Below are 72,089 nucleotides of genomic sequence, written 5' to 3'. Positions count from 1 at the left end.
TGTGGATCGTCAGTTACTTTGTCAGCTCTTGTTATACTCTAATATGGGATCTGAAAATGGATTGGGGCCTGTTTGACCGTAATGCAGGGGAGAACACCTTCCTGCGAGAAGAGATTGTGTACCCCCAGAAGGTATGAGCTCTGAACATCACATTTCCTTGTCTGCTGCTTTTACCACTGAGCCATTGTAACGACTGTTCCCTTTCCCAGGCTTACTACTACTGTGCGATCATTCAGGACGTCATTCTCCGTTTTGCGTGGACCATACAGATATCGCTGACTCAGCTGAACCTTCATAATAATGCTTCAGATATTATTTCCACCGTCCTGGCTCCTCTGGAAGTCTTCCGGTAAGAACTCCAATTATTATGTTGCAGTGAGGGGCTTCACTCACCCTGGCATTGTGGACCCTTTAATTCGAGTATGCTTTACTCTGCTAAAAATTGAGATGTGGCTTTCTGAAATATGTGCCTGTACACAAATTTTTTACGGGGATGGAGGCGGCACCATTAGGCTGGCCTCACACATCTGCATTTTACCTTCTGCTCATGGACCACAAATTGCAGCCCGTCTACAAGTCTCCGGAGCCAAACGCACGGCATCATTTCCTTTATGCTTGTGAAGATTTTCGTTTGGATGAGGAGACGGGGTGAGACCCTGACTTGGGAGATGTGGATGTATGAAGCCGGCCTTAAAGACAGACCTTTGCCAAGTCATTTTTTACATTTTAAAAATTGCAAAAAGGAAAATGGGCCAATACAAAAGTTTATATATATGTATATAGGTGGGCACCACGGAATATATGACATGAATATAACTGGGTGCAACACTGTGCCAAGTACATCAAATGAAAAAAAGGGAGAAAAGAGACACAGGATAACATGCACCAAAAGTTTGGCCACCCTGCATGGTTAGGACCTACTGGCACCCCGTTTTGCAAGTATAACAGCTTGTAAACGCTTTTTGTAGCCAGATAAGAGTCTTTAACCCCTTCACGACCTTTGACGCCACGTAGGCGTCATGAAAAGTCGTGCCAGAACGACCCATGACGCCTATGTGGCGTCATGACTTTAAAGCCCCCCTGCGGGTCGGGTGACCTAGGTCACTGAAAGGTCACCCGACCCGCAGATACAGGGGGCTTTGTTCTTCGCCACAGGGGGCGTGGCTTCGCCCCCACGTGGCTACGATCGCTCTGATTGGCTGTTAAAAGTGAAACAGCCAATCAGAGCGATAGTAATATTTCATCAATGAAAATTGCTGAAATATTACAATCCAGCCATGGCCGATGCTGCTGTAGCATCGGACATGGCTGGAGACACCGATTCCACCCCCCCCCCCCCCACCGGCGATCGCCCCCCCCCCCCCCCGCAACTGAATGACAGCGGTGATCTGCCGCCGCTGTCATCATCTGCCCCCTCCCATTCCCTCTTCTCCCCGCCAGCTTCCGATAACCCCCTCACCCCATCTCACCTCCCCCGGCACCTTCCACCTGTCGCTCCCGGTGTCCGGCGGGTCCGGTTCATGGGCGCCGCCATCTTGAAAATGGCGGGCGCATGCGCAGTGCGCCCGCCCGAATCTGCCAGCTGCAGATTCCATTCTTTCATTTTGATCACTCTCACAGTGATCAAAATGAAAGAAAAAGTAAATAAACCCCTCGATTATCACCCCCATAGGTAGGCACAACTAATAAAGTAAAGAAAATATTTTTATTTTTATTTTTCCGTTAGGGTTAGGGTTGAAAAGAGGGTTAGGGTTAGGGTTGGAAAGAGGGTTAGGGTTGGAAAGAGGGTTAGGGTTGGAAAGAGGGTTAGGGTTGGAAAGAGGGTTAGGGTTGGAAAGAGGGTTAGGGTTGGAAAGAGGGTTAGGGTTGGAAAGAGGGTTAGGGTTGGAAAGAGGGTTAGGGTTGGAAAGAGGGTTAGGGTTGGAATTAGGGTTAGGGTTGGAATTAGGGTTAGGGTTGGAATTAGGGTTAGGGTTGGAATTAGGGTTAGCGTTGGAATTAGGGTTAGGCTTGTGGTTAGGGATGTGTTAGGGTTAGGGCTGTGGTTAGGGGTGTGTTGGGGTTAGGGTTGGAGTTAGAATTGAGGGGTTTCCACTGTTTAGGCACATCAGGGGGTCTCCAAACGCGACATGGTGCAACCATTGATTCCAGCCAATTTTGCGTTCAAAAAGTCAAACGGTGCTCCCTCCCTTCCAAGCCCTGACATGTGCCCAAACAGTGGTTTACCCCAACATATGGGGTATCAGCGTACTCAGGAAAAATTGCACAACAACTTTTGGGGACTAACTTCCCGTGTTACCCTTGGGAAAATAAAAAATTGGGGGCTAAAAAATTATTTTTGTGGAAAAAAATGATTTTTTCATTTTCACGTCTCTGCATTATAAACTTCTGTGAAGCACTTGGGGGTTCAAAGTGCTCACAACACATCTTACATACGTTCCTTGGAAGGTCTAGTTTCCAAAATGGGGTCACTTGTGGGGGGTTTCCACTGTTTAGGCACATCAGGGGCTCTGCAAACGTAATTACGACCGCAGACTATTCCATCAAAGTCTGCATTTCAAAACGTCACTACTTCCATTCCGAGCCCTGACGTGTGCCCAAACAATGGTTCCCCCCCACATATGGGGTACCAGCGTACTCAGGACAAACTGGACAACAACTTTTGGGGTCCAATTTCTCCTGTTACCCTTGTGAAAATAAAAAATTGAGAGCTAAAAAATCATTTTTTGAGGAAAAAAAATTATTTTTTATTTTCATGGCTCTGCATTATAATCTTCTGTGAAGCACTTGGGGGTTCGGTGTGCTCACTACACATCTAGGCAACTTCCTTATGGGGTATAGTTTCCAAAATGGGGTCACTTGTGGGGGGTTTCAACAGTTTAGGTACATCAAGGGCTCTGCAAATGTAACATGACGCCCGCAGACCATGCCATCAAAGTCAGCATTTCAAAATGTCACTACTTCCCTTCCGAGCCCTGACGTGTGCCCAAACAGTGGTTCCCCCCCACATATGGGGTACCAGCGTACTCAGGACAAACTGTACAACAACTTTTGGGGTCCAATTCATCCTGTTACTGTTGTGAAAAAAAATTGCGGGCTAAAAATCTTTTTTTTTTTTTTTAGGAAAAAAAATGATTTTTTATTTTCACGGCTCTGCGTTATAAACTTCTGTGAAGCACTTGGGGGTTCAAGGTGCTCACCACACATCTAGATAAGTTCCTTGGGGGGTCTAGTTTCCAAAATGAGGTCACATGCCGGGGGTTTCTACTGTTTAGGCACACAGGGGCTCTGCAAATGTAACATGACACCCTCAGACCATGCCATCAAAGTCAGCATTTCAAAATGTCACTACCTCCCTGCTGAGCCCCGACATGTGCCCAAACAGTTGTCCCCCCCCACATATGGGGTACCAGTGTACTCAGGACTAACTGTACAACAACTTTTGGGGTCCAATTTATCCTGGTACCCCTGTGAAAATAAAAAATTGCGGACTAAAAATATTTTTTTTAAGAAAAAAAAATATTTTTTATTTTCACGGCTCTGCGTTATAAACTTCTGTGAAGCACCTGGGGGTTCAAAGTGCTCACTATGCATCTAGATAAGTTCCTTAGGGGGTCTAGTTTCCATACTGGGGTCATTTGTGGGGGAGCTCCAAAGTTTAGGCACACAGGGGCTCTCCAAACACGACATGGTGTCCGCTAACGATTGGAGCTAATTTTCATTTCAAAAAGTCAAATGGCACTCCTTCCCTTCTGAGCCCTGCCGTGCGCCCAAACAGTGGTTCCCCCCCACATATGGGGTACCAGCGTACTCAGGACAAACTGGACAACAACTTTTGTGGTCCAATTTCTCCTGTTACCCTTGTGAAAATAAAAAATAGCGTGCTAAAAAATCTTTTTTGAGGAAAAAAAATGATTTTTTTATTTTCACTGCTCTACGTTATAAACTTTTGTGAAGGACTTGGGGGTTCAAAGTGCTCCCTACACATCTAGATAAGTTCCTTAAGGGGTCTAGTTTCCAAAATGGTGTCAATTGTGGGGGAGCTCCAATGTTTAGGCACACAGGGGCTCTCCAAACGCGACATGGTGTCCGATAACGATTGGAGCGAATTTTCCATTCAAAAAGTCAAATAGCGCTCCTTCACTTATGGACCCTGCCGTGCGCCCAAAGAGTGGTTTATGACCACATATAAGGTATCTGTGCACTCAGGAGAAATTGCCCAACACATTTTAAGATCCATTTTATCCTGTTGCCCATGTGAAAATGAAAAAACTGAGACCAAAAGAAAATTTTTGTGAAAAAAAAAGTACTTTTTTACCGATCAATTTGTGAAGCACCTGGGGGGTTCAAAGTGATCACTATGCATGTAGATAAGTTCCTTGGGGGGTCTAGTTTCCAAAATGGGGTCACTTGTGGGGAAGCTCCAGTGCTTAGGCGCACAGCGACTCTCCAAACGCGACATGGCAAGCGCTAAATATTCCAGCATATTTTCCATTCAAAAAGTCAAATGTGCTCCTTCCCTTCCGAGCCCTGCCGTGCGCCCAAACAGTGGTTTATGACCACATTAGAGGTATCAGTGTACTCAGGAGAAGTTGCCCAACAAATTTTAGGATCCATTTTATCCTGTAGCCCATGTGAAAATGAAAAAAATTAATGATAAAAGAAAATTTGTGGTGCAAAAAATAAAATGTCTATTTTTTCCTTCCACGTTGCTTTAGTTCCTGTGAAGCACCTGAAGGGTTAATAATCTCCTAGAATGTAGTTTTGAGTAGCTTGAGGGGTGCAGTTTTTAGAATGGTGTCACTTTTGGGTATTTTCTGCCATATAGACCCCTCAAAGTGACTTCAAATGTGAGGTGGTCCCTAAAAAAAATGGTTTTGTAAATATTGTTGTAAAAATGAGAAATCGCTGGTCAACTTTTAACCCTTATAACTTCCTAACAAAAAAAAAAATTGTTTCCAAAATTGTGCTGATGTAAAGTAGACATGTGGGAAATGTTATTTAGTAACTGTTTTGTGTCACATCACTCTCTGGTTTAACAGAATAAAAATTCAAAATTTGAAAATTGCAAACTTTTCAAAATTTTCGCCAAATTTCTGTTTTTTTCACAAATAAACGCAAAAATTATCGACCTAAGTTTACCACTAACATGAAGCCCAATATGTCACGAAAAAACAATCTCAGAATCGCTAAGATGCGTTGAAGTGTTCCAGAGTTATTACCTCATAAAGGGACACTGGTCAGAATTGCAAAAAATGGCCAGGTCATTAAGGTCAAAATAGGCTGGGTCATGAAGGGGTTAATTTCTTGTTTGAGGGATTTCCATCCATTCTTCCTTGGAGAATTCTTCCAGTTTTGTGAGATTCCTGGGCCTTCTTGCATGCACTGCTATTTTGAGGTCTAGCCACAGATTATCAAACTTGTTCAGATCAAAGAACTGTGAGGGCGATTGTAAAACCTTCAGCTTTGGGCCTTTTGAGGTAGTCTCTATTGTGGATGTTAACATGTTTAGGATCATTAGCCACTTGTAGAAGACATCCTCTTTTCAACGTCAGCTTTTTTACAGATGTTATGTTTGCATCAAGAATTTGTTGAATTTTCATTGAATCCTTTCCTCCCTCTACCCTTGAAATGTTCCCTGTGCCATTGGCTGCAACACAGCCCCAAAGCATAATTGAATCACCCTCTTGCTTAATGGTTGGTGAGATGTTCATTTCCTGAAATTGTGTGCTTCTTTCTCTCCACACATCGTGGCCAAAGAGTTCTATTTTTTTTTTTTTTTTTTATAACATAAACTTTATTGGTTCCAGAGTAAGAAGATGCATAGACAACAGCCATTCAAATAATTGCAATCATTAATCAATAGTACAAGATTTGGTCAATATTCCAAATTACTTCCTTACAAGGAACCAGAGAATTTTTAACAATAACCCAGGCATACACAAATAACACAAATATCACAGATGATTGCTCTCTTTGGTAATGTCAGTTATGAAGTGCTCATCTTGACAATTTGTAATGTTACATAACAAATATCAGGTATTCCAAAGAGTTCTATTTTAACCACATCAGTCCACAGGACTTATTTCCAAAAGGCATCAGGCTTGTTGAGATGTTGTTTTGCATACTTCAGATGCAGAGTTTTATGGTAAGGATGCAGTAAAGGTTTTCTTCTGTTGACTCTTCCATTAAGATCATATTTGAACAGTGGATCATTGTACCACAACTCCAGAGTTTGCTAAATAATTCTGAAGGTCTTTTGCAGTCAAGCGGGGTTCTGATTTGCCTCTCTAGCAATCCTATGAGCAGCTCTCACTGATACTTTTCTAGGTCTTCTAGACCTTATCTTGCCCTCCACTTTTCCTGTTAACTGCCACTCCTTAATTACATTTGGAACTGAGGAAAGGGAAACTTGAAAATGCTTTGCCTCCTTTTTTAAAGCCTTCTCTTGCTTTGTGAGCCTCCACCATTTTCAGAGTGCTAGGCAGCCGCTTAGAAGAACCCATGGCTGCTGCTTTTTGGCACAAGGCTAGAGGAGCCTGGGTTTGTGTAAAGTTGGGAAATTTGCATCACCTGGCCTTTCCTGACAGGCCAATATATATATAAATTTGCCTAAAATGCAAAGGAAATCTCATCTTAAACTTTAACCGTTTTAGAGATCATTTAATCTTCAACGTGCTTAACTGTTCACAATAACTGTAATTTTGACCGGGGTGGCCAAATTTTTAAATGCCACTATCAATACCACACTATTGCTTTATATAGTAAAAAATACATTCTCCTAAGAAGTTCAACCACAGGCTGGGATTCAGAGGAGGAAGACCAAGATGGCGCTGATGTAGGCATTCAGCAGGTCCCCAACTGCAATGGCAACCCATTCATCCCCCCCGCAATTGCGCCGCTTTGAGCCGGAGGACGACTGTGACCGCATGCACTGGTAATTGCGCTATTTAAATGTCACGCTCCGAGATTGACAGCTGGATTTAAGCGGTTAAGCTGCAACGATCGGAGCGCAGTCCAGCCTTTGCAGTTGCAGGCAGATGAATGCTGTGCATTACAGCCGGCATCTGAGCCCTCAGCATACATGGGGACATGACCGAAAACGTACTTTTAGGTCTTATGTCGATAAGGGGTTAATTGACCAGTGAGTGCTGTGGTCACTTCTCATAGAACTGCATGTTTAGACTCTGGAATATTATATTACTGAGCACCACAGAGTCCTCACAAGTGTGGGACTTGTAGGTGGCAGCGCCAGTCTTTTCTTAATTGAAGTTGAAAAATAAAAACGCATTACTCACCTCTTCGATCTCGCCTCTTTGTTTGCTTTATCAGTGCCACTTTGGCTGTTCCCAGTGGGGTTGGTTTACTTTCTGCAGCAATCGAGTGCCTGCATGACTGCCAAGGCCATTGATTACCTGGGGTCTTATGAATGATTTATGGTGTGTGATCGCTGCAAGAAGTAAACAGAGACTTGCAGTAACAACTAGAGTGGCCCTAATAGAACAGTGCCGGGTGAAGAATTGAGAATACCTTAGTGCAAAATGCAAAAACAATTGTTCAAATCTAGCATAGCTCTTGACAGCTCGCTTTCCCTCCCTCCTCTCACTGTTAGAGCTAGCAGCAGAAATACCGTAGGGGTTGTCCACACATCTCCACATTGTAAAGAGGGGGAAAAGCATGCACAGTCTTAGGAGAGAAGAGAAAAACTATTGAAAAGGAGGAAAGCATAGAGAAATAAGTGAAGAGTAGAAGCTGTACTGATAAATGAATACTGAAGACAGAGGCACCCTGTATGCACTCAGACCTCACGTCCAGCCTATATTACTGTGAGAGATATTCCCACAAGACAGAAACCTGAAACTAGGATCAGGCTGCAAACTGCATACACAGGGGGTCTCAAAATGAATGAATGAAGAGTGCAACTAAAATTTATTGCATTTGTATTAATTAAAGAGAACTACTAACCTAGGGAAAACTCATGTTTTAAATGTCAGAGGTGTTTATAGGCTTTATAAGCATTGTAAGGAAGCGTTGGGTGTAGTGTTCACTCATGTTATACAATTTCTGATCTTGCTTATCCCCTTATCTTGTCTGACTCCTTGCGTCCTTTCTTTGCCCACTAGACGCTTTGTGTGGAACTTCTTCCGTCTGGAGAACGAGCATCTGAATAACTGTGGTGAATTCCGTGCCGTACGTGATATCTCTGTGGCCCCTATGAATGCCGATGACCAAACGCTGCTGGAGCAGATGATGGATCAAGAGGATGGTGTGAAGAACCGAGCCAAGAGCAAGACATGGAAGCGAAGCCAGAGCATATCGTTGCGCAGACCTCGTCTGTCCTCACAGTAAGTAAAACAATGGCTGCCACTGTTGTAAAATATAACGAGGGGCTGCTAAGGACATTGTTACTCTGATCGGTGGCTCAGTGATCTGTCGCTGGACGGTTTGTGGCCGCCTGAGTCCATTGTGACAGCACTTTGGTTATTGATCATGATGGCGCATGCTTTTAGGATGTGACAACCATGCATCCAATTTCTTTAAATCTATTTCTCCTTTTTTTGCTGGTTTATGCCATAATACTTTCAGAATACAGTGTTATTAAATATTGTAGATAAGCAGGCAATTATGAGTCCGTATAATAACATCCTTATCTATTGTGTCCCATAGGAGCAAGGCCCGAGATGCCAAGATCCTGATTGATGACACTGATGATGAAGCCAACACATGAAGCAGTTACTGCTTTCACGTTCCACTCTTGAACCATCTTTTTCAGGCTTTCATCCCCCTACCAGGCTTCTTTTTATCCTCGCACTGCATCACTATGGGGCTGGCCTCCTGCTCTCCCTTTTAACCCATTAAAAGATTTTGGGCCCACAACAATTCATGGACAGAGGTAATAAAGGAAGCCAAGGACAGACCTTTCCATACCCAAGTGTACCAAGCTGGAAAGGACTGTTGAGAATTGGTGGGTGGTCCGAAAACGTCCCCTCCCCCCCCAAATCTCCAATCTTATTGCTTGCCTGACTACAAAAGACTTGAAGTTTCTGTTTCTTTCCCCTCTGTGGTGCCACGTACAGCAACCTGCGCTGGGATTGTTGTTCTAGTTGCAGCCGATCATCTTTGTCGTCCATCCTCCTCCTCACTGTCCCCACCTTCACCTCCCTACACGTGTTTGTTTGCCGTCATTTATATTTTGTGTTCCCACCCCCCCAGCAGTGCTGGAAGGGGTCCCAAAGAAAAGGGGCTGGGGGAGTGACAGAACTTGAAGATATTAACTTTCTTCATTCATTTAAGCTATCATCAGTCCGTTTTAAACCAAAGTTATGTTATGTTTTTGTTGCTACTTTTGACCTTCTATTTCCATTTTTTTTTGGACATGTTGAGATCCTCCATGCAGTCCGTGTGGTGTACAGCCACCTCCGCCATCGACAGAAGCCAATCCTGCCAAAGGGGCCTGTATTCTGCTCTTTGTAAGAGCTGAGCACTCCCTTTCATAGCCTCAACAGCCTGCACTCGGGGAAGTGTGCCTAACCATTTTGCTGCTGAGTAACCAGAGCCATGTGGGTACGGGATTACAGGCCTCCTCGAGCGGAGTGGTTAAATCATTCTTCTATATTACTGCCAGACAAGCGACATGCAGGGGATGCATATTGAAATGCAAAGCATGTCTCAAGTATTCGCCGTGACTTCTGTAAGTGCAGGCTCACGCTATCAACCGTTTCTTTGCTGCCTTCTGGGTTCTACCCACATTTGCCAGCAGATTTCCCCCAACAAGGGCTGACAATAGGGAACCAGTCTTAAACTCCATCCCCTCCTTATTCAGCACTGCAGTGGATGCACAATGCAGCCATTTGGAAGGGGGCAGCGGATTGTCAAATTGCATCAAGTGCTTGGCTTTGAAGAGTTCATTCTCACCTTCTCCATGAGACAGGTTCTGAAGTTACGACCATGCTGCCCCCTCTCATAACTTTTTGCTTTCTCCAGTTAGTGCAAGGACAATCTTTTGAACTAAACCTCTGCTTGGTGACAATTTTACCTCTACAAGAGTCTGACTCTCTCAGCACTTCTCCCTCCTCCTCTTCAGCTAAGGGAACACGGTGGTGGTAGTAGTGCTAAGAGATACTGAGGGTTGTGACCGCTGCTTTGTCTTGCTGTAGCTGTATATGTGCATTGCTGTTCAGCTTGGCTTCTCTCGTCCGTGCGCATGCTTTGTTTGTTCCTTCCGCGTCACGGAGGGAATAATTAGTGTATTTTTTTTTTTTAGAAAGGAGCTCAGCCGCTGAGTATAGGGAGAGGGCGCCGTTAGTCATAGCAGCCCTTCCTGTTTGCGACTGTTCGTTATGAATAATCCATTCAACGGGATTGGGAATATATTATCCCACTGAAATCACTATGACTTACAAGAGTCATTGATGGTTGTTGCACGTCAGGTATAACGTGACTTCTGACCCAGGACAACACAACATTCAGCTGTATTGAATTGCAGCCACCTGGTTTGTTGTCTTTATGCAAGGATCTGGAGTCCCTGATTTACTGCCCGGTGTATAGATTAGATTTTAACATTGCCTTCTTCGGCTTTATTGGTTACATTCCCTAAAATATAACTACTGTTTACTTGGACGATACTGGCTCGAATTGGAGAAGAACCTGGATGGATAGCCCTTTTTAAGACGGCAACTTAAACCTCTGCCGTTTACTCGGTGGCACTTCTGTGGCTATACGGCCGGACTGGTCCACTCTGTTCTGCACACATCCGGGGAGAGAGACCGGACTACTGCTCCTATGGTCAGCTGTAACAGGGGCTCCCTCCCTGACTCCGGCCTAGCTCAAGCTTGGAAGCCGTGATGTAACCAATGTTTTCTTCTCGTGTAAGATGTGATGTAAGTTCGTGAAGCAAGGGAATCGTGTCTGGAAGAGGAACGTGGAATGCCAGGGAATAAAGGGGAATTAAAGCACACTCCGTCCCTCCCTGATCCCCTCTCCAGCTCTCTGTCCCACTGTGAAGCTCTCTTCCTGCTAGATGTCTTCAGTATCAGCACTGTGACTTGTTCTTTCTGGTGCATTCCTGCGTCGTGTCCCTGCATCCCACCATCTCCTTTTGATCTTCTTTTTCTTCCACTTGTTTCCCCCCCTTCTCACCTGTCTCCTATCCACGCCATGCCTGCCCTACCCTTCTTTCTTTTCTTCCACCCTGTTCTCTCTGAAAATGAAGAACACGGGACTATTCTTGCTTGCTCTTCTCTGTGGCTGTGCTGATAGATTTTTGTTCCCTTTGATGGATATTAAGATTACTTTTTTTTTTTTTTTAATACTGTGGAGTACTTTCTGGTCAGTAGGAACATTTTGGCACAAAGTGCTTCTGGTTTGTAGATTGTATAAAACAAATTTATGTGGCTATATGTGTTTATATTTGTTTTTTGTTTTTTCGTGTCTTTTTTGGTAAAAGAAAAAAAATGATTTGTGTGTCCTGAATTTTTTGATGAAGTAAGATTTAAGAATCAAGTTAAGGAGTAATCATTTGACTGTTTTTCTTAAATCAATAGTACCCTTGAAAATGCCCGATGTAAACTTTGTGTTCACTGGTAAAATCTGTGTTCGGTGAAGAGATTTTTCCAGTACTGAGATAGATGACAGTTGGTGCTGATAAGATTCTATGGGAAAGGGTGGAGCAAGAAACAGACACAGACATTCTGCTGCAAGTTCTCCTGAAACGGCAGTTACAGTTTAAATTGTAAGGCTGTGTGCACACGTAGCGATTTTTAAGCGTTTTTGCCGCGATTTTCGGCGCGAAAACGCTTAAAAATCGTGTACAGAATGCCTCCCATGCATTCCTGTGGTATTCCGCACATGCTGTGCTAATGCTGCGCTTTTTTCTGCGGCGGAATCGCATCGCGGAAAAAATCGCAGCATGCTTGTTCTTTTGTGCGGAATCACAAAGAATTGCCGCGATTCCGCACCCATAGGAATGCATGAGAACCGCTGACTTCCCGCATGTGGCTATGCCCACCATGCGGGAAGTTAAGCGTCTCATGTGCGGTTGGTACCCACGGTGTGGAGTAGAGGAGACTGTCCTCCAGGCCCTGGGTACCATACCCCTGTAAAAAAAAAAGAATAAAAAATAAAAAGTCGGGGTATATTTACCTTCCGGCGTCCCGCGCTGCATTCCCGGCCTAAGCGTTCCCAGTAATGCCTTGCGGCAAGGCCCTGTAATGACGTGGTCTCGCGAGATCGCTATAGCAACGCGAGACTACGTCATCACAGGTCTCGCAAGGCATTACTGGGAACGCTGAGGCCCGGGAATGCAGCGCGGGACGCCGGAAGGTAAATATACCCCGATTTTTTTTTTATTTTTTTTTTTAGCATTTTAACATCCTATCTTTTACTATTGATGCCGCATAGGCGGCCTCAATAGTAAAAACCTGGTCACACTTGTCAAACACTATGTTTGACGAGTGTGACCAACCTGTCAATCACTTTCCAAGCGATGCTTCAAATCGCTTGGAAAGTGCTTGAATAACGCACGCGAAAATCGTGGCAAAATCACGATCATAATCGCGGTGAAATCGCGCGGAAAAAAACGCGCAATTTCTGGGAAGGAGTCCGGTTTTTAGTGAGCGTTTTAAAACGCTACGTGTGCACATAGCCTAACTGACGTTTCAGGAGAACTTGCAGCAGAAGGTTTGTGTCTACCTCCAATTCCTCCTTCCTATATAGAACTTGGGAGAAAATCTTTTTACAGTACCAGCAACGTGAGATTACTGAAATCGCATGCACATGCTCCTTATTTATTTCCTTGCCGATTTGAACCATTTTTTTTTTTTTATTATCCCCAAGTTGGAGCAGTAGTGTGCGTGCTCAAAGGCCACTTCATTAAAATGGGAATCCCGATTTTGTGATCTGTGGAGATCCCAGTAATCGGACCCTCATCTGCAGAACTTGTAATCCTGATATAACCCCATTAATTTGATATATAACTTTGCTAAAAGTTAGCTCTAATTTTTTTTTTTAGAGTAGCTCTTCTCCTCCTGTTAAGTGGTAAAAATGCACCCTGCTTGTAACCACTAGGATTTTACACCATTTTGTTCTTTTTCACGTCAGCTGTTTATATCTGTATTCAGAAAGCGCCCCCTAGAGGTAGATATAGGCACTTAGAATTTATAACAAAAAAAGGCAATAAATTATAATGAACTGCCCCAAAGGAAATGATTATACACTACAGTATGCGAGAGCACTGACATGAGACTTGGTGTCTACTCCCCGGGTGCATTTACAGCAGGTTATAGCCCTAATGGAAGCGCAGAGCGGTGCGCACACTGAATGCTCATTTGTATCCACCCCTGATTACATCAATTAGACCGTCTTTGTGCAATCTACTAATGATTCAGCCAGAAACGTGTAAGGGCCCCGTCACACGTAGCGATGCACCAGCGATCCCGACAACGATATGAGACCTTGTCAGGATCGCTGGTGTGTCACTACATGATCGCTGGTGAGCTGCCAAACAGGCAGCTTCACCAGCAATCAGCACCATTAACACGGGGGTAACAAGCGTGCACGTCGCTTAGTTACCCACTGTGTACCTTAGTTACCAGCGTGCTGGTGCAGCGCGCTGGTAACTAAGGTACACATCGGGTTTCTAAGCGCTGCGCGCCGCTTAGAAACCCTCTGTTTACCTTAGTTACCAGCGCCATCTCGCTGATCGCTGGTCTCCCGCCTGTCACACGCAGCGATGCATGCTGGCCAGCGGGAGACCAGCGATCAAAAAAATGTCCTGACCATTCCAGGACAATCAGCGATACCCGGCAGGGGGGCCGGTCGCTGGTAAGTGTCACACACAGCGATCTCGCTGGTGAGATCGCTGTTGCGTCACAAAACTTGGTGGTCTAATTTCTCCTGTTACTCTTGGGAAAATAAAAAATTGGAGGCTAAAAAATTATTTTTGTGGAAAAAAAATGATTTTTTTATTTTCATGTCTCTGCATTATAAACTTCTGTGAAGCACTTGGGGGTTCAAAGTGCTCACCACACATCTAGATAAGTTCCTTGGGGGGTCTAGTTTCCAAAATGGGGTCACTTGTGGGGGGGGGGGGTTCCACAGTTTAGGCACACCAGGGGCTCTGCAAATGTAACATGACGCCCACAGACCATTCCATCAAAGTCAGCATTTCATAATGTCACGACTTCCCTTCTGAGCCCCGACGTGTGCCCAAACAGTGGTCCCCCCACATATGGGGTACCAGCGTACTCAGGACAAACTGAACAAGAACTTTTGGGGTCCAGTTTCTCCTGGTACCCTTGTGAAAATAAAAAATTGTGCACTAAAAAATAATTTTTTGAGGAAAAAAAAATATTTTTTATTTTCACGGCACTGCATTATAAACTTTTGTGAAGCACTTGGAGGTTAAAAGTGCTCACTATGCAACTAGATAAGTTCCTTAGGGGGTCTAGTTTCCGAAATGGGGTCATTTGTGGGGGTGCTCCAATGTTTAGGCACACAGGGGATCTCCAAACACGACATGGGGCCGCTAACGATTAGATGTAATTTTCATTTCAAAAAGTCAAATGGTTCTCCTTCCCTTCCGAGCGCTGCCGTGCGCCCAAACAGTGGTTCCCCCCCACATATGGGGTACCAGCGTACTCAGGACAAACTGGACAACAACTTTTGTGGTCCAATTTCTCCTTGTACCCCTTGTGAAAATAAAAAATAGCGTGCTAAAAAATAATTTTTGAAGAAAAAAAATGATTTTTTATTTTCACTGCTCTGCGTTATAAACTTCTGTGAAGCATTTGGGGGTGCAAAGTGCTCACTACACATCTAGATAAGTTTCATAAGGGGTCTATTTTTTAAAATGGGCACACAGGTGCTCCCCAAACGCAACATGGTGTCCGATAACGATTGCAGCTAATTTTCCATTCAAAAAGTCAAATAGCGCTCCTTCCCTTCTGGACCCTGCCGTGTGCCCAAACAGTGGTTTATGACCACATATGAGGTATCGGTGTACTCAGGAGAAATTGCCCAACAAATTTTAGGATCCATTTTATCCTGTAGCCCATGTGAAAATGAAAAAATTGATGCTAAAAGAAAATTTTTGTTGGAAAAATTAAAATGTCCATTTTTTCCTTCCACGTTGCTTTAGTTCCTGTGAAGCACCTGAAGGGTTAATAATCTTGAATGTAGGTTTGATCAGCTTGAAGGGTGCAGTTTTTAGAATGGTGTCACTTTTGGGTATTTTATGCCATATAGACCCCTCAAAGTGACTTCAAATGTGAGGTGGTCCCTAAAAAAAAAATGGTTTTGTAAATTTTGTTGTAAAAATGAGAAATCACTGGTCAACTTTTAACCCTTATAACGTCCTAGCAAAAAAAATTTGTTTCCAAAATTGTGCTGATGTAAAGTAGACATGTGGGAAATGTTATTTAGTAACCACTTTGTGTCACATAACTCTCTGGTTTGACAGAATAAAAATTCAAAATTTCAAAAATGGCAACATTTTCTAAATTTTTGCCAAACTTCTGATTTTTTTCACAAATAAACACAAAAATTATCGACCTACATTTACCACTAACCTGAAGCCCAATGTGTCACGAAAAAACAATCTCAGAATCGCTAGGATCCGTTGAAGCGTTCCTGAGTTATTACCTCATAAAGGGACACGTCAGAATTGCAAAAAATGGCCTGGTCATTAATGTCAAAATAGGCTGGGTCATGAAGGGGTTAAGTGGTGAAAAAAACTCGTAGCATGTCCATTTTTCATGATCTGGGGCTGGTGAGGGCTGAATTTTTTTGCGTGCCGAGCTGACGTTTTGATTGATACCATTTGGTGTAGATATGATGATTTGATCACTCGTTACTGTATTTTAATGCAATGTTGCGGCAACCAGAAAAACTGGTTTCTATCGAATCACCGTTTATCAATCGGATTCATTCTTTTTATATATTGATTGGGCGATTCTGAACGTGGCGATACGAAATGTGTGTATTACTTTTTGTAATCGTTTTATTTTGAGTGGGGGGTGATTTAAACTTATATTTTTAAAATATTTTTTAAAACATTATTTTTTTTTACTTTTTATTGTCTTCAATAGCCGCTATGTGAGACTAGAAGCTGTGATCTTCTGATCGCTTTCGCCCTGTTTTGGGTAGCTAAAGTTCTCATCTGCTATAAGCGTCAGCCACTGGGCGTCACTCATAGCGGTTCGTCATGCCAACCCATCGGTGACCTGCGGATATGGGCGCCGGTGGGCGGGGTTTGACGCGCTTCCGGAGCGATCATGTTAAATGCCGCAGTCAGAGATTGACAACGGCATTTGACATTAAGAGCTGCGGGTGGATTGCGATTCCACCCACGGCTGTTAGGGGCACGTGTCAGCTGATAAAATCAGCTAACGTGTCGGAAAAGTTGCAGACTCCTCGCCGGAACCCGCATCAAGCAAGGGTATGTGACCTTGGACGTACCTCTACGTCTAAGTTAGTAAAGGGATTAATATCCCTGTTTATTGTAGGCATTGATTCCAGTGGGCAGAGTGGTGCTGTGATTGATAGCCTTTCCTGTGAATATATAGTTGTCATTTCCTGTAAGACCGCCCACTGGACTCATAAGCTCAGATTGGGCAAGTATCTAAAAGAATAAATTAAAACTTCGCCCTTTCTCATTTTTTCTTTGTTTGGAGTGTTCACCATACAGTTCTAGATGCGTTCATAAGAGAGCTGTCGAGTAGCTCTTTCTCTAGGAAGAAGTTTCTCAACACTTAGCCTTAAAGTTACCCGACGCCTATGTGCCCACGTAGCGTTTTATTCCGGACACTAAAAACCGTACTCCTTCACAGAAATCGCGTGTTTTTTCCCGCACGATTTCACCGCGATTATGATTGATTTTGCTGCGATTTTCTCAAGCACTTTCCAAGCGATTTGAAGCATCGCTTGGAAAGTGATTGACAGGTTGGTCACACTCGTGACAAGTGACACTCTTGACAAGTGTGACCAGGTTTTTACTATTGAGGCCGCCTATGCGGCATCAATAGTAAAAGATAGAATGTTAAAATGCTTAAAAAAAAAAATAAAAATCGGGGTATATTTACCTTCCGACGTCCCGCGCTGCATTCCCGGGCCACAGCGTTCCCAGTAATGCCTTGCGAGACCTGTGATAATGTTGGTCTCGCGTTGCCATAGCGATTTCGCGAGACCACGTCATCACAGGACCTTGCCGCAAGGCATTACTGGGAACGCTGAGGCCCGGGAATGCAGCGCGGGACGCCGGAAGGTAAATATACCCCGATTTTTTTATTTTTTATAAATTTTTTTACAGGGGTATGGACAGTCTCCTCTCCTCCACACCGTGGGTACCAACCGCACATGAGACGCTTAACTTCCCGCATGGTGGGCATAGCCACATGCGGGAAGTAAGCGATTCTCATGCATTCCTATGGGTGCAGAATCGCGGCAATTCTTTGCGATTCCGCACAAAAGAATGAGCATGCTGCGATTTTTTTCCGCGATGCGATTCCGCCGCGGAAAAAAGCGCAGCATTAGCACAGCATGTGCGGAATGCCATAGGAATGCATGGGGGGGCGTTCTGTACACGATTTTTAAACGTTTTTGCACCGAAAATCGTGGCAAAAACGCTTGAAAATCGCTACGTGGGCACACAGCCTAACAGTTTGAATCAAAGTAGTTGTTAGAAAAGTTAATAATTTCAGATAAATTAAAGGGAATCTGTCAGCAGGTTTTTTGCTATGTAATCTGAAGACAGCAGGAGATGGGGTGAAACACAGGATTCAGGGATGTGTAATTTATTAAGATATGTTCTGTAGTTTTACTTACAATGAATGTTTTATCACCTGAAGACTATCATTGCTGGGACTAGAACTTGGTAAGAAATTCTCTTTAAGCATTACTTATCCATTGAAGTGCCTGTTGCTTTGCTGCTCCCTCGAATACTTTGTTGGCAGAACATGTGAACGCTGCAGTCCATCACTGGAGGCAGCTTTTTTGCGCCGCTTAAGTCCAACAATTGGCTGCTGTGGCAGCCATACTAGTATCTCCACCTGTCGTTTAAAATAATTCCTGGAGCCAGATTCCTCAGGAGATCTATGCCCAGCCCATAGATCTTAACAGATCATTTACATATAATAAAAATGGATTCCTCTGAAATAATACATCGGATCACAGATTCCAAGGTATGATTTTATTAATCTCTCTCTGAACTGCATGAACCTTTATAGACAGCTTAGGAGCGGTTAGCTTACAGATGCTCTTTATGTGCATCACACAATTTTATAAGACGTGGTCTTAAGTGGTTTAATATGTAATACATTTGGGTGGTCCATAGTAAAGAAAAACATGGTGGTTTACTGATCATATCTAATATCCTTGCCAGTCTATGGTGCTTTGGTGTTTAACACTTTACACTTCGTGTTGGACAGGATGGTTGCAGCAACGACTAGCAGATGCCTGGTCTACTAATAATTAGAAGAGGAGGCATGTACTATGCCTGCGGGTGTAAGACTGTTGCCTTAATATCCACCCCGCCCCCATAGTGTGCAGAACGTGACTCATCCTGGACGTGTATGATGGCTGCCGATGCTTCGTCTCTCCCGCCTAATGAAATGAGAGGTGCTGCACCACCCAAATAAAACATCCCTCCTGTCTTCCATTATAAAGAGCTCGCTTTTTAAGGAATTTTTCAGCTCTCGTTAAATTTCAATTCAAATTCGTTAGTAGCATCCCTCCAGTTCATTACAGAAAAAGAAAACCTTTTCTGAGGAAATAGTGTACTCAACAATTTTTTTTTGGTAAAATTCTTTTTAGCTTTGATTCAAAATCCACATCATAAATCCATACATTTTTGCAATACGCTTTTTTAGTTCTAAAGGGTATCCCCCTCCATCCCCCAAGTTTTGCAACATTTTGCTTTACTGACACCTTTAGTGCAAATTCTATGTCGAATCTGTATCACAGAAGTGACGTTACATGCCCCCCTCCTTTGTTGTGTTATTTTCAGATTAGAAATAAACTAGCTGACTAACAATGTGGATTTTTCATTGAACTCCGCAGGGAGAGTATTTGAAGTAGTTTATGTGTATTTTGCAGCAGATCCTCTTCAAACATCAGATTCATGGTGCTAACAGAGTGTGTTACAGTTGTGGCCAAAAGTATTGACACCCCTGCAATTCTGTCAGATAACACTCAGTTTCTTCCTGAAAATGATTGCAAACACAAATTCTTTGGTATTATCTTCATTTAATTTGTCTTAAATGAAAAAACACAAAAGAGAATGAAGCAAAAAGCAAAACATTGATCATTTCACACAAAACTCCAAAAATGGGCCAGACAAAAGTATTGGCACCCTCAGCCTAATACTTGGTTGCACACCCTTTAGCCAAAATAACTGCGACCAACCGCTTCCGGTAACCATCAATGAGTTTCTTGCAATGCTCTGCTGGAATTTTAGACCATTCTTCTTTGGCAAACTGCTCCAGGTCCCTGATATTTGAAGGGTGCCTTCTCCAAACTGCCATTTTTAGATCTCTCCACAGGTGTTCTATGGGATTCAGGTCTGGACTCATTGCTGGACAGCTTAAGTCTCCAGTGCTTTCTCTCAAACCATTTTCTAGTGCTTTTTGAAGTGTATTTTGGGTCTTTGTCCTGTTGGAAGACCCATGACCTCTGAGGGAGACCCAGCTTTCTCACACTGGGCCCTACATTATGCTGCAAAATTTGTTGGTAGTCTTCAGACTTCATAATGCCATGCACACGGTCAAGCAGTCCAGTGCCAGGGGCAGCAAAGCAACCCCAAAACATCAGGGAACCTCCGCCATGTTTGACTGTAGGGACCGTGTTTTTTTTCTTTGAATGCCTCTTTTTTTTCTCCTGTAAACTCTATGTTGATGCCTTTGCCCGAAAAGCTCTACTTTTGTCTCATCTGACCTGAGAACATTCTTCCAAAACGTTTTAGGCTTTTTCAGGTAAGTTTTGGCAAACTCCAGCCTGGCTTTTTTATGTCTCGGGGTAAGAACTGGGGTCTTCCTGGGTCTCCTACCATACAGTCCCTTTTCATTCAGACGCCGACGAATAGTACGGGTTGACACTGTTGTACTCTCGGACTGCAGGGCAGTTTGAACTTGTTTGGATGTTAGACGAGGTTCTTTATCCAACATCCGCACAATCTTACGTTGAAATCTCTTGTCAATTTTTCTTTTCCGTCCACATCTAGGGAGGTTAGCCACAGTGCCATGGGCTTTAAACTTCTTGATGACACTGCGCACGGTAGACACAGGAACATTCTGGTCTTTGGAGATGGACTTGTAGCCTTGCGATTGCTCATGCTTCCTCACAATTTGGTTTCTCAAGTCCTCAGACAGTTCTTTGGTCTTCTTTCTTTTCTCCATGCTCAATGTGGTACACACAAGGACACAGGACAGAGGTTGTGTCAACTTTAATCCATGTCAACTGACTGCAAGTGTGATTTAGTTATTGCCAACACCTGTTAGGTGCCACAGGTAAGTTACAGGTGCTGTTAATTACACAAATTAGAGAAGCATCACATGAGATTTCGAACAGTGCCAATACTTTTGTCCACCCTCTTTTTTATGTTTGGTGTGGAATTATATCCAATTTGGCTTTAGGACAATTCTTTGTGTTTTTTCATTTAAGACAAATTAAATGAAGATAATACCAAAGAATTTGTGTTTGCAATCATTTTCAGGAAGAAACTGAGTATTATCTGACAGAATTGCAGGGGTGTCAATTCTTTTGGCCACAACTGTAAGTGTGCTCAAAAAATGTTAGTCCGTGCGCTGCATGACTCGTGGCTGTTCAGCAGGTGTAACACATACAAGGATTTTCTAACAGACAATCCCTGCATGTGTTGTGGCTGTCGAATAGCTGCGCGACATGCAGCCAGGGGGACTAAAACATACTTTTCGATCATACCGAAGACTGTTATCATACGAGCATGCTCAGATAACACCTTATTCCAGGACGTTCACTCATCACTAGTAGTATTACATACACCAGATGCAGCAATACAGATGGCTGGAGTCTGTGGATCTGCTCCGCTCCCTTCATATTGTTCCTATGGCTGTTAACGGGCAGCTCAATCCAACTGCCTTCAGCATAGCGACCAGCACAATGGGCTTCATTTGTCAACGCTATCTAACAAGATAACGAACATTGTTGCCCATAGTAACCGACAATTTTAGAACACTCTAGACCACAGGGGGGCGCTGTAGCACTATTGCCATTTCCCTGAGACATAACACTGCCTGATTCACCCTTTGCAGGTTTTTTTTTTTTTGTTTTCTTTTATAAAGTTTCTTCTATTTTCTGCTACTCAGTGTTTTGTGCCAAATTCTTCAAAATTGTTTTCAGCCAGGTATATATATATTTTTTTCTGAAATGCTCCAGCATATTAAAGAAAATATTAAAATATATTTTAATACTCCAGCCAGAGACCAGACTAACCTGGCACTGCCCTGGACAGCTTTTCTCAGCTCTGCTCTTGGTGATTGACAGGTCTCTTCCATAGCGAGTGACCTGCCAATCACCTGCAGCAGCACTGGAAGGAGCCGGCCAGGGGCAGAACTGGACTCATCTGGTTTCTAATCGGGACATTAACCCCTTCACCCCCAAGGGTGGTTTGCACGTTCATGACCGGGCCAATTTTTACAATTCTGACCACTGTACCTTTATGAGGTAATAACTCTGGAACGCTTCCATGGATCCCGGTGATTCTGACATTGTTTTCTCGTGACATATTGTACTTCATGTTAGTGGTAAAATTTCATTCAAATAACTTGCGTTTATTTGTGAAAAAAACGGAAATTTGGCAAAAATTTTGAAAATTTCGCAATTTTCCAACTCTGAATTTTTATGCCCTTAAATCACAGAGATACGGCACACAAAAAACTTGATAACTAACATTTCCCACATGTTTACTTTACATCAGCATAATTTTGGAACCAAAATTTTTTTTTGTTAGGAAGTTATAAGGGTTAAAAGTTGACCAGCGATTTCTCATTTTTACAACACCATTTTATTTTTAGGACCACATCACATTTGAAGCCACTTTGAGGGGTCTATATGATAGAAAATACCCAAAAGTGACACCATTCTAAAAACTGCACCCCTTAAGGTGCTCAAAACCACATTCAAGAAGTTTATTAACCCTTTAGGTGCGTCACAGGAATTTTTTTGAATATTTAAAAAAAAATGAACATCTAACTTTTTTTCACAAAATAAATACTTCAGGTTCAATTTTTTTTATTTTACCAAGGGTAACAGGAGAAATTGGACTGCAGAAGAACTTTGAACCCCCAAGGGCTTCACAGAAGTTTATAACATAAAGCCGTACAATTAAAAAATCATATTTTTTCCACAAAAATGATCTTTTCACCCTCAATTCTTATTTTTCCAAGGGTAACAGCACCCTAAAAGTTATTGTGCAATTTGTCCTGAGTACGCTGATACCCCACATGTGGGGGTAAACCACTATTTGGGCGCATGGCAGAGCTCGGAAGGGAAGCAGCGCCATTTGACGTTTTTGGCTGGAATTGAGATCGGACACCATGTCGCGATTGGAAAACCCCTGATGTACCTAAACACTGGAAACCCCCCACAAATGACACCATTTTGTAAACTAGACCCCCCAAGGAACTTATCTAGATGTGTGGTGAGCACTTTGAACCCCCCAGTGCTTCACAGAAGTTTATAACGCCCGGGCGTGAAAATAAAAAATTTGTATTTTTTTTCCACAAACATGAACTTTTAGTCACCATTTTTTTTATTTTCCCAAGGGTAACAGGAGAAATTGGACACCAAAAGTTGTTGTCCAATTTGTCCTGAGTACGCTGACGCCCCATATGTGGGAGAAAACTACTGTATGGGCACACGTCGGGGATCGGAAGGGAAGTAGTGACGTTTTGGAATGCAGACATTGATGGAATGGTCTGCGGGTGTCATGTTGCCTTTGGAGAGCCCCTAATGTACCTAAACAGTGGAAACCCCCCACAAATGACCCCATTTTGAAAACTAGACCCCCTAAGGAACTTATCTAGATGTGAGGTGAGCACTTTGAACCCCCAAGGGCTTCACAGAAGTTTAGAATGCCAGGGCATGAAAATAAAAAAAATCGTATTTTTTCCACAAACATGATCAATTAGTCCCCAATTTTTTTATTTTCCCAAGGGTAACAGGAGAAATTGAACCCCCAAAGTTGTCCAGTTTGTCCTGAGTACGCTGACACCCCATATGTGGGAGAAAACTACTGTATGGACACATGTCAGGGCTCGGAAGGGAAGTAGTGACGTTTTGGAATGCAGACTTTGATGGAATGGTCTGCGGGTGTCATGTTGCCTTTGGAGAGCCCCTAATGTACCTAAACTATTGAAACTCCCCACAAGTGACCCCATTTTGGACACTAGACCCCCCCACGGAACTTATCTAGATGTGTGGTGAGCACTTTGAACCCCCAAGTGCTTCACAGAAGTTTATAACGCTCGGACGTGAAAATAAAAAAATCATTTTTTTCCACAAAAATGATATTTTTGCCCCCAATTTTTTATTTTCCTAAGGGTAACAGGAGAAATTGGACCCCAAAAATTGTTTTGCAATTTGTCCTGAGTAGGCTGATACCCTACATGTGGGGGTGTAAAACACTGTTTGGGCGCATGTCAGAGCTTGGAAGGGAAGGAGCACCATAGGACTTTTTCAACTCCGAATTGGCTGGAATTGAGATCAGACGCAATGTTGCATTTGGAGAGCCCCTGATGTGCCCAAACAGTGGAAACCCCCAATTCTAACTCCAACCCGAACCCCAACACACCCCTAACCCTAATCTCAGCCCTAACCCTAGCCCTAACCCTAATGGAAAAATGGAAATAAATACATTTTTTTAATTTTATTATTTTTCCTTAACTAAGGGGGTGATAACGGGGGGTTTGATTTACTATTTATGGCGGTTTTTATTTTTGGCAGCTGTCACACGCTAAAAGACGCTTTTTATTTCCGTATTTTGACCCACCGAGTCATGTGAGGTCTTATTTTTTGCGGGATGAGTTGACGTTTTTATTGGTACCATTTTCGGGCACGTGACATTTTTTGATCGCTTTTTATTCCGATTTTTGGGACGCGGAATGAACAAAATCCAGCGTTTCATGAATTTCTTTTGGGGGAGTGCGTTTACACCGTTCCGCGTGCGGTAAAATTGATAAAGCGGTTTTATTCTTCGGGTCAGTACGGTTACAGCGATACCTCATATAGGTCTTTTTTTATGTTTTGTCGATTTTATGCAATGAAAACTATTTTATATAAAAAATAATTATTTTTGCATCGCTTTATTCTGCGAGCTATAACTTTTTTATTTTTTCGCTGATGATGCTGTGTGGCGGCTCGTTTTTTGCGGGACAAGATGACGTTTTCAGCGGTACCATGGATATTTATATGCGTCTTTTTGATCGCGCGTTATTACTCTTTTTGTTTGGCGGTATGATAACAAATCATTATTTTTTGCTTCGTTTTTTATTTTTATTTTTTAAGGGGTTCGCTAAAGGGGTTAACTAATGGGACAGTTTTATAGGGCGGGTCGTTACGGACGCGGCGATACCTAATATGTGTACTTTTATTGTTTTGGTTTTTTTTTATTTTCGCAAAATGAATTTATTGGGGAATATTTTTTTTTTTTTTTACTAATTTATTTGGCGATTTTTTTTTTTTTTTTAAATTATTTTTACACTTTTTTTTATTTTTTTTTATTACATAGACCCAGGTGGGACATCACTGTCCTGTGACAGATCGCTGATCTGTCACATCACAGATCACTGTGACAGATCAGCAATCTGTCACAGGCATTGAAGAAGACTTCCTCTTGCCTGCGCTTTGCAGGCACTGAGGAAGCCAGCTTCCTCCAGGCCCCCGAAGGCCCCCGTCGCCATCTTGGATTCGGGGGCCTGGAGGAAAGGAGCCCCCCGCAGCAGCGCTGCACATTGCGCTGCCGTGGGGGGCTCAGGGAAGCACGGAGGGAGCCCCCTCCCTGCCGATGCTTCCCTTTAACTCCCGGTACACCGCGATCATGTTTGATCGCGGTGTGCAAGGGGTTAACGTGTCAGGGGCGGTCTGTGACCGCCCCTGACACATTGTGCCGGGTGTCAGCTGTGATAATTAGCTGACACCCGGCCGCGATCAGCGGCGCTCACCACGTGGGGGCGCCGCTGATCGCCGTAGACGTACTATCCCGTCCATGGGCATAGGGGCCCGGGTCCCATGGACGGGATAGTACGTCGGATGTCAGGAAGGGGTTAAAATATATTTTCCTTAAAATGTCTCAACAATTCAGAGAAAAAGATACTTGGCAGCAATTGTGTAGGCAGGCTCTGATTAATTCTGCCCATTATGACTTGGGTGACTGTTTCTTTTTAACCTTTTTTGGGACTTTATAATGCAAAAGATACGTTCCGTTAAAATGTTGCAAAACTTTTGAAAAGTTGCAACTGATGAATTGGCTGAAACACATCTGGAAAAGCTAAACACAACGGTGAACAGATAGAAACAGGCGAACACATATTAAATAGAATTTAAGAGAAATACACAAATTAAAAGAGAAAAAAAAAGCACTAAAAACACCCAAAAAATTCAGTAAAAAAATATATAAATGCTATAATGAATCGGAGCCTGAAAGTGAAGAATATAATAACCAATAACATTGTATACAACATGGCTATAAGAATTTAATAATGGATTGTGTCCATGATAAATCCTGGGATTATCCCAGTACACCAATATACTGCAGCCAGCAGTTGGGAAAGATGATATGAGCCAGAATGCCCGTTTTCAGCATCTATGAGCGCACTGCTTACAATGTGCCGATACATGCCCACCTTCATTACACACTCCTCAATATTGAAATTGCAGCACCAAGAAGGAAAAGTTGTGGCATTACGGACATCACAGGATGGATAGACAGGCTAATGCTTTGCAAATGATGAATAAATGGAAACATTTTCAAAACTTAATGATTTATTCAGTATGGAATGGAGTGTTAGCGCCACACACAGAAAATCCCGCAGTTACAGCCTTGGCTGCTATCACTGAGGAATGTTCTGCCAACTGAGTTCACTGGGGAAAATCCTCAAGATCCACTGTTCAGTATAATAACAGTGTGGAGTTCAATTAGTGAGGTCAGACATTCTGTAGAAACAGGTGTGAATCTGGTGGCCCTTATTGAAGGGTGAACCCAGGACATGTACATGCATTTCTCCTTGAAAGCCTGAGAAATATGGGTCGTTCGAGACGTTCAGAAGAACGGCATACTTTGATTATAGAGTTAATTGGAGAGTGTAAAATGTATAAAGAAGTGTAGACAATGACAGGCTGTTCAGCTGATCTCCAGTGCTTTAAAATGGAAAGCTGAACCAGAGAGACGTGGAAGAAAACTGAAGACTACCATCGAATGGATGGAAGAATAGCCAGAATGGCAAAGGCTCAGCCAATGATCGGCTCCAGGATGATCGAAGACTGTCCAGTTACCTGAGGACTGTGACAGATAGAAGACGCCTGTGTGACTCTAATCTCTGAGCAAGAAGTCACCGCAAAGTCTCACTGTTACAAAAGAAAAAAAACCGACGTACTGAAGCGGATACGATTTGCCAAAGAACACATCAACTGGCCTAAAGGGAAATGGAGAAACATTTTGTGGACTGATGAAAGTAAAATTGTTCCTTTTGGGTCCAAGGGCCGCACACAGTCCCGTCAGAAGACCCCCAAACTCTATTCAAGCCACTGTACACCCTGCAGTCAGTGAAGCATGGTGGTGCAAAAATCATGATATGGGCATGTTTTTCTCTTACCATGGTGCCAGACTCTTTACCACGTACCAGGGATCATGGACCAGTTTGCATATATTAACAAACTTGATGACGTCATATTTCTTTAAGCTGAAGAGGGATATGCCCATGAAATGGATGTTTCAACAAGCCAGCGACCCTAAACACCAGTAAACGGGCAAAACCTTGGTTCCAGTTCAACAAAATTGAAGTTATGGAGTGGACAGGCCAATCCCAATCCAATAGAACACTTGTGGAGTGACATAAAAAATGTCTTGTCTGAGGCAAAGCCAACAAATGCCAAAACATTGTGGGATGTACTCCAAGCATCCTGGGCTGGAATTACAGGTGACGGCGGTCAGAAGTTGGTTCACTCTGCAACATGAATGTGAAGCCGTTCTAGCAAAAAACCCTGTGGGTGCACAACTAAATATTGGATCAGTTATTCACAGGAATGCCAAATCCACAACAAAGTACATATTGTGAGTTTGTGAAGAGAAGTGTAGAGTTTTTTTTTTTGTTTTTTTTTTTGTTTTTTTTAAGAACTGCCCAATGTTCATTTTTGTAGAGTAGTTAAATATTTTGTACGTTTCCTCTTTTGATTTAGAAAACAGTGTGGAATGTTCCCAATGCTGGAAATAAAAACTAGTATAAAGATTTTGTGATTGACTCATGTTTTTGAACACAGTGCTATTATTTTGAACTTAACCGTGTAGCTGGAGATCGGTTTGGAGATCCGGTGGGCAACGCCATGAAGAGGCTATTATGAGCCATCACTTTCACCAAACAGGAGGAAACAAAATATGGTAAGTTAATGAAAATTATGACAAAGATTCGTAACTTTACAAAGGCTGATCGGTTATTGCCCAACACACATTTTGGCGCCTCAAATGTTCAACCTGTTTCTGCGTAGATTTAAGCTGCTGATTCAAAAAATGGCACCAGTTTTCCCTTATCGGATCTAGTTTTTGAAATACAAGAACATATGCCGTGCTACACTCTTCACTCTGCTCGCCCATAAAAAGTCAAGATATTTTAATGTAATCTTCAAATTAATATTTAAACATGAAGGAAACTTATCGAAAGAAAAGTGCACTACATGAAAATCTACTTAATTGATACGAAAAGCACAGACTTATGATACAGACTTTCCGGTCTTTCGACACCCAAGAAGATCTTTCTGTAAAACTTCCGAGAGTGGAATCTGCCAGGACAATCCCCAACAATAATCCTACCCCAGGACAATCCCACTAAAGATTAATCCCACCCCAGGACGGTCGCACAATAGTAATCTGCCATCATGTCTATCACATCTTCCTTGGTTTTATGTCTTGGTGAAATCTTTCACTTTGCTTAAGGGTCCATTTACAGGGAACAGCCGATGGGACGATACGACCACTGATCGGTGAACTTTTACTGAGCATTTAAATGCAGGTTTACATGGTCAGACCCAATGAAATGATGCGCATTGAGCGATGTATAATGGATCGCTCTGCCCATAGGCTGCCATAGTGCTCAGCAGCACAAGTGCCGTGTACACTCCTTCTCCAGGTCCAGCACTGGCTCGCCACGGGGCTCCAGTAATTTCTGACAGGTTGCAGCAGTGATTTAGCTACTGCAGTGCACATCACTGCTGCAGCCAATCACTGAGCGAAGTGGTTGTAGACAGCATGAGTCACTGAGCTCAGCGATTGGCTGCAGTGGTGTTCTGAGCTGTAGTGACGCCGCCAAAACACTGAAACCAGAGCAATGGCAGAGCCAGTGCTGGAAACAGTTTAGGGTGAGTACTATTTGGCTTTATTTCTCATTACCAAAATTATTTGGGGTCCACTTTTCTACAAGTGGAAGACCCCCTTTAATTATGGTAAAGCACAAAATATAACGGCTTTCTGTAGGTCTATGGGACCGGAACATGGCGGCTTTGTGTAGGTCTACAGGACCGGAGCATGACAGTTCTGTGTAGGTCTATGGGACCAGGTCATGACGGCTTTGTGTAGGTCTCCGAGACCGGAGCATGACGGCTTTGCGTAGGTCTACGGGACCCTGGAGTACGACAGCTTTGTGTAGGTCTACAGGACCGGAGCATGACAGCTTTGTGTAGATCTACGGGACTGGAGCATGACAGCTTTGTGTAGATCTACGGGATCGGAGCATGACAGCTTTGTGTAGATCTACGGGACCGGAGCATGACAGCTTTGTGTAGGTCTACGGGACCGGAGCATGACAGCTTTGTGTAGGTCTATGGGACCAGGTCATGACGGCTTTGTGTAGGTCTCCGGGACCCTGGAGTATGACGGCTTTGTGTAGGTTTACGGGACCGGAGCATGACAGCTTTGTGTAGGTCTACGGGACTGGAGCATGATGGCTTTGTGTAGATCTATGAAGCTGTCTCGATCTGGTGAGAACACCTGTGCTCAGTCGGTGCATTAGTGATCCATGTCCAATTCAATTTACATGGACATCTGAAGGAGTCCCCATATAATTATCATAATTTAGCTTCTGTTTTGTGCAGGGTCACGTCTCATTTACATTTTAGATATTTTAAGAAATGCACGTCATACCCATTTTCCAATATTAGATGGCGCTTTAGTATACATAATATATGTAGGCCGTTCTAGCCATCATCAGATGCAGAGTATCCATGATCTAGCGCACAGTCCACCGCATTGGGTCTATGGGGTAAAATATCTCCTTTAGGTGGCAGAGAGAGACTTATAGGCCATGGAATCCTCCCTGGGAAAGAAGATATGCGAATGGCCTCTTCACAGAGGAAGAGAACGGGGTCTGTAGTGCCATTTATTGAAGATGGCAGTAAAAGGAAACCTGTCATGAAATGCAGTCAGGTACACACAGTGTACAAACTTATAAGGCAAATTGGTTCCTTGGGCAAAATGATCCAAAATAGAGATTTACCTAATAAAACCCACGAAAAATGAGCATGTACTCTAGTAAGCAGATAGTAATAATACCTGTAAATAACATGGGGTACTCAGTTAGCACTGTTTTTGTCAAGAAGCACAAAAGCCATTTGACCCCAACAAAATGAACCCATTGGGGCGTCCTATCCGGTCTCGAATATTAAAATCATGTAGAAAAGGGCAGAGCAGGATTGGACCTGACCAGGCGCCCATGTGAAGCTATATGGATCAAATCTCTAGCTCAGAAAGGATTCACTGTACAAAGTACAAGAAACTACAGCAAAACCAAAGAAATGAGCCGGAGCATAAATCTGCATACGTGCAATGTGTAAGAGCACGTTCACACTGCGGTCATTTCACCAAGAAAAAAAAATGTATTCGTACATTGTGCACAATAATTGGGCAAGTGAATGTTATCATTTTTATGCTGATTTCCCACCTGTAAGCTGTATAACCTGAATGCTTATTGGATGAGGCAGATCAGGTGATGTACATTTGTGTAATGAGAGGGATGCGGCCTGAGGATACAACTCCTTATATTAGGGTGTGCAGCATTATTAGGCAAGATTGTTTTCTTCAGGCAAAATGGGCAAAAAGAGAAAACTGATTCTCTGAAAAGTAAAAAGCTGTTACAAGTCTTACAGAGGGAGGCAGCACTTTTCACCTTACTAAGAGGCGCAATCACAGAACCATTAAAAGATTTTAGTGCAAATATTCAACCGGGTCAGAATAAATGTGTTGCAGGAAATAAACACATTAAAGAAGCCTTGCCGTGAAAATGTTCCTTCCCAGATAATTCTTTTCTTTTTCATTAGGTCTATGACATCATGTGATTAGAAACAGACTAGCTGAATCCTTTTTGGCTCTATGTAGAAACAAGAAGTCTCTTTTCTCTGCATGAGTCATCATTAGACCTACAGTTCTACATTACTACAAAGTCCTTGGCAAGGGGAGGAGCGGAGCAGCTGGGTCAGTAGTGATGATTCATCTAGGCAAGAGACTTCCTGTTTTTCTCTTTTTTGGCCCATTTTGCCTAATACTTCTGCACTTTGATAACGGGTGTTGTATCCTCAGGCCTCACCCGCCCTCATTTTACACATACACATCAGCTGATCTGCTTCATCCAAAAAGCTTTCATGTTTATACAGCTTGGAGCTGGAAAATCTGCATGAAAATGATGATCTGGTAAAAATACTTCCGCATCCCTGCAGCATGCCAGAGAGAACATACTTTGGAAAGTTCTCCAGGGTTTCTCCTCGCCCCACTCCAGGTGATTCATAGGTCTCTCCCACGTGTTGCTTCAGTGTTTCACAGATATACCTGACTGCATTTGTGCAGCTAGGCTCTGAAATGTGCCGCCTGCTGTGCACACAGCATGAATCTAGTGACAGGTTCCATTTTATTTTGCAGAACCCCACCACACACATAGACCCCAAAACTACATGTGCACTTTCAAAGACAAGTCCAGCAATACCATTTACATGTTCAGTCCATTCCTCAAAATTCAACAATTGGAGATGATCATCAAATACAGCTGAAGAGCTATGGTAGATCTGAAGCCTCTGTCACTCCAGCTCTATTCTCTGCCTAGTGCCGCCTTCTCTTCCTTGACTAGAGCTCCTTTGCTTGAAGTCACGCATCATAGAGGCTGTCGGTCAATCAGTCATGCAGGAGGATGCGGCGCTGGTTAAGGAATAGAGCTGGAGTGACAAAGGCTTCAGATCTGTTATAGCTTTTCAGCCTCATTTGCATATCAAATAAAAAGCTGATTTCTCAGAAATGAAGGAACAAACTCATGTAAAGCTATTGCTGGATTTGTCTTTGAAAGAGCTACATGTTTAGATACCATCTGACTTGTCCACAGCACCTGGCCTGTGTTCCTCATCTTCTATTTATGGACTGTTTGACCTGAATATATGAGGCTATTGAAACCCGTGGTTGGTCCAGACATCAGGGTCTGCAACTGACATTCTTTGATTATGTAGTGGTGCTGAAGGAGATTAAACACTTGCTACCGTGTTGAAGATCCTTCTAAAATAAGGGAATTGTAAAAAAATGAAAAGCCCCTTTAAAGACACTAAAAAAGTTTATTATCTGCAGAAAAGAACAAATTGTGATCACTTCGGCTCTACAGCAATTTAGTCAGCACTGGAATCTGCCTTTGCATTTTTATCTCCTTTCCTCCCAGGGATGATCTGTACATTGTAATAATCCTGCCCATTTCTTTTTATTGGGATTATGAAATCAATCAGTAATAAAAGCTGCATTACACTGTGAGCTGTGGAGCAGATGCCAAGACTGAGCAAAGCAGTAAGATAATGGACACATTCGGGCATTTCGCGCATGCTGACAACGTGATCCTGTTCACAACCTGTGGAGCCTCTGGGAAGTAGAAGTCAGTGGTGAGAAGGTAAGCTAGAAATGTATGAAATCTGGTGATCTTTTATTTCCCATTTCCCAGGATCATTACTAAATTCATATTACATGTCCATCTACACTGTGTCCTATCGCAATAGTTCTATGATGACTAGTGCTTCATGCCCCATCAAAAACACCCCTCCTTGCCCCTTATAAAATGCACCGTGCTGTTGTGAGGTTTCACAGTTTGGTCCCATTCCTTTAATGAAACTCTAATACTGTTAGACTATATATAAAATTATGGCTCCTCCTACAGGGGTTTATCAAACTGTTGTCCTAAATAGCCGTCATCACATATTTCAAGCTGCCACCCATTCTTGGCATGGGTTGTCTGAAGAAACATTGCTCAAGACCATCTTTAAGCAATATTAGAGCAAGTTCCAGGCTGGCTGAAGAGCAGCATCATGAATGAGCATAACGTATCTGTTCACTCAGCTAAAAAGTTTACAACTGGACAATGAGGAGGGCTGACGCAGGAAAAAAAACATTCCTTGGATGTCTGAGCATAATAGGCTTATTTTTCTCCTGCTTCAGTTCTCCTCTGTGCTCAGTTGTAAACCCATTCTGCTCAGTTAGTCTCTGTGCCCTACTGTTAAAGACATCTGTCTCAAGCAATGTTTCTTCAGGCAACCCATCTTACTGTGTGCCTAGGTTCGGTTGCAGTTTGAATTATGTAATGATGGGTATTTTGGACAACTCAGTGAATCACATTAAGGCTGGTTTCACACTAGCGTTTTTTTAGCGCAGCGCATTGTGCGCGTACATGTACATGCGTCCTGATCCCCTATCTTAAACATGGGGGCGCATGGTCTAGCGTTTGCACGTGTTCGTATGCGTTTTCGTGCGCATGCATTTTGTGGTGTGCGCCCAGGCGCGCCGGACGCAACCTGTTGCATTTTTGGTCCGTCCGACCTGTCTAAAAAAAAAAAAAAGCGTACGCACGGAATGCGACAAAAAAAATCACATTACAGTCTGTGGGAACGCAGACGTGCGCATGGACATGCGCACGTCAGCGTTTAAAATCGCATGCGTTTTAAGAGTCAATATGGCTACAAACTGGTTAAAATGCATGCGCATAAAATAAGCAAACGCATGTAAAACGCTTGATGCGTTTTTTGTATGCGTTTGGACTGCGCACGCAGCGCAGTGCAAAAAGACGCTAGTGTGAAAGTAGCCTAAGAGAGCTTCCACAGACACTTTTTACCAGCTAGTTTAACAAATCCCAGGTATTGCTTTAGTTTTTACCTTTCAATCCCTATACAGTGATCTAGCCCTTGTGAAAATCGCTAGGTTGCATCCACAGTGTAGCTGCTGGCTGGTGCAGCAAGTCAGCAGTATAGTAATTTGCATAGCTGGATCAGAACCAAAAGGAATAAGACAAGACAATGCAAGGATATAGGGGTCAAAACCAGGAGAACGGAATTGGTGGAAGAATCATCAGGCAAGCAAATTGTTAAACCAGTACAGGGTCAGCTACCTATAGCAATCCATGGCTCAGACAGACTGGGTAAAGAATTCAAGCTGGGTCAGGTATGAAAAATATACAGTGCATTAGCGTCTGTATGAAAATGTATACCCGACAAGGACTGAATATCAGGTAAACATTTACAGGGGTTCTCTAGGAATGGAAAAAAAGATAAAAGGAAATTTCTTTAGAAATAAATTATTACATATCTTTAATTAGCAAATCGCGTTCATTCTGTCTGTGAAGATAATCACTGTAAAATTAAAATGAATGCCTCCTGGGTAGACTGGAAAAAAAATAGCACAAGATTGTTATAACAGGAGTCTATGAGCTTGTGAAGTAGGAAGATGTGCTCCCAGTGGATGTTCTGAACAAATGCCTGAGATCCTAGGAGTGCTGAGGGTAAGAGGCTGCTCACACTGCTGTCCTCCCTGTCTATCTTATCTAATACTGGAGATGTCAGGAGTGCAGAGGTAAGAAGAGACTCCTCACACTGCTGTCCACCCTGTCTATCTGATGTAATACTGGAGATCTCTGGGGAACTGATATAAGAAGAGTCTGCTCACACTGCTGTCCACCATGTCTATCTGAATGAGCGGCTACTGTGACCGGGAGATAAGGCATGCCAAGCTTTCTATGTTTATAAATTAAAACTGTAATCATCTGGGCCGCAGTACAGGGTGCTCAACAGAAGAAGCATGGTATACTGATATTGCAGCTTGGTAGTGCATGGCTGTGTCTGAAACCGTGTCTGGTAACCAATGAAGGGAATGTTGATCGCAGGAGATCCATAGCTTCTTCAAACTGCTGATCAATTGTGATACCAAGCGTTAGACTCCTGCTTATAATAATATTCCATAATTTTTTTGTAAAAAAATCAGAAATCTTGCAATTTTAAATCTTGGCTACTGTACCTAATTTTAGGCTCCTACTTCCTGTTCTGGAGAGATCAATTTTCATCAGTCTCATTATCCTCATCGGCAGGACTACAGTGAAGAATTAACACTTCTATACACAGTAGAAAACACAGCATCGCACTGTTCACAATTAGTAATGTGTCATAACTCACTTCCTCCCCCTCCCTACAAAATGACCACCACAAGTCAAACATCATGTCTAGAAATGTCTTTTACTGCCTATGGCATCTCTAAATGCAGTTAACAGATGCTCAGAAAAAAAATTGCTAAACCCCCCCCATCCCACAATCCTGAACAGAAAATATAATTTAAAAAAATCTACAATCAAAATAAAACACTCAACCATGCAAACCTTTTCTGATTACGTATTCCATTTAGGGGAAAGTCCACGGTGTAACGAAGATCCTCTGGGCTATTTTGTTTAATTCTTTTAGGACATCAAAAGTAAATTAAAAGTTTAAAATTATATATGCTTTCAAAAGTACACACTTTAAAAAAAAAAAGCAAACAAGCATGTTTTTATTAAATAAAACTACTAAAACATTTCAAAACATTGATATCTCTGTCCTCATTAAACTCTGAAATAAGTTATAGAGGACCCTTCACCAGTTTGAGTATGTTAAACTGATTGCATCATGGAATAGCAGCTGCTGTGCTGAATAAAACGTAGCTTTCGTTTTTTTTCCCCCATCTCTGTTGTGGAAATATTAGTGTTGTGAGTTCATTTTCCCCTTCACCATTGAGGTCTGATGAACTCCCTCTTCTGGTGAAGGAAGGTAGTGAGGCTGATTATAAAGCACCTGAGCAGAATGATGATGACTGGGTGACTGGGATTGCTGACTGGATATAAGGCAGCCGACGCCCTTCTGCCTTGCGGGTGATTACTCTGAGGGATTCTTGGAGACCAGTCTGATTCCTGCTCCTCAAAAGTTTTCTGATCTACTTTTTGCATTTGTGTTTTGGTTTTGTTTTGCCTTGTTTTTCTGGATTTCTGCCTTTCCCTGCTGGGTGAGCTGAATTCCTTTTTGCTCTGTCTTCAGATAATACCCGAGTACTGATATAGTCTTTTTGAAGTCTAGCGTCTTCAGGGCTTTTTTCCCCTATCAGTCTGTTGGCTCTTGTTTTTGAGAGGGTTTTGGCGGATTGCAGACAGCAGCTTTTCTATTCTGTCCTATTTAGTTAGCTTGGGCCCCATCATTTGCTCAGCCTATCTTTCTATCTGTGTGAGTGTTTTTTCATCTTGCTTCACCGTCATTATATGTTGGGGGCTGCCTATTGCTTTGGGGTCTGCTCTGGGGCAGTTTAGATTTCCCTTTCTGTCTTTAGGCTATGTAGTTCTCCGGCTGTGATCGAGGGGTCTAGGGCACCGTAGGAACCCCCCACAGCTACTGCTAGTTGTTGTTGTTAGGTTCAGGGGTCTGCAATCCGATAGCTGCCAACTTCTCTGGTTTTCTGGACTTAGCTAGTATTTCTGTTTTTGCCTCCTACGGTGACTCATTCATAACATATTAGCTTGTAAAGTTTAAATTCTAATTCTCTCTTCAAACATAGGGGTGTTACCAAAGATTTGTGTCTTGGCGTGTGTACTTCTTTCGTTGTATGACATTGATCAATCATAAGCAGGAGGCATCAAGCATGGTGAAAAAGAACACCGCCTTAGGCCTCTTTCACACATCCTGATGTTTCTGGTATCAGAAAAAAACAGTACCAGAGATAAGAATCCATGTGTATGTGTGTGTGTAATACTTGTGGCTTACATGTGGCGCCCGGGTGCCACATTAGTACCACACGTACTGGCACCTGGTAAACAGAGGGACTGTCTTCAGCAAGACTGGTTATCAAGAATAGAGGGGTCCCCACACTTTTTTTTTTTTTAAATAATAATTTTAAAAGACTGCATGGCATCCCCCCTACATTTTTGACAACCAGCCAAGATAAATAAGACCGCTGGGGGTTAGCATTCTCAGGCTGGTAAGGGGCCATGCATATTGACTCCCTAGCCTAAAAATAGCAGCCGGCAGCTGCCCAGAAAAGATATATATTTGATGCGCCAATTCTGGTACTTTGCCCAGCTCTTCCAGCTTGCCCTGTGGCGGTAATATTTGTGTGGTTGATGTCACCATTGTATTGTCTGGTATCATCAAGCCCACAGATTAGTAATGGAGAGGCATCTATAAGACGCCTATACGTTACTAATTCTATAGTTGTATGGTAAATAAAGACACATCAAGTATAAAGTCTTTTTTTTAAATAAAAAAACACTTTCATTTTTATTTAAAAATAACAAACACCGTTAGATGAGTATAACACCCATTCCATTGAAGCCCTTGTCTCCTGTAATAAAACAAAAATAAAAAACAACCATATCCCTCTCCTGTCTGATGCTCTTTCCCACGCCGTAATTCATGGATAAAGTTTTCAACCTGGACGGTGCCTAGATGCGACTGTCCAGCTTGAGAACCACTGGGCAATGAGCTGCTGTGAGAACATCAGTGACTAGCAGCGACTTAATCGAGGTTACCATTCTCATGGTGATCTATGGTGAACTCACTGAGCTGAATTGCAGTGAACTTCGTGAATTTTTCTCACGATACTGAGGTCACCCCAGCTGGGAAAGCAGCCTCAGTGACCCACGATGACGTCACCGCTAGTTACTGATGATGTGCTTGCAGCAGCTCATTAATCAGTGGGTCTCAGCCTGGATGATCGCATCTTGGCACCGTCCAGGTTGAAAACTATTTATCCCCCAGACATGGATTACGGTGTGGGACAGAACGTCGGACAGGTGAATGATATGGTTGTTTTTTATTTTTGTGTGAGTATACCTGTGTTTATTTTTAAATAAAAATTGAAAATGTGTTTTGTTTTAATTTCAAATAAAAGACTTTCTCCTATCTGTGTGTATATTTACCATACAACTATAGGATTAGTAATGGATAGTAGGGATGAGCGAGTATACTCGCTAGGATTCGGTACTCGGCGAGTAATGCGGTACTTGAATCCTGGCGAGTAACTTTCACTACTCGCCTCGCAATATTTGGCACAGTCCCAGCACAGCCCCGCACACACAGCCCATTACTCGCATTTCCCATGGACTTACATTGGACTCGTTACGAGTACCCGAGTATTAGGAGCTACTCGTAACGAGTACAGCGAGTCTGAGTATTTCACTACTCGCTCATCAGATAGGTATCTGATAGATGCTTGTCGATTATTAATCTGTGGGATTGATGTCACCAGACAATAGAAAGGGACATCAACACCACAAATATTACACCACTTGCCACTGCCCCAGGGCAAGTAGGAAGAGACTGGCAAAGTGCATCTAATAGATGTGCTTGTTTTGGGTGGCTGCAGTCTGCTATTTTTAGGCTGGGGGGCAATATCCATAGCCCCTTAGCAGTCTGAGAATACTTGTACCAACCCCCAGCTGTCTTCTTTAGCTAGGCTGGTTGTCAAAAATGGTGGGGACCCCACGCCGTTTTTTTTTTAAATTATTTAAATTAAAAAAAAAAAAAATAGCATGGGGACTCCTCTTTCTTGTAACAAGCCTTGTTGACCAGAAAAAACTGATGGGTTCCTACGTCTATGAATACCTCTCGTAGGCCGGGGCCACACTCGCGCATCAATACCCGGCTCTGCTGTCTGCACTTGGGACCGGAGTGTGCGGCTGCATGCATTTCTATGCAGCTGAGCACTCCGGTCCGAACCGCCGGCGGCAGAGCCGGGTATAGATGCAAGTGTGACTGAATTCCTGGGTGAATGTGGACACCTCTCTAAGCAATGGCTGCATTTATGGGTAGGTTGAAACCTGATGTAATTAAAATTATCACATGTTAAAGGGCGGAGTGCTCGGTCAGAGAGCTAACAGAAATAACATAAAACTGACTGGCACATCCAAGCTAGTGTGGATATGCTGTGTCTTTGGAGAAAAGTGTCCTAATGTCTGCAGTGCTCTTGATCCTCCCCCAGTACGGAGATTGATTTTCAGCAATGCCGGGCTAATTAGGAATTAGTCCACTAATAGTGTGCGACAAGACCAGGAAAAGAACAAGCAGAGCTTTGTAATAAGAATACCATGGCAAATGGTGGAGCGCGGAGGTGCATGGTCCACAGGCTCCAGTGAAAGTTTCGTTGTCGGGGATGTTTCTGTATGAATTGTTCTTCTGTTCCATTTATGGAGTTGGAGATGTCCGTTTTACCTTCTGCATCATCTTCCCTTAATACGCAGACATCTATTGAGATTCCAAACACAATCATGAATTCATTTTTCAAGTCACTTAAGGCTGTGTGCACACAGAGACTTTTTCAGGTGGATTCCATCCAGAGTCCACATGAGAAAGTGTCCCATAAAATGAACGTGTAGTGCACAGCAATGTCGCAATGACGCTGTTGTGTGCACGTGTTCTGTCTTGTAGCCCTTCAGATAATAGTTATTATTCCCATATGTGAAAAATGGACCCAATTTCATGTTGCTGTGTGCGCTTCTTTTTTTTACTTCAGTACTTTATTAGCAATTTTCTCGCATTAGCCCAGCAAAAAAAACGGATAGAGCTTTTTCAGGCTTCTTTGGATTTTTTTTTTTTGCAGACATTCCGTACGTAAAAAAACTCACCAATCTGAGCAGCCCCATAGACCATAATGAGTACATGCTCGATCTGTGAAAAACATGAAGTAGACATGTATGAGAAAAAGTGACGTCTGAATGAGGCCTTATATGGTATTTACATTTGCTTCTGTAGCGTGCGCCTGCCTTATCTATATCAGTGAGTCTCTACCATTGATAGTGTTACACTAAGTGCAGCTTATACCCAATTTTAAGTATCCTGATCAATACCTCATCGGTCACAGCCTTTTGGTCCCTTCTCCTTTGTCCTGCGATATGCATTTTAATTTATCCTTGACTTTGTGTATTTTATTGTCTTAAACTTTTTTTTTTGTTTAGAAAATAAAGGGCCCCGATCATTTCTGCCCTTTTTTATTTTTTTTGTTGTGTTTTTGGAGCAGGTTTTAGGGTTTCCAAATGTTCATGGCTTATTCATCATTTCAACTTTTCGAAAAGTATTCGCTTTCCCATGAGTGATTTTCGTCTGAAATTTTGTTGCAGATTTTGCACTGTTTTAGCTGAACGTGGGACCTCTTGCACTAAAATGTAAAATAGATTAAAAATCGAGTGCAAAATTTGTGAATTGCACATGCCATTTTGTTTAAATAGTTTTTATTAGGTGAAAATTTTTACAAACGTAAGGAGGGTACGAAGTGGAGACCAATATAACATAAGTGAAATATCTAGTACAATATACATGGTATTAATATTAACATTTTGAGTAGAATAAAGAAATTACAAGTCTCCAAACAGTCCTAAAGGGGAAGATTAGGAAGGAACGATTAAACCATGGAAAAGGTTGGGACGGAAGATAAGGTGGAGCGGAACAATATAGACAACTGAGAAAATATTAACGAGATCATAAAACAAAGTATAATCAAATTGTGAAATCAAAGTTATGTATTTATACATTCCTGCTGGTTGCCATGTCCCATTGTGCAAAAATGCTTTTAATTTTGCAGGTGGCAGATCCAAATTATGCAATGCGAATCAGCTCTGTGTTTTTGTGATTTTTTTTTTTTTTTTTTAATTTTCTTTAAACACAATTTTCCTTTTTTAAACTGTGTTCCAAATTATTATGCAAAAAGAGTTTAGGAGTGATAAGGTTAGAATTTTTTTGTTTGTCATTTAAACTCATTGATGGTGATGTGTGTCAGGGCTCTTTATATATCACTGAAAGCAATAGCAGATACCTGTGCAGATTAGTTTGGCCGGTGTGTCCAAATAAAGTCAAGACTACTTAAGAAGGCTGTTCCACATTATTAAGCAGCCTACATTTTTTTGCCAAAATGGGAAAGAAAAAGGATGTGTCGGCTGCTGAGAAGCAACAAATTGTGGAGTATTTAGGTCAAGGCATGAGTACAATCAACATTGCCAAGACACTTCATCGTGATCATCGCACAATCAAGAAGTATGTGGCTGATTCCCAGCGCACACGTGTGCGTGCTGATAAGGAAAAATTGAGGACTCTTTCCAACAGGCAATTGCGTCAGGTTAAAAGAGCAGCTGCAAAAATGCCTTGTCATAGCATCAGACAAGTTTTTGAAGCTGTTGGTGCCTCCAACGTCCCCCCGAACAACAAGATGCAGGGTCCTTCAGAGGTTTGCAGCTGTGCGTAAGCCATCCTGTCGACCACCTCTATCCACTGCACACAAGCAGAAACGGCTCCAGTGGCCAAACGAGACATGAAGACTGACTTCCAAACTGTTGTGTTCACCGATGAGTGCCGTGCAGCGCTCGATGGTCCAGATGGATGGAGTGGAGGATGGCTGGTTGATGGACACCCCATGAAAACACGGCTAAGGCACCAACAAGGAGGAGGTGGAGTAATGTTTTGGGCTGGAATCGTGGGGAGAGAGATTGTCGGCCCCTTTAGGATCCCTGAAGGGGTAAAGATGAACTCCATAATCTATGTGGAGTTTCTAAAACAGCACTTCCTGCCATGGTTCAAGAGGAAGAACCGTGCTTTCCACAGCAAGATCATTTTCATGCATGATAATGCACCGTCTCATGCTGCAAATAACACATCTGCTTCTCTGGCTGCTATGGGCATAAAAGAGGACACACTTATGGTGTGGCCACCATCTTCCCCTGACCTCAACCCCATTGAGAACCTCTGGAGCATCATCAAAAGGAGTGTCTATGATGGCGGGAGGCTGTTCACATCTAAGCAACAGCTCTGGGAGGGGATTCTGTCCACATGCAAAACAACTGAAGCACAAACCATCCAAAAACTGACAAATTCAATGGATGAGAGAGTTCAGAAGCTTCTTTCCAACAAGGGGTCCTATGTGCAAATGTAACATCACCTGGAATAAAGTTTTGACTTGAAAACTGTTTGATTTCATTTTGTAATAAGCTGATAATGCTTATAATTTCACAATTCACCATTTTTGTGTTCAAAATAAAAAGATTGAAAACTCTGCTGTGCATAATAATTTGGAACTTGCATTTTGAGTGTTTCTTATTTTTAAAAATATACTGTTTTCATAGGCAGTTTGTTCAAAAACATTGCAATTATACTAGAATATTAGATGACTGGAAAATAACAATGACTGCAATTCATATAGGTAATTTACAGAAAATAGGAGGAAATATTTTTTGCATAATAATTTGGAACAAAGTGTATTAATGCATTTTTGGTGCAAATTTGACACAACATTCTTTTAGTTAATAAAAAAAAAAAAGCCACTGGGATTCTGTACTTGAACCACAATTGTTTTCTCTTTAGAAGCTTTTGTTCAGGCTCCACATTAAGGAAAAATGGCACCAAAAATGGACAATTCAACAGCGTCTTTAAATGCACAGTAGTAATGAATTTCCATAAAATCACATCCACCTTGCTAAAACTTTTAAACGCACCAGATTTTGTTTTGCGTTTAGTGGTCAAATTTGAAGAGTTTTCATCAGAAACGCTTACGAGTGGATATGTTGCTTTTCTTTTTATGCAGGGAAAAAAAAAACGCACCATGTGTCGCAGTGCGGTCAGTAAGACGTTTACTCAAAGATTATTTGAAGCATTTTTTGATGAACATACTCATCCTGGCGTTACACTAGTTAGACCGCTGCCATCAAACATCCGCCGATCGGCGACGTTCATGCTAATTGTGTCGTTTCCTAGCCCGCATAGACCCTCTGACCCGCACTTCTATATGTGCTCAGTATGATCATTATATGGTCATTCTGTGCCTATAAATCATATCGGCAGCCATTTCTTAGTGACTCGGGATGATGCGCTGCCAATAATGATGAGATAGTCAGATTAAAAATCATTGCAAAGACGCTTGGGACCCTAGGAACGCTTGTTCCCCAATTATGTGCCTGTCTAAATGCAGTATTATACCTCAATCACACAAGTCTGTTTTTTTGGGGGGTTACGCATACCACCACACCAATTTCAATATGTTTCATTACATGCTGTATATCCGACCAAAGTGTCCCGTAGAGGAAAACAAAAAAAAAAGTGAATAAAATCTCACTAAAAACTAAACCTTTTGACTAGTAGAGTTTCTTCTGATGGCTGAAATAAAACCACAAAACATGAATTTATCTCAGATCTACTGGACCTGAATCTTACGGTCAAGGCCCTTATATAGGGGCAAACAAACTGCACCTAAAAAGCATTGATTGACGTAGGAAGACGATCGGCACTTGTTGGGAGGTTCGTACGATGGACGAGGCAAGCGCTTTATGACGAGTGTCCATTTCGATAAATGTAGGAACCATCAAATTTTTTTTTTTTTTTTTTTAAAAAGTGAAACATTCCTAAAAACGTTGACTATTCCAATGTTTTCATTTCCGCTCCTCCTCCTTGTTCCCTCTCTCAATATGTCCTTCGGCTATAATTCAAGGCCATCTTCCCCCTCTGATGAGTTGGCTTGCGGCTTCGACACTTCTAGGTCTTCAGAAGCCAGCTGTGCTCTTGTGTACCCAGGGCTGGTTAGATATTGACTGAGAAGTATACGCTTACTGGGGCAGAGAGGGGGTGAGAGTTTCATTCAGAGGAGGAGGGAAGGAGAGAGGAGGTCATAGGCAGAGTGAAGGAAGGAGGGGAGGGAACCATGGCCAGAGAAGGAGACACAGGATGATATGGAAGCAATGTGGGCTACAAAATAACGTAGGAAGCGGAGGATCAGATCTGGTGCTAGAAGTCGTGAGTTTCCCCTGGACTTCCTGGCACATCTGGAAGCCGTGCATTCTCCAGCCTGGGATGGAAAGGATCAGCTGAAGCTGCCAGGCTCTCCCTCAGAGATGTGCCAGGGAGTCAGCCATAACAGACAGCAGTGTGCTTCACTATCTCAAGACCCCTACAGCAGAAGCCAGGTGTGCCAGTGGGCTCCTGAGAGCTAGAAGGGCCACAACAACACATGGAGACAGAGGAGGACTCCAGAGACACTGGACAACCGGTAAGAAAGACAATGCTGGCCTCCAATGCCCCGGAGGATGGCTCTCTCATCAGTAGGCTCCAAACGTGGCGGAAGCGTTACATTGGCATAGGGTCAAATACCGAAAGCCGAATTCTCAAGGGTTAAAGTCCCATCTAGTTACTCAGAATGTCTGGAAAGTATCAGACCTGTTGGCACAGAACTCTTTTTGTGTGAAAGGTCTTCACTGCACAGTTACTTTAACTCTTTCCGCCCCGTTGAGGCCCAGTCCCAATTCGTAAACCCACAACCTATATGTAATTCCCCCAGGCGTTTCCATAGCTCTCCGCAAAGCAAGCGTAATACTAACGCTTGTCGTCACTTGCTGATTTTTAGCAATTCTTCTCTATTGCTTAAACTCGTGTTGAAAAAAAATGCTGCCTACTAAGGAAGAATAAGAAAGTTCTGCCGCTTTTATAGCACTGAGCCAACCTTACCCACTGCACCCGATGGAGCAAGATGCCATTAAAGACCTATTTCTACAATACCTTGTTGGTAATGTGGTTTGGGATTGTTCTACTGCACATTTATGCATATATTATGTGGCCGCCTTCTGGGAACGGTTTGTGCACACTCATGGGATGTCGTTATCAAAAGACAAAATGGCAATAATCATGAGCTAAAGAACTAATGCCACATGGACAGTTGGTAGTGATGGTGCAGAACCGGGCTCACATCCTTGGCCTCCAAACCTGAAGTGCCCATATTTATAGAACCTACCTGATCGCTAATTCTTTAAGATGAGCCTTAAAAGGATTGTCGGTCGCAAAAAAAAAAGGCCCCATGTGCTTACTAATGTAAATTATAGAAAATACTAACTTAAGAAGGCGGTTGGAAAGCAAGACATTCATCCGGTAAATATTAAACAACCTTTATTTCGATTCCATTAAAAACTAACAAAGTTCATATACACGAACAGAAGGAAGTCCAGCCACCAGCAAATTGGCGTCTTTCGGTACAGGAAAATTAGGCTATAGTATTAAAAACCTTTATCCTTTTATTGTAGTTTAATAAAAAAACATCTTACTCCGTTTCAGACCGTGTAGAACATCCGGCCCCATTGCCCCCCCCCACCCGTGTATAACATCTCGCACATTTGCCCCCCCTGTGTAACTACATTCAGCCCTTTTGCCCCCCCTGTGTATAACATCTGGTTCCTTTACCCCTTGTATAACATCTGGTCACATTGCCCCTCCTGTGTATAACATCTGGCCCCAATGTCCCTTGTGTATACAATCTGGTTCCATTGCCCACCTTGTGTATAACATATTGCCCCATTGCCCACCTTGTGTATAACATATGGCCCCATTGCCCACCTTGTGTATAACATATGGCCCCATTGCCCACCTTGTGTATAACATATGGCCCCATTGCCCACCTTGTGTATAACACATGGCCCCATTGCCCACCTTGTGTATAACATATGGCCCCATTGCCCACCTTGTGTATAACATATGGCCCCATTGCCCACCTTGTGTATAACACATGGCCCCATTGCCCACCTTGTGTATAACATGTGGCCCCATTGCCCACCCTGTGTATAACATGTGGCCCCATTGCCCACCTTGTATATTATTATTTATTTATATAGCACCATTGGTTCCATGCTGCTGTACATGAGAAGGGGTTACATAAAAATTACAGATATCACAGTAAACAAACTAACAATGACAGATTGATACAGAGTGGAGAGAGGACCCTGCCCTTTCGGGCTTACATGCTACAGGATGGTGGGGAAGGAGACAATAGGTTGGTGGGTTGCAGCAGTTCCGGTGTTGGTTGAGGTGATATCACCGGTAGTGGTGAGAGAGGAGGTAGCAGGGTCATTGCAGGCTGTAGGCTTTCTTGAAGAGATGGGTTTTCAGGTTCCGTCTGAAGGATCCAAATGTGGTTGATAGTCGGACTTGTTGGGGCAAAGAATTCCAGAGAGTAGGGGCTATTCGGGAGACGTCTTGGAGGCGGTTGGGTAAGGAGCGAATAAGTGTGGAGGAGAGAAGGAGGTCTTGGGAGGACCGGAGATTACGTGAGGGAAGGTATCGGGAGATTAGTTCAGAGACATATGAGGGAGACAGGTTATAGATGGCCTTGTAGGTCAGAATTAGTAATTTGAAGTGGATACGCTGAGGGAATGGGAGCCAGTGAAGAGATTTACAGAGGGGAGAAGCAGAGGAGTAGTGAGGAGAGAGATGAATTAGTCAGGCGGCAGAGTTAAGGATGGACTGGAGAGGTGCGAGGGTGTTAGCAGGGAGACCACAGAAAAGGATGTTGCAGTAGTGGAGACGGGAGATGATGAGGGCATGCACAAGCATTTTAGTAGATTGAGGGTTGAGGAAAGGATGTATAACATATGGCCCCTTTGCCCACCTTGTGTATAACATTTGGCCCCATTGCCCCCTCTGTGTATAATATCTGGCCCTATTGCCCTCCTTGTGTATAGCCTCTGGCCCCATTGCCCCCACTATGAATAACATCTCGTCCCATTGATCCCCCTACGAATAACATCTGCCCCATTCCCCTCCTGTGTACAACATCTGGCCTCATTCCCCCCCCATGTATAATATCTACCCCCTCACCTTGCCATTTACCTTTACTAAAGTGACAATGGCTGGTGGTGCAGAGATCACTGATACCACCGCGGTCCTGTAATAGGAGCCACCGGTGTAACAAGCCCGTTCATGACATTTCTTTCCCCATCACCTGTGAGTGACATTACTGCGAAGTTAAATTAACGGAAGCAGCTCAACCAGGAAGTGGAGACCCCGAAACGTTAGAGCAAGGTCACTGAGTGGTGAGGAGCAGGGGGCAGAGAAGTCACCAACACTCTGCTGACTCCATGACTACAGAAACCAGACCACCTCTGGTATTAAAATCAGCACAAACCCTGCCCCTCTGTGGGGAGTTTCATGGCGGAGCAGCTGCATGCAGCCTTACATCACCAAGCACAATGCCGAACGTCAGATGGAGAAGTGTAAAGCCAAGCAGCTCCATATCAGTGTTTGTGGATATAGAATGAGATGTCATAAAAGCTCCTGTAGGTGTAATGTGGAAATGCTCCAATACTTTTCTCTATTCACTGTACTTTGTCTCCAAGGGTCTCTGATCTTCAGCTACAAAGGTCTGGTCCAGGAAGGTCCTTTCTGGTTTGTAACCAGAACAGTGCAGTATTTCCTGTATTGGCACATGAGGGGGCTGGCTGACTGCTCATTTCAGTAGATAAGCCAGCCCCCTTCTCTATGCATCAGCCGTGAAATTATGGAAGCAGGACACATGTGGCTTGGAGCGCAGCATTGTTTTTTTTCCGTCTATTGGGTCATTTAGGATACACAGCATATTTCACGCTAAATGGAGACTTAGGTTTATTATTATTATTAGGTTGTATCACCGCTTCTGTCAGAGAAGCTTTCAGATTTATATTTGTTTGCCCTTTTTTTGTGTGAAATGGATGAAAAAAGACGACTCATTGTGTAATTTCCTTCTTATTCATTTCACTGTCAGTGTGCCAAATGTGAATAAGAACATATCTGACGTCAGATGATGTATATGTGAGTTACTGACACACGGTGTCAGAGGTAAAGTATGCCTTTACAAGCTCCTATAGATGCTCTGACGCATGACCATGTCGTCTAGACGGGGCCCGAAAAACCATCTGGTAGAACAGTCTTTGTGGTCACAGACTGCCCAGTGTGCACCTTCATAGAATCATAGAATCGTAGAGTTGGAAGGGACCTCCTGGGCCATCTGGTCCAACCCCCTGCTCAAAGCAGGATTCGCTAAATCATCCCAGTCAGATGTCTGTCCAGCCTCTGTTTGAAGACTTCCATTGAAGGAGAACTCACCACTTCTCGTGGCAGCCTGTTCCACTCATTGATCACTCTAACTGTCAAAAAGTTTTTTCTAATATCTAATCTGTGTCTCTTCCCATTCAGTTTCATTCCATTGCTTCTAGTCTTTCCTTGTGCAATATTGTAATATTCATTTGGAGAAAAAGTATTTAAAAAAGTAAATAAAATTGTAATGAATTTTCAATAACTAGAAAAAGCATTTTCTAATGCTGAAAGTCATATATACGCCGTATGTATGAAAGTATTGGGATCCCTATGGAGCTTTATGGCCTCCCTCCGTAAATCCATAGGAGTTCCTCTCCCTCGGAAGGATTGCTATAAGATTTTGGAGGCGTCTGTGGGAATTATTGTCCATTTTTCTAGAAGAGCGTTTGTGAGGTCAGACTTTGATGTTGGGGGAGAGGTCGGGCTCACAATCTCCATTTTAGTTCATCCTAAAGATGTTGGATGGGGTTTAGGTCCAAGATCTGTGCGACCAGTCATGATTTCCCACCAAACTTTTCCAACTATGTTTTTAAGGACCTTGTCTATGCACGAAAGTCATTGGGCACAGAAAATCGCCTTTGCCAAACTGTTCCCACAAAGTTGGAGCATACAAATACCCAAAATGTCTAGTATGCTGAAGTATTAAGATTTCCCATAACTGGAACTAAGGGGCTAGGGGTCGACCCCTGAAAAAACAACCTCATAGCATTATCCCTCCTCTACCAAATTTTGGCACAATAGTAAGTTTCTCCAGGCATTCGGCAAACCCTGACTGCCAGATAGGGAAGAGTAATTCATCACTTCATAGCACACTCCAGTGGTGTCGACTTTACACCTCTACATCCGACACCTGGCATTGTGCTTGGTGATGTAAGGCTTGCATGTAGCTGCTCAGCCATGAAGATCCCGGTGGGGGCATAGTTATTGTCCAAATAGAGTGAGGAGACTCCAGCTTCATGATCGCGATGAATCTTTATTTCCAATGTGATGGAGTACAAAGACGTCGGTGCAATTTTAAAAATCAAATTAAAACATCCATCTACGCGTTTCAGGTGGATACATCCCTTATTTTTCTCACTGATGCGCAGCATATATTTGACTCAAACGCCGAGATTTGACCGACGTTACGGCATATGAGCCATACTCAGGCCTCCATGCAGGACACCTCTGACCGCATTTCCCCGGCTCCTCTCTTCTCGATCCACCTACATCTCAGCCTACTACATAATCTAAGGCCTCAGCCATTCAGTCTAGACCATTCCTCACAATCCAGAAATTTGTAAGACAAATGTTCCTACTGAACAAACATCTTTTTAGTTGAGCAAACACTTGCAAGTTCCTTGGGAGGAATGCTTTGATGGGTCTATTCCAGCTGAACTATTCAGGAGCTGTAAAGCGGCTGTAGGGTTAGACTCTGAAATAGAATAACAAGTGTCCTTTTGGGTTTTATTTGCAAAAGTGTATATTTAAGGCTGTTTAACCCTTAAAAAGCTAAAATATAAGTATATAGCCTAGGTGTATCCTAACCCCTTCACTCCAGTGCGATTTTTTTTTTATAATTTATTTTTTATCTTTTTCATTTTTGCACTGTAGTTTTTTTTTGTTACCTCTTGTCCAACTTTTGTACTTTTTTAGCCACTTAGTAATTTGTCAGATGGTGTTCATTGTCTGTTTAAACATGACAAAATGACCCGGCTTCATGATTCTTCACATCAGTACAACTGTGGGGATACTGTTGTTTTTGTTTGTTGTTTTTTTTTTTTTTTTTTAATATGTAAATGGTGGGAAAAATAAAGAAACCTGTAACTTTAATATTTCTGTGGATCCAGCACGGCAGGCTGACTTTATTACCTTTATTTTTATCTTTTTTTTTTTTTTTTTTACTTTTTTTGGTTAGAACATTTTAATTGCTGCTTATGCTGTATTTTAGGAAGGTGTGGACAGGGAAAAAAAATAAAATTCTGTTTTTTCAATTTTTTTTTACCCTATATGTGGTATTTATAGTTTGGGATAATTAGTTTAATATTTAGAAAGATCTAAATATACTTTTTTTTATTATTAACTCATTAAGGTCAAATTTTAAAATTGTGCGTTTTTTTCCCTTTTTTCTCAGCTTCTTCCAAGTATCCTAACTTTACTTTTACGTCAACATAAATGTTTTTTACTTTTTTTCCACTGTGGTGTCAGCTGTGTATAGAGCTGTTACTTGTTGTAGTCCTGCCTCTGATGATAGAGCCTGCTGAAAACTCTTCCTGAAAGCAGTTGCTTTGTTTTTTTATTTTAGATGCATTGAAGCAGTAAAACAGGGTTGCCTAGACGTGCATAACTTTTAGGCTCAATGAAAATCTACTCGATAAATTATGAAAATGTAGAGCTTTAAATTAATTCTTAGAATGATCCTTATGATCAAGCTGTTGATGACACTGCACCTCTTCTATCTTACAATAAACCATTTTTTCTTCTTGCACAGCTTCATACCCTTTTCTTCCTGTTATATGATACTCAGATGTTTCTGTTAAATCTGCAGATAAGATTTATTTGTGGAAACGATGGAGATGGAGGTTAACGCACGAGAATGTGTCTCCCCCACTGACAAGAGGAGATCCACAGGAAGGGTTAGTAAATCCCCAAGAAAAGTAAGACCCGCAAGTGTGAAGACGAGAGGTACGGAACAACCCGAGAAATCGAGGAAGCATGAAGAACGTGGAATGACGACAACTGTACTGCAGGGAAAGGTGAAGGCCCTGAAGGAAAAACAGATGAAGGAGAAGAAACCGAGAGGCCGTGAGAGTCCCGGCAGTGAAGACGACGTTGCTGAAGATGCGCTGGTGTCGCCACAGCTTCGGACTTACCTGACTGAAGACTTGTTGGATTCTAATAAGCAGGAGCTGGTTTCTGGGGCTCGGCCGGAGATGTGGGGGGTTGATGAGCTTTGGGGGACTTGTGACATCGGTGGATCTACCGTGGGTCACTTCAACAACTGCCAAATGGAAAACTTGTCCAACTATGTTCATAGTAATGAGAGCAGTTCACAATCATGTTCTCACGACTCATTACACTCGTCGTCCGATACCCCATACACTACAGGGGACCCCCACTCTTCGCTGAGCCTGGCGGAACGAGTAGAAAGAAACCGGAAAGAGCTGAGATGTAAATTGAACCGAACAGCCTGTCACAACGTGGACAATGCAAATGGCGGTTCAGCCAGTCAAGGGCACGTGTCCAAAGACGCCAGCTGTGAGTATGGATGTGGGCGAGACCGGCTACACCTCCATAGTCTACAGATATTCATTATATGGAATGACTAGTGTTTTGTATTGTAGGGTTGTTCCCTGGAGAGATGGACGCTGATTTTGGTGTATCGATCGCTGTAACGGATGACTGCCGGTGAGTAACACCACATCACTGAGGCGTATTAACCTCTGACACCTTACGATGGGGGCATCCAAACTAAACTACTCTTCCAAGATTTTCCTGCCATTGTTGCACTCACTTTTGTGGAAAAATGCTGCAATATTTTGAACAGTCGCTAAAAAAAAAATTACAGCGCAAACGAGTACAAATTCTCCCACAGCTCCTGTAAGCAATGAAAAGGCTGCCATGCCGGCACCACAGCCTCTTCAGATACATGATTGGAGGGGTTGCTGATATTTAGACCTCCAACAATTTTATACTGATGAAAACCATAATTTTCAGAAGTGTGAATGCCTCTTTAACATTTGTCCTCCACCTTTTGGATCTTCCCACATTCCTGTTTGCGATATTGTATAAACTATGGCTGCTTGCTTTCAGTCACTGCGCTTCTGCTTAATTGAAGGAAATAGGACTTGGGTGCAATACGAGACATAGTCCATGGACAAGAATTGGGTTAAAAGAAACATGTCAATGCTTTTGTAACCCCATAAAACTCCTCAAAGTGGAAATCCACCTTCAGATATAATCAGGTTACTTGTTGGATAAGCTTGTTGCCCCAGACCAATGATATAAAACATTTTTAGGACCCGGAGTTGACTCTGTGTGGGATTGGTACAGGTCGAGGAGTACAGCGCCCTCACATGGTCTTATATTCTTTTTCCATTTTGTTTAACGGCCTTTGGCTCTGTCTCGAGCCAAGGGCGACTTGATGGATGAGCGCTCTGTAGGAAGATTAGACTTGTGCAAACCTAGATAGGTCCACTAGGGTCTTCTGCACCGTAATCTTGAGGGTATCAAGCCATCGGGTTGCAGGTCTTCCTCTTTGCCTTGTTCCTTCTATTCTTCTGACCATGATATGCTTCTCCAGTGATTGCTGTCTTTGTACGATGTGTCCAAAGTAGGTGAGTCGTAGCTTGGTGACCATTGCTGTGAGTGACATGTTTGGCTTTGTTTTCTAGCATTTTAAAATGCCATTTTTTTTCTTATACATAAAAAGCTTTTCTATGGTGTTTTAGTGGATTTATTTTCTCCATTAATATTTTGGTTTTATACCATGTTTAACAAAAAAAACCCCCTAACCCAAAAAGTATCAAATTGTTTGTAGAGATGGATTTGCCGCGCCTAATCCATCGGTCATTCACGAGGTGTGTTTCCGTTGGAAGATAGCTGGAGAACCGCCTCGTACGCATAAGGGGGCTCTTCTTTTGAGTAGCTGGGCCAGGTAATCAGAAGAAGAGCCCAGGATGCTGTCAGGTAAGAGGCGGTTCTTCTGCTTCCATCCAGGGAATGCAGACTACCGTCATGGCTGATGGACTGCGTGATGCAAATTGATTTGCACCAGCTCTAATTGTATGTAGTCACTTCACCAGTGACCTCAAAATGGCATAAAATTGTATCAAAATTGCTGCAAATCTCATTTTGGGTAGCTTCTATAATTTTCAAGTTTCTCTAGAGTGTTCTTTGATCGTATTGTATGGACCAGTGAGCGGGTGACATTCGGGAATATTGTGGGGTGCGTGGCAGATATTTTTACGCAGGAGAAGCCGATATTAGTTTGCTAGGACTCTGCTCTTCTTTAGCTCTCGGCATCTGCTGGTAGATGGACATCTACTTACTGACTTACGGCAGATTCCCCCCGCAGAATATTAATATGCCGCTAGAAGTGACCAACGTCTGTAATCTTTAAGCCTAAACCATATGTCCATGTATCACAATCCCTATCTCCTTTCCTAACATGGGCTATGTCCTAGTTTCACAGCTTGCTCCACTTTATTTTTGTATCTTTAACAAAAATGCATTAGGGGGCGCTATCAGCGGCAGTCTCCGCTCTCACCCTGGGTTTTTTTTTTTTTATATACTGTCTGACGTTGGCTGATGCACTCAGGGAAGTGGCGTCATTATAAAATCCTTTCTAATCCTCTCCCAGGGAGCTCAGTGTCCGTCACGAACAGGCCAAGCAGCTGCTGCACAGAGCACGGATGAAAGCAAAGGGGGCTAGTCCCTTGCGAGCCTCCCACTGCGTACTACCACATCCACACTCGCAGCCTCCGCCACGCCGGTAAGCGAAAGGGAATGGGGGGTGGGGGAGAGTGGGGAAAAAAAAAAGCAAAATGAAGATGGTAAAATGCAGGAAGGGACCAGACAACATAGAGAATGGGATTGAAGGGATTAAGATCAAAATCCAAAGCAAGTGGTAACAAAAGGGAGGATGAGAGGGTGAGAGTCGCCCGTATCACCGGCGTCCTCCGATCAGTCGCCCCATTGAGTACATTATCTGTATCCTTGATATAGGCTGTCATCGAGCCGCCATGGTGAATGAGCTCAGACAATACCTATACCCAGCCTCCTGCCTCCATACAGTACCCATGTTTGTGCCATTTTTTTATGTTGGATTACTCAGCCCATAAACCTGTTCATTAGAAAGACGATGCTAATGAAACGTTTCCAGCCATCGTCTGCACAGCAATTATTTCCTATGGAGGTGTCGAGGAGCTTCACATATGACAGTAATGGTCCTAGCCTTGTAATAATACCCCGTACTTCTGTCGATATTATGTGACCCACGAGAACACGCTGCTGAAGATCTTCCCGCGTTTCTTGGGTTAATCATTTGTAAACTTCAGCAGGAATTCCTGCATAATTTACCAAATGTTGAGGAAATCTCGCTCAAAGCCATCAGTAAGAGACGACAATACTCGTTATCACTGGGCCATTTTCATTGATGCACCTCTGCCCTATACATGGATGCCGTGGCTGACCGCTCGCAGACACGTGCACGCTCCGATCGCCCGAGTACATGTGTTTTCAATGGAAGGAGGAGGATAAATTACTGCGACAACTGTGGTGGTTTCCTATCTATTGACGTTGAAATTCAACATCACCAATCGTTATTTATCCCTGACATTATCTGTTGGGATAGAGTCAGGAGGTCTGCATGCACATAAGGTGGTCAAGTGGTCCCACAGAGATCAATGGGCTCTGCCAGATTTTTCTGTGAGGTCGGCTGAGAAAATTTCCCATCATGAGTCAGTGAGAACTTTCATGCTAGGAATATTACCAAATTTCGAGAGTCGCCATCTTTCTTTCACCAGGATAGATATTTAGTTTTCTGCTTTAACTTCAAGATCGCTGGGGGGGGGTCTGACAGCCCAGACCCCACTGATCTCAGGAACGGGGCTACAGAGCACTGTCTGAATGGAGTGAAGGTTGAACATGTGCACCCCCACTCCATTCATTTTCATAGACGAGTGTGGCGATGGGCTGATTTTTGGCATGCCTATTAAGAATTAATGGAGCAGAGGTGTGTATGCTCGCGCTACGCTCGATTCAAACGAGGTTGTACTCGTAACCGGTAGTGGTCTTGGCAATTAGACCACCAGTGATTAGAGAGTTATTCATTATCCCACACATAGACTTCGTACAATCCCATTAAGGCCCCCCATACACTTCAGACTAAAGCTGTCTCAACCTGTTGATATTGGCTGACAATCTAATGTGTATGTTGTGCCCTCTTGATACTCAACCAACAGATTATTGGAGAGTCAACGGGTGATTCTTTTATATGGCGGGAAGGTAAGCCAAACCGCGGGCAGCATGAATCAGATCCTGGCTGCACAATTTCAGCCAGGTATATTTTTCTCTGAAACACTGAGAAGTTTCAGAGAGGATATCCCTTGTAAATCAGACCTGGTACCTACCATGTCTTTTCCCAGTTATATACCCTGGTGATTATAAGGTCTCTCACTATGGGAGAGACTTGCTAATTTACCAGCAGCGGCGCTGGGAAGAGCCGGCCAGAGGTGCAAGTCGGTGTTAGGTTCCCGTTACATTTAGCGATGCACCAGCGATTCCAACAACGATACGACCTGGTCAGGATCGCTGGTGCATCGCTAAATGGTCGCTAGTGAGCTGCCAAACAGGCAGACCTCACCAGCGATGCAGCAGCGATAAGCGATCCGTCGGCGGTTGCTTTTAGCTGTCACACCGCAGCGATGACTACTTCCGCCTGCGTCCATGCGTCACTAGTCGGTGCCAGCAGGACGCCAACGAGGAAAAATGGCCCAGGCCTTTCCAGCGCGATCAGCGATATGGAGCGGGGGCGGCCGGTCGCAGGTACGTGTCAGACAAAGCGTGATCGCTAGTGATATTGCTGTTGCGTCACAAAATCGGTGACGCTTTAGCGATATCGCTATCAATCTCTCTCTGTGTAAAAGGCCCTTTAGTCTCATCTCTGCCGATTGTTCCAAATCTTCTAACTATATCTTCTCTGAAATATTGGAGCCTTTCAGGCCGTATATCTCTTTTCACAGGACTCATTCTGTACATTATGTAAATGAAAATGACTTTTCCTACAACATCACATATAGAGCATTGACCTCGCGTGCCAATTGCCACAGGCCACTAACCAAGATGTTCACATTATGTCCAGAAACTGTGAAGTCATCCTGAAAATTGAGTTTTGATGATGTACTCTCGGGTATGTTTTCTTCTGCTTTCAGTGCCACTGGTGGTGTGACCGACGGAGGATCTCAAAGTGACAGCTCAAGCAGTGACTATTGTTCTTGGCACAAAGGTTCTCGTGGGAGTTCTCCGTCTCATGTACGGTTTCAGGATGAATCTGAGAGAGATGTAGAAGAGAGATATCGAGAACGGCAACATGTTCCGCAGACGGCTTCTGTGACCAACACTCCTCCACCCAAGAGACAGGCAAATGGGTTTCCTTCCTGGACGGAGCAATTGTCACCATCTGGTCATGGACAATGTGGAAGTTGTGGATCCAACATAAAAGTATCAGGACCCAATCCAGCTGCTACTCATGGTACTAACCTACGAAGTGTTCAGTTAGGTTCAAAAATTACTCAGGATGGCTCCTTCAGCTCACCTATGGGGGTCAAGCCATCTCCTCACTGGATTTTACCTTCCCAACCATGGCGAGTTCATACAGAGCTGATCCGCGAGACGCACATTGGCGGTGACTCTACTGCAGACTCTTCTGGAGAAGAAGATGGCAGCAGGACTCATAGATGGGGAACACCCAAACTATACAACAGTTTACCAAATACACCTGAGCATGGCGCCACATTACGCCCAACCCGCTCATTCTCAGATGCTCCAACAAAAACTGGAGGATCACACTCGGAAAAAATCATTAAAGGAAAAAATGGTACCTCTGTTTTTGCTCTAGAAAGCAGATTTGGGGAGAAGTCTTCTATTTTCGAACCCAATTCTGTTCTAAAATTCTCAGAATCTAATCCACAGTTGGGTGCCATGACTGGTGGGTACTACGTTGATCCTGGTAAAACTGGTTCAGCAAAAATACCACAAGACCTGGAAGCTAAGACCACAAGAAAACCCAAGAGTTTAAATCTGGATAAGGAGAAGGGGCTCAACACATTACATACAGAAATAGAAACAGGGAACATTGTCTTAAATCTAGATGGTAGACAAGGAGCAATGGATCGGACAGGCGGTAGTGCCCATATTGCTCCCACGGTTCCTTGCATCCCGTTTGTGGTTCCTCCATCAGATTCTGGCAAAATGCAAGGTGGTCTTTCTAACCGTGTGCCTATTCCTCCACCCGGGAAAGCACCCACCGCAGTGCTATCTAGAATGGGTAGATTGGCAGTCCATACAGAGGGTGTTAACCAACAGCTATTACATGGAGGAAATAAGGTACCAGTTTTTCAGGATAAAAAGGGAATTCACTCCAATTTAGTGCCAAACTCCAAAGTGATTAATTCTGATGTTCTTGGAGACATAGACAACCATCATCTGTCTACCTCCAGCGTGAAATTAATGGAGTCTAGGGGTAGAGAAGCATCTTCAAATTGTAGGAAACAGTCAGAGGAGAAGAAGAGCAAGGAAGCCAAGGAGAACAGATCGGCTTCTGGGAAGAAACCGGTGAAAAGGGAACCAAGAGACAATGAGAGCTCTCACCCCGGTAACAGACAAGTGCACTGCGAGAGAAATAACTCGGCTAAAGAACTTCGGGAATCTGGGCCTGGTCCTCAGGTCAGTAGTCAATCCAGGGAGGAGACCTTAAACGAAGGGAGTTTTCTGAAAAAAGAAAAGTGCACAGAGAAACCGCGACCAAACCGCCAACAATCTGCAAACAATGAGCGCATCGGTAAGAAAGTCTGATATTTATCATGGTCTATATGAAATAAAGTCCATATTTATGCATGATATGAGCCGTAGATATTCAGAACCTAGGCCAGAAGTGGAGCCGCAGGGGGCATAAGGGTAAAGCTAATCTGATACAATAGGGCTTACGAGACTGCTTGCAGACGTGGTGAGAATCACTATGGTTCTGGTTAATGATACATTTCACTTATCGTTTGTTTGTTTGTTTTTTTTTGTTTTTTTTTTAAGGTTTTGGTCCAGTGATTGCAACCAAAGACAGGTGCACAGAGCTGGCACAAGAGAGGTGAGAGGAAAAGGCACATCTATCTATAAATAGTAATCCTTATATTGTTCGGCTTGATTATTGCAGTTTTTGGGTGTAATGATGGTCACCATTACTGCTCATCACACAAGTTATCACCCTAAAGATGTCCACACACAGACGAGAGAGCTGCGTACTGAACCTCCCAAATCTCTGTGTCGTCAATGAGAATGAAGACCAACAGGATCAGGAGTCTAAAATGCAAACTGCCCGATCCTGCTCTGCCCCATCATCCTCTGTAGGGGAGAAGTTGGGGAATCTATACAATTAGATGGCTGGCTCGTTCTGCTGAAATCAACTTTGAAGGGGTTTTCCACTACTATAATATTGATGACCTATTCTTCGGGATAATTCCTAATTTTCAGAAAGTTGGTGGCCAGACACTGGGCAAAACGACACCTGTTACCAGCTCTGGCCGATGCCGGATGTAAACCGGGTACAGAGCGGAGTGCCACTGCTCCATCATATATAACGAGGCTGACAATCCCTGCTGTACCTAAAACGGCAGCCATGCTGGTTTGATCGAGCTCCCCAAGAAATAAATATAATTGTGACTACAAATATCCTGGTGCAGGAGTGGCTGCTGTGCAGGTTATTAGCTTACTGCTCCTTAAAGGGAAGTTTTTTGATATGTAATCTGAGAGTTGCATGATGGAGGGGTAGAGAGCTTAATTCCAGCAATGTATCACTTACTGGGCTACTTGGTGTAGTTTTGATAAACTCCCTGTTTTCTCTGTTATAAATGTAGCAGTGCTATGAATGCTGAGCTGTGCATAACCCCATCCACACCACTGATTGGCAGCTTTCTGTGTACACAGTTTGTCAGCAGGCATCCAATCAGTGTTGGGGGCGGGGTTACATAGATTAGATGGACTGGCCTGGATGTGAGACCTAGTCCAGCAATTATAATCTCTTGCTGAGAAAACACTGATTATATTAAAACTACAGCATACAGCCCAATAAGTGACGCATCCCCGGAATCAGTGTCTCTGCCCTTACTTTACACTGTTCTCAGATTAAATGGCAAAAACCTGCTAACAGATTCCCTTTAATGTGGCTTGAAATGTGGATTTCCCCTTTGAGGAATCATCCATTTGATATTCATGGTGAATGAACCTGGTGCTAAACAAGCTCCATCTTGTGATCTTTTTCACAGCAAAGTTCAGTCTGACGTTAAAAAAGGAGACCTCCGGAGCGGAATGAGAAAAATCTTCTCCAGCATTGGCCTAACGTCAAGACCCAAGTTGGAGCGGTTCCAGTCTTCTAGTTTGGAGCAGATATCTCCTCCAGACTTCCATAAAGGACATGTAACAGCAAATGGGGACAGCGATTCATATGCTGGATGTGAGAAGCTGGGTGCGATAAAGAAGAGTCCATCCCTGCAATCTCTGAAGCTGGTGAGTAGATCAGCATCCCGGCTGAATAAACATGAATGACAGCTTGTTGTGTGTGCACAGCCGCTGATAAGTTCCTGTGGTGACACCTCCTCATTGCCTGCAGCCCCTTATCTGCCTTCTGCACCTGCCTTATCTCTGCATATATGTCATATAGACAAAGCTCAGACACTTGTCCAACACTGCTAATAAGGATCTGACTCCGTGGCTCCAAGACGTTAACCCATTTATTCCCACACAGTTTAAAATTGATATTGGGGTCTCCCGATATCTAGCGCATGAGATCAGTTTCCATGATTTTCATATTGATGAATAGCCATCACTATTATATCGACTGGGGTCCGACTCCTGGCAATTCCCGCTGATCACCTGATCGAGGCGGCTGCGGGGTTCTGGTGAGCTTTGCGGCCTCTGCTAGTTTACAGTGCTCCGTTCACAAGCACGTCACACATTTTACAAAGGCTTTGCCTGATATTGCAGCCACGTCTAGGGGCGGACAGCTGAAGTGCGTACCTTGGGTGCTAGGGGAGCACCAACAAGCCACATCACGTTGGCCATGGTATATAGATACAGAGCTGAACGTTTGCCCCGGGAAAAGGAAAACCTAGCGATGGCTCTGATAGGTGCGTCACTGTGCAGAGCAGAGGGGGCTCACAGTGAAGAGGATGTGAAGAGGATGCAGCTCTCCAGGGGACGACGCAGCCACTTCTATTGGCTAATTGCTGGGGAGATAAAATACTGCCCCTCACCAATCTAATACTGATGTCCTGTCATGGAAGGATAATACATTATTATTCAAATCTTAGAAAACTCCTTTAAAGAGTAACTAAACTTTCAACATGTTTTATTAACTGTGTCCAGCAAAGAAAGTTATGAAACTTTGTAAATCACTTTATTAGGGGATTTGTCGTCAAACTTTATTAGGGGATTTGTCTTCATTCCCTTAGAAAATAAATTACATGAAAGTGGTTTCCAAACCTCGGCTTCTCACCAGTCTATTTGCCTGCATTCAGCTGCACTGCTAACTCTATGTACTCATTTGGAGTACAGATGATGGCTGTGATTCATCAGCCTCATCTCCTCCTCCTGAGTGTTCTGTTTATCACAACAATCTCCTGCAGCAGCTTATCCCCAGTGTTAGGGGCTGAGCTGACCCATCACTGCCATCATCTGTACTCCTAATTACTGCGTTCTAATAGCAATGCAGCTGAAGGCAAATTGACTAGGGAAAAGCAGAGGTTGGGAAACCACGTACATCCAATCTGTTACAGGAATTAACGTAAATCATAAAGTGATTTGCAAAGTTTCATAGCTTTCCATGCTGGACTAAATTGTGAAAACACAACTTTAGTTATTTTTTAAATACCTTTTAATTCCACTGAAGCTCCCGAGCGGTCAACTGCATGTGACAACCAAAATATGAGAGCCCATGTGGTGCAGCAGGAGGTGCTCTATGCAGGCACAGTACACTCACGCTAGAAGAGGATACTCGGTGGAGGTGACCGCCATTGATGACACCCGTATGCTCTGAATAAGAACAGGGGTTGGCGGGTTGGGATACTTTACATACATCTACCAACCATCCCTCATTCAGGATGACTCTCCTTATTTTTGGTGCGCTTGGCCCGCGCAGAGTTGGGGGTGCGCTTGGCCCGCGCAGAGTTGGGGGTGCGCTTGGCCCGCGCAGAGTTGGGGGTGCGCTTGGCCCGCGCAGAGTTGGGGGTGCGCTTGGCCCGCGCAGAGTTGGGGGTGCGCTTGGCCCGCGCAGAGTTGGGGGTGCGCTTGGCCCGCGCAGAGTTGGGGGTGCGCTTGGCCCGCGCAGAGTTGGGGGTGCGCTTGGCCCGCGCAGAGTTGGGGGTGCGCTTGGCCCGCGCAGAGTTGGGGGTGCGCTTGGCCCGCGCAGAGTTGGGGGTGCGCTTGGCCCGCGCAGAGTTGGGGGTGCGCTTTGGAGTAACACTGTTGTATCGGTTTATGAAGCAGAGCTGTGGGGCGGCATTAGACTGTGTGGGAGGGATCTGTGGTTAGAGTCTGAGTGGGGCATCATGCTGTATGGGGGGAGTGTACATGGGGCCTTATACTGAGTATGGGGGCATCACAATGTGTGTGGGGAACATTGTAGGTAGGTGAGCCGACTGGGGGGTGGTCCGCTTTCCACCGCGAACAGACAGAGACTGAAGTGCGTCCAACAGGTCCTCTTTTATTAGCCGTCCTCGCGACGACCCGCAGCACCACACAGCAGCTGCTCGACTCTGCACACAGGCCCGGGTACCTCCACTTCCTTCCGTCTCCTGATTGACCTCCCTCGCGGCTCTTTCACTGTGGCTGCCCTAGGTCTACCATCACAGCGCTTCACCCGTCCGTCTTGTGCTACCCCAGGCTCTCTCTGTCTGCGGCTTCTCCTGTCAGGGCCACCCCCGACTGTCTCTGTTATCAGTCCCTTCCGGAGCTCCTTCTCTGTCCACTTCTCCCTTTGGACTTCTCTTCTCCTGAGCTGACCTTCTGGAACTCTCTACTCCTCCTTATGTATCCCCCATGACTGTGCGTTTTCATAGCCCTAAGCTGATGTTAAGCCCTGCTCTCACTGCTCCCATCTTGTGGCCAAACTTCAGTACTACACCCATCTTTCCTTTCTCCAGCTGTCTCCCATCTATAAATGCTACAGTCCACCCAAAGCAATCTACACTTTTACCTTCCCACTGCAGACAGGTCCGTACGTCAGTCCACTTCCCCTACACTATCATAAGTTGTGTGGTGGGATTATACTATGGGGGGGGGTATCTTACTACATGGGGGGCACATTTGGGTCCGTGAAAGGGGTGCAATACTTTGGGAGGACACTAGTGGTCTTCTGGTGGATAATATTTCTGTGTGGTGCATGTTAAGGGCTGGGTGAGATTAGGGCACCGGCTTGGTGCAGAATGACCATTGCCGCGGTGCGCTCTGCATTGTGGCTCCTCTCTCTCAGAGCTGGCCGGTAGGCATCCTGCTTCTTTGCTGTCTGCTTGCAGAGCTGTAAGGTGCTTTTTGGGCATTTCCTGTCCCTAGTTCACTTGCCTGCACTTTTCCAAGCTAAAATAACAAATGCAAGCTGTGAATTTCTATGGGAGGTCTCCCCGGGGATAAATAACCTGCTGTGTGTGAATAGTGCTGACCTCAGGAGTCTGATAACAGAGGAGGTAACACATGCAGAGGACACTAGGATTGTTTGTAGCCTACACAAAAAAAGAAAAATAGGGCCCTTAGTACTAAATGAATGTACAGGGGCACAAACCCGCTATGTGGCCAATATACCGCCATATACATACATGGTGTGTCAGCACACTGCCACTAACAATACATGAACTGCAATATTGCTGCAACCATTACACATAAGGTACGTGATTAGTCACAGTGTGATGGCACACCGCGTACATAAGTCTGTAGCCTGTAATCCGGGCACAGCGGCTGCAGCCATCATAGGCAGAGACGTCTGGCAGAGCAACTGACTTGCTTTTAAACTGGGGACATGGCACCCCAGTTCTCATGATTGGTGGCAGCAATCAGACGCTTATCACTAGATAGCAATTAGATTTGTGATGCCCTTGTGCAACATCCTATGCGGTCCTCAGAGGCAGCCATGCTTCGCTTTGTCGACCAGCATCCTTGGCCTGGCGTCCTGGGCCTGGTGTCCTTGGCGTGGCTTCTTTGACCTGATGTTCTTGGCCTGGCATCCTTGGTCTGCTTATTAGGCCTCACGTGACCTGTGTTCCCAACCCTCTCCAATCTTTTTCTTCCCCCAATTTCGATGCTTCCCAGGTCCCAACAGGTTTCTACTTCCTGGTTCCCCAAAATACACAGAAATGACTTCCCAGCCAATCACGGGCCAGCGTCATTATTTCCTCTGTGTTGAGCTGAGGGGCAGAAGTGGATCTGACGAAAAAAAAGAGGCAGTGGGAAAAACTGAAATAGGGGTATGTGTGATAACACAGATGTTGTGTACTTACTGTTTTAAGCTCAATTAAAGGGGTTTTCCTGGTTTCGGACAAACCTCTGTCAGCTGACTGTTAATTTTTTAACACAAATAAACTGCGCTTTACTCACCTTCCCCGGGTCCAGCGCCGAGCTCCCGGTCTCTGTTATTGTTTGCAGCGCTGACATCATGTAGCCAATCGATGAGTTAAGCACCTCAACTCGGACAGAACAACAGAACACCGCTATTGGCTGCAGTGCTCTCGATGTGATGTCTGCACTGCTGGCCATAACAGACACTGGACCCAGAGAGGGTGAGTAAAGCACAAATTGCTTATTTGTTTGTTTTTAAAGTAAATTGCAACCAAAGAAAAGGGGGTTTCCAAAAATGGAGAACACCATTTAAGTATATGTGTGCATATGTTTGTGTGTGTGTGTGTGTGTATATATATATATATATAGAATGTGTGTGTATGTATGTATATATATATATATATATATATATATATATATATTTTATTTTTTTTTAAATAGGGCACTAATGCATTTACAATAAACTTTAGACTTTTTGCTAGTCTGGAACACCAGGCACCTTTCATAAATTTAAGTGTTGTCCAGGCTCGCTGTATTGCTGGCCTCTCATCAGTATCAGATCGGTGGGGGTCTGATAGCCGGCACCCCCACCAATCATCAGCTGTCGTCTGTCCTGCTGATGGCCAGATATATGCAGCGCTTACAAGCTCCGAGTTACGTCACTGACACACAGCACATCATATTTTTCGGTAATTACTCTGTGTTAACGTCAGCCTGGATAACCCATTTAAGTTTTTGAAGGCAAAAAAAAATGATTACCCGAAACTTTACTTTGCAGTTGAGATCCTTCAGCTTTTTTTTCTTCCCTTCAAATGACTCAGCCAGGAATATAACTCATTATGCTTCTGAATTCTCTAGATTTTCTCCTTCTGTAGAATCCTATTTCCTTCAGCTCCATCCTTGTCACCCGTGACACTGACTAGGGTGTCACCATTAAAATAAAGCCCCGTGGGCATCCAGCGAGAGCGTGCAGGCGGCAGGTGACACCGTGCAGATCAGCAGAGCTTGCAGGGACAGTGCTGACAGTGCGCTCACTAATTGCTTCAGCATTACATTATACCGGACGCTCTGCCGTTGGAGCGCCGTCTCTGCTGCGGACCGCCGCCATCATTGCGCTAATTGCCCTAAAGACTTTAATGTAAATTAACTTTACTCGCTGCACAATGAAAACTTATGTGACGTCGCCAATTCCAGATCTTTGCTGGCTGCAGGTGAATAGGAATATTCTTTTTTTACGCTCAGCCGCTGAAAACCCTTCACCCCATTTGTGCTCGGTGCTGGGATCTTATAGCGCCTGCACTGTTGTAACCACCGTGTAGTAAAGTATTAGGACAGCAGAGAACATTGTCTCCTTGTATTTAGCAGAAGAGCAGAGCCGCTGTGTCGGGGATTGTCCTACTCACTGCAACACCGGTCCACCCATTGTATGGGGCTGCGCTGTACAGATAAAGGGGCGCAGACCATCCGAACAGCTGATCGGCAGCGATGTCAAAAGTCGGACCCACCACCAATCCAATATTGGTGGCCAGTGGCATAACGATCAGAGAGAATGCAACTGTGACCGGATCAGGATGGACAAACTGCTCCTCTCACCCGGGCACCGTCCTCAGGATGTATATGCCGGTGACCCTGGTGCCATGAGCTCCCAGCCTCACTACTCGCTCTGCTACGTCACAAGCTGATTGAGGCTTGTAGCCCTCAGAGGATACATGTACGAGGAACATGTCAGGCCGTGCAATGAGATCACTTCATCTCCTCGCACCACCTGAGCTGCGATGGAAGGAGCCCGAGAGCTCAACGAGAGAATGGGGACACAAATGGGGTGTGCAGTCAGGGACATTACTGTTATATGGAGGCACAAAGGGGTCAATATTCATATATAGGGGCATTAATAAGAGATGGAGGCACAAAGGGGGCATTATTCATATATAGGGGTATTAATAAGAGATGGAGGCACAAAGGGGGCATTATTCATATATAGGGGTATTAATAAGAGATGGAGGCACAAAGGGGGCATTATTCATATATAGGGGTATTAATGATAGATGGAGGCACAAAGGGGGCATTATTCATATATGGGGGCATAAAGGGGGCATTATTCATGTATGGGGGCATTATTCATATATGGAGACATAAAGGGGGCATTATTCATATATGGGGGCATAAAGGGGGCACTATTCATGTATGGGGGCATTATTCATATATGGAGACATAAAGGGGGCATTATTCATATATGGGGGCACAAAAGAGGCATTAATAATATACAAAGGCACAAAGGGGGCAATATTCATATATAGGGGTATTATAGATGGAGGCATAAAGGGGGCATTATTCATATATGAAGGCATAAAGGGGGCATTATTCATGTATGGGGGCATTATTAATGGAGGCACGAAGTGAGCATTAATAGATGGAGGCACAAATGGGGCATTATTCATATACTGAGGCATAAAGGGGGCATTGTCCATATGTAGGGGCATTAATAGATGGAGGCACAAAGTGGGTATTATCCATATATGGGGCATTAATGATACAGTGAGGTACAAAGGGGACATTATTTATATATTGGAACAGTATCACGGTAGCATTCAAGTAACAAGGTGGTGGTTGATGGGCCCTTAAAACTCTAGTTACACACCTAATGGCCTTTTGTAGAAATAGGTCATAATTTAAAAAAAAACAACTGAATTATATTGATATAAATAGTGATTTTCAGTAACCAAGTGATGAGTAGAATTGTTATACAGAGTGTTAATAGTTGAGGTAAAATTAAGTCTTTTTATATTTAGTTATATGTTTTATAGGTAAATAATGGAAATGATCAGACACTTGGTAGTTTTGGTGCTCAGTCATGTGAAGTAGGGATACTATCTAATGTGTAGTACTCTCAATTTCCCACCAGATGTCGCCATTTAACCTTCCCAGAAGAGCATCTTCGGTTCAGAATCTGCTCGGGAAATCGGACCGCTCTGCCGCTTACATTACCGGAGGTGTGAACACCGCTCCAAGGTATGTCACCGATATACAGCAGCCATGCAAGAAGGAAACCTTTGCGTTACCATATCCGCAGACATTGATATCCTGCATCTATGACGCCTGTGCTGTGCAGTACCAGTCACCACTTTCTTGCACCCATAGGCGGGCGCTCAGCGTAGAAGACATAGGGTCTCCTGCTATGGCGCGGGCATTGGGGAAGGTCGCAGAGGTTTATCCAGATGGGACTCGCCTTTTGGAACTGCATTGTCTAGAAAAAGGAGGTTTCGGCTTCAGTATTTCTTCTGAGAATGGAAGGCCAGACTCAGGTACGCAAAAGACAAACATGATCTTATAGAGCTTTTCCCATATTCATAGATGGCTATTGTCGGAAAGAACTTGTAAAAACAACAACTTTTGCAATTCGCTGCTTTTTAAAATTTTCTGCCATTTTCGAGATAGTAAGACGTTTCTTTGAAGCTTGTCGTCTAGGAGACCGACCACCGCTGCTCTCTAGCTTGTAAGCACGATGCTGAAACTTGTCTGTGTTAAGAGTTAACAGCGCCCTCTAGTGATCCTGTCTGGCTTTAAAACAAGACATACATGCTGAATAGAAAAGAGCTTGTAAGCTCTGAGCATGTTCTGCTGTCTAGCAGTGGTGGTCGGTCTCCAAAGCAACGAGATGTAAACAAAAAGTGTTAGTATCTCGGGAATGGCTGAGAATTTTACTAAACAGTAAATTGCAAAATTGCTTGTATGTGGTAGCGGTATATGACGATACCCATATATGAAGGTAGAAATGACCTTAAAATTATGTAAATGCTAAAACATGTACACTCACCCCTGCAGGTATCTACGTGCAGGACATGAGTGACGCCAACACTGCCAAGCTTTATTCTGGCCTCCTGAGAGTGGGAGATGAGATCTTGGAGGTGAATGGGGCCAAGGTGTCCACACTGGGTCTGGGAGAGCTGAGCGACATCCTGCACCGTGAATCCGTATTGTCGGTCCGCGTTTTACATCAGAGAAGGACCAAGTGCTGACAGATCCCGCAGCGGCGGCACAAGTCACATGGTACTTCTACATTGCCCGCTCCAGATCTCCTAAGTGTATGGTGACATGGCCACTCGCTCCCAGCCTGGAGCCTGTCATATTTTTGGGTCGTCTTTGTTTACCGGACTATTTTGCACTGTCTTTTGACACTGGTGTGACACCGTGAAGAGCCGTACACCCGTCTGTAGTCTCCTGTAATCCTCCGAACTGTTATACCAGGCAGTATTAAGTGGATGGGACACAAGATGTCGTCATTGTCCGTTTTGGATCCCCCAGACACCCTTTGCACAGGTCACGCTCAGTGTTTTTTTTGTGTATTTATGAAACCTCTGCTCCTCACTGCCTATTCTGATTTTAATATATTAAACGTTTCTGTTTACGAGTCATCTTGTGGTGCGCGGAGCGGTTTACCTCTAATTCACTCGGCGCACTTGTCATCAGGGCACGCCATGTGGTGGGGTGCGTTCATGCCGAGCTGTCTCCGACTCACTTGGCGCAATCGTCATCAGGGTGCGCCCCTGGGTGGTGGGCCGTGTGCATGCGCCAAGCAGGCTACCTCCAGCTCATGTGGTGCATTTTACAACAGGGAGCACATCTTGCGCTGAGCAGTCTTCCTCCAACTCACTTGGCACATTTTATGACAGGGAGCACTACCTGAGGCGAGCCATGCGCAGGCGCCAAGCAGCCTACCTCCAACTCACTTGGTGCGTTTCACATCAGGGAGCACATTGTGTGGTGTGCCATGCGCATGCGCTGAGCAGTCTACCTCCAACTCACTTGGTGCGTGTCACATCAGGGAGCATTGTGTGGTGTGCCATGCGCTGAGCAGTCTTCCTCCAACTCACTTGGTGCGTTTCACATCAGGGAGCACATTGTGTGGTGTGCCATGCTCATGCGCTGAGCAGTCTTCCTCCAACTCACTTGGTGCGTTTCACATCAGGGAGCACATTGTGTGGTGTGCCATGCGCATGCGCTGAGCAGTCTTCCTCCAACTCACTTTGTGCGTTTTACAACATGGAGCACATCTTGTGGCGCGTCGTCCGTCTGCGCGAACCCTAGCAGCCGCAGATTATGATGAACCCTTTACTGCTCATGCTTGCCTACCACACCAGCAATCAAGCTCCATGGTGGCGCTTCCAGACCCAATGCACCGGTGTCAAGGCCAGGTAAGCAGCTCTTCCAGCCACCGGGTAAGGCCTGGGGCCTTTTTTCCAGCCGCACCTTCATCCTGAGGGGGTCTCATCAAGGACAGGAAACCGAACTGATGTGCCGCTCTTTTATTTCAGTGGGTTTCCTCTCCTGGATGGGCGGATCCTCGCTCAGGTGGTGTGGTCATGGGTGAAAGGGAAAATATTTGATTATGTGACTGGAGATGGGGAATCCCTATTCACACAAATGGGGTGTGAATTTAGGCACCACCTCCACACCATGACCAGGCATTGTGATGATACGCGAGTCCCCCCCATACACAATTGACACCTGTTGGTTGAATGATGGTTGGGGCCATTGTTCAGGCAGTGGCTTTGTATGAGATCCGCTGCCGCCATCTCTAACGGTGACTTCTCTCAAGAGAACAAAAGGTCTGGCAGTCTGAAATTGGCCATGCGTGATCCTTAACTCCTACACATCATCCAGCTGGGGGACAGTCAGGAGACCGCCATACATATTACTCTCACCAGAGTCTTCAGATACCGGCGGGTACGGCCTTTGTCAGTGTAAGGTGTATGGGGGGGTCTTTGCAGACCCTCTGCCATGTAAGCTGTCACTTATGCCAATAGCAGGGCTGTTCCTCTGCTCCATCTCCACCACTTACCTCCTGCGGCTGGCATAGCACATCCACAGCTTATAAAGCAATTACTGTGTTATCTGCTGCCTGCTTCCAGAAGGACTAGACCGGTCAGATGTCCTGACGGAGACAGAGTATGGATTTTATGCCGATATTGAGAATGTGATAAGTGTATATGATAATAAAGGCGATAAAAGCGTACACTGAACACAGCGCAGGCAACAACGGCATAATACATAGTGATCAGTGCGGAGACTACCAGCAGGAATCGGTCTATTCTCCAATCTGTGCTGGCTACTGACCTCTCAGATCGGTGACCAAGCCTAAAATCTGACCTCTGAGGCAGAAGACATGAATAGCTTAAAGGATGAATGAGAGGAGACCCCTCCGGCCCCACACAAATCAGCCAAACCTGACCGACCAACCATCTAAGGCCTGCTTCTCACTGCCGTTGATGGCGGACAGTTGACATCCGCCAAAAACGAAAATTAATGGATCCGCCTCCGTTGTGACATACGGATGTTAATATGGACGGATCCGCCGAAGATGAAAAATTTAAAGCGACCGCTGTCTAGAGAGAGAGATTTTTCGCCGCTCCCGGAACGGCATTTCAGGGTTAAAATGCTTTCTAGAGTAAAGCTTCGGGGCATGCGCACTTAAAATTGACGGACCGTCGTGGAAAAAAAAGTTGCAGGGTCCGTCTCATCCGCCCGGGAGACGCTAAAATCTTGGCGGATCCGTCAAAAAACGGGTGTGACGGACGACCGTCAGTCAAGATCCGCCACTAATGTAAGTCTATGGAGGAAAAATGGATCCGCCCACTTTTTGGCGGATCCGTTTTTTTCTAAAATTGGTGGATTTTGACTGACGTAAAAAAAACGGAACCTTATGTGTACAGCGGCTCCTGGATTCCCCTGGCAGGTAACGTCGGCACAGGGAAGATTTGGGTATTTTCAATCTTCAGATAAGCCACTGCCATGGATGTCTAGGAGCGGCCTACTCTCCTCTTCTCGTGCAGAACACATACATGTTTGGCCAAACTGAGTGTGCATCAAAATGGGGAGAGTTCAGAAGGAAAAGTAGTTAGTCATTGTCTTAATGTTTGCCGACCATGTGATGTGTATGGCCACGGCGAGTCCTCCATAAGGAGAGCATACAAACCCCTTGTAGATGTTGTCCTTGGTGGGAGTAGAACCAAGGTGCTAACCACTGAGCCATTTACAACATATGTGCTATCTGCCGTCACCACTAGAGGGAGCAGTTAAGCTGTCTGTGTACAGTATTGAGTTTAGTGTAAATAGGCTGGAGTAAGCGCCCTCTAGTGGAGACTGCAGGTAACCAGGTTATGATTTATCATTTCACAGGACTTGGTGCTCTGACCATTGTAAGGCATATTACAGCAGTCAGTTTTATAAGATATGTACAGGCCTGATATTCCAGGAGGGGACACATAGTAAGGTTCCCTCCACGTAGCCCGATCCTGGGTGCCCTTTCATTACAGATTGAGATTACAGATGCCGCTCTGTTATTTGGGGGAAATCACGCCACCACAGCCCAGGGGCTGCGTCTCTTAGTTGGGAGCAGGGGCAATGGGGTGCAGTGACCTCTCCCATTAGCCGGTGTCAGTGCATCTATAATGGTGGGCCGGAATGAGTGCGGCATGCTGATCACAGCTGTGAATTAGGCGGCTGGACGCGCGTCATGGAAGGCGTTTGTGCAGAAGGGTCCTGATAATGGATTCAGGCCTGCAGAGAGCGGACGTCTCCGGGGCTGGAGCGATGATTAATCCACCGATGCTCCAGTGATCCACAGCAGGGACACGATGAATGGTGGCAGCGCCTGGCACCGGCCGGGACGATCTGCCATTAATGAAAAAAAAAAAATCCTTACCTCCCCCTTTCTCCAGTCTTTAGAAGGGAATGATGAAAGAAAATCAAACAGCAGGGCCCAGCGGAGACCCTCATGGCCTGCAGAATAGGGGGAAGACGGGCATTCATGGTCATGATCTACACCACTTGTATACCAGGAACCTGACGCAACATGTCAGCAAGCGACGGGACGTGTGACCCGCCTGTAAGTGTCCGTTATTGTCTATGTGCACCCAGAAAGTGAGGGATCCCCCATCACATACGGTCCTGGCAGGAAAATGGAGACAAATAGATTGGTGATCAGTCCATCAATACAGGTTTGATTTCTGAGCCCCCTAAGGAAATGGGGCCCCGAAAAGGGAATATTAGATTGGTGGAAGGGGTCTGCCATAGTGCGAACCATTGCTTGCTTGCGGGGACCCCTCTATCGTGTCCATATGGGGGTCAAAATTAAGTAAACGCTTCCTGATATGAATGGGCCCCAATAGGCCCTCTAGACGGGGGGGCGAGGCTGCAGCCCCCCCCATAATATGCTGCCGTGAATCTAGTCCCAAAAAACAAATTTGATTGCATCACGTAATCGGGAAGGATTAGGAATTTTTGGAGGGAAAATGTTGGGTGGCAGCTTTTCAGATTTCACTCGGCACTGAATTTAGGTTACGGCGGCCATCGTCTGATTACACACGCACAGCGCCACCCTACGGTGCCCGTCCCCAAAACGTCAGCTCAGGCTAGAGCCGCATTTTCCTACAGACGAGGCGTCAATGTCGATGACTGTAGTGAAGCGGTAAAGCTCCTCAGTTCTCATCACAGGAACATTTCTTCCCCCCACAATACCTCCCACTGTGGAGAGCCGCTCGCCCCATCCCAGTGCCCCCCTGACTGCAGCCGCCATAGTACAGAGCCCACACACAGCACTGGAGTCAGCTCCCCTCCCCCACACACCGATCAGCACCTCTCCCCTGCCGCCCCCCTTGTGTCTAAACCCAAAGAGCCTGAAGCGCACCCAGGAAGACAAAGCACAAGTCATCCATGGCCGCCCCTTCCCCCACCACAGTTTCCATCCCCCTCCGCTCCCCTCAGGCGCTGAGGATTCCTGTCACAGCCACTTAGAAGATGAGGCTACTTGGGATAATTTGCGGAGCTGTCCATTTAGCATAAGGACCCAAAACAAGAGGCAGAAATCTCCCCCAGGGGACGCGCTGCTCCCTGCATAATCCTAATTTGCTAATCTGTAGGTAAATTAGTTACCTGCAATTCACAGGAGGTTGACCCTTGCTTACTAGTAAGGAGAGGGTCAGTGTCAGACGCCCCCCCAACGATTCCATTCAGGGTTTTCACACACATTTGCATAATGAGAAGTTTTCACCTGGGGGTCTTTATGGGGTCTTCTCACCAACTTGAGTGTCACCCAAGACTAAAAAAAATGCCAGAATAAATGAAATGTTGATTGATGCGCATGTATCTGGCATCTCCCTGTGGACCACCCCATAGGCCTGAAGGCCACTGCCAAAAAAGTGGCACGCTGCAGCGCCATATCATTAGCATCCCTGCGGGAAAATGCGGTGAGGAAACACATGGGGTGCGGTATGTGACCCCTGAACCCACTCTGCCAGGTCAGCTACATTTTCTGATCCCAGACTTTTCCTGCCGAAACAAAGGCGATGTCAGAGGTTTGTTGCAAAGCCTCAGCTCTGACCATCTCAGGGGTTGCGCTTCGGGAT

General features: G+C 44.2%; 2 protein-coding genes across 3 annotated transcripts in view; both read left to right on the top strand.

The window, feature by feature from the left end:
* XPR1 (xenotropic and polytropic retrovirus receptor 1) overlaps window positions 1-11,457 on the top strand; it is a 148,407-nt gene extending 136,950 nt beyond the window's left edge. Inside the window, exons 12-15 of the mRNA XM_073571350.1 lie at window positions 1-131; window positions 210-349; window positions 8,124-8,345; window positions 8,668-11,457. The exon at window positions 1-131 is cut by the window's left edge and continues 36 nt beyond it. Coding sequence (XP_073427451.1) covers window positions 1-131; window positions 210-349; window positions 8,124-8,345; window positions 8,668-8,728 — 554 coding nt within the window. The 3' untranslated portion in view covers window positions 8,729-11,457. The remainder of the gene's footprint in view (window positions 132-209; window positions 350-8,123; window positions 8,346-8,667) is intronic.
* Window positions 11,458-43,179: 31,722 nt separating this feature from the next.
* Window positions 43,180-67,097, top strand: KIAA1614 (KIAA1614 ortholog). 2 transcript variants are annotated; one of them, XM_073571349.1, is made up of 10 exons: window positions 43,180-43,546; window positions 49,919-50,628; window positions 50,715-50,778; window positions 52,733-52,864; window positions 55,305-56,932; window positions 57,178-57,232; window positions 58,407-58,647; window positions 65,588-65,694; window positions 65,824-65,987; window positions 66,508-67,097. In XM_073571349.1, the coding sequence occupies exons 2-10, from the start codon at window positions 49,941-49,943 to the stop codon at window positions 66,699-66,701; spliced, it is 3,273 nt and encodes a 1,090-aa protein (XP_073427450.1). In that variant the 5' UTR covers window positions 43,180-43,546; window positions 49,919-49,940; the 3' UTR covers window positions 66,702-67,097. The 2 variants fall into 2 exon arrangements, with proteins under 2 accessions (XP_073427450.1, XP_073427449.1); XM_073571348.1 differs by having other exon boundaries at window positions 50,700-50,778.
* Window positions 67,098-72,089: the final 4,992 nt, after the last annotated feature.

This window comes from Dendrobates tinctorius, unplaced genomic scaffold (genome assembly GCF_039654945.1).
Source record: "Dendrobates tinctorius isolate UK_male_01 unplaced genomic scaffold, ASM3965494v1 ptg000029l, whole genome shotgun sequence".
NCBI lineage: Eukaryota > Metazoa > Chordata > Amphibia > Anura > Dendrobatidae > Dendrobates > Dendrobates tinctorius.
This window is presented reverse-complemented; position numbering and strand designations above follow the sequence as displayed.

Excerpts from the sequence above, each read along its gene's own strand:
- KIAA1614 (XM_073571348.1), top strand. The coding sequence starts at position 49,941 with ATGGAGATGGAGGTTAACGCACGAGAATGTGTCTCCCCCACTGACAAG. Across the intron at positions 56,933-57,177 it reads TGCAAACAATGAGCGCATCG|GTTTTGGTCCAGTGATTGCA; the intron begins GTAAGAAAGTCT and ends TTTTTTTTTAAG. Across the intron at positions 65,695-65,823 it reads GGTGTGAACACCGCTCCAAG|GCGGGCGCTCAGCGTAGAAG; the intron begins GTATGTCACCGA and ends TTGCACCCATAG.